The sequence below is a fragment of the Phoenix dactylifera genome, chromosome 4 (genome assembly GCF_009389715.1).
Source record: "Phoenix dactylifera cultivar Barhee BC4 chromosome 4, palm_55x_up_171113_PBpolish2nd_filt_p, whole genome shotgun sequence".
In the NCBI taxonomy this organism is placed as follows: Eukaryota; Viridiplantae; Streptophyta; class Magnoliopsida; order Arecales; family Arecaceae; genus Phoenix; species Phoenix dactylifera.
The window spans coordinates 15,980,817-16,052,159 of record NC_052395.1 but is presented as its reverse complement, the minus strand read 5'-3'; the positions used below and the strand labels follow the sequence as shown (position 1 = coordinate 16,052,159).

Here is a 71,343-nt window from a genome sequence, read left to right as displayed (position 1 = left end):
AGAGAGGCTTGTAAGAAAGAAGGGATAAGGGAGAGAGAAGGAGAGGCTTTTTCTTGGATGATCTTTAGAACCCCAAGGCACCTCCTTATTTATAAGAGATGGAGGGATGCATCATAAAGGGATGCATCCCATCCACACACCTCATCATGATGAGGCATGTGCCAAGAGATGCATCCCATCATGATGGGGTGCTAAGGAGAAGGGTGTATCAACTTCTTTCTCACATCTCCCTCTTAAATCCTGATGATCCAAGGGCCCAAATGCAGTGAACCAAAGCCAATGGTCCAGATCTAGGCGCCATCTAATGGTCCAGATCAGGGCATCATCATCCAGGGTGCCATCCAGTGGTCCAGATTCAGGCGCTGAGCAACGGTCCAGTTCTTTCATCCAGAGAGCCATCCAGTGGTCCAGATTCAGGCGCTGAGCAACGGTCCAGATCTTTCATCCAGAGAGCCATCCAGTGGTCCAGTTTCAGGCGCTAACCAGTGGACCAGATCCTTCATCCAGGAAGCCATCCAATGGTCCAGATGAAGGCGCCAACCAGTGGACCAGATCCTTCATCCAGAAAGCGATCCAATGGTCCAGAAGTGAAGGCCCTATCAAACCCAATCCAATTGGGTTTAACCAACTTAAAGAAAACATTAAACCTAATCAAATCAGGTCTAATTAAAGCCAAATGGGTTTCAACTTTTGGCTAACCCATATTAGGTCATGATCTAATCATATTAGATCAACCTAATCTAAGAATCATATTCGAATTTAATTCGAATCAGGAGCTAGGGTTTGCAACACGTGCTAGCATGTTCATCTTGCAAACATGATCTAATCCAATTAGACCCTTGATCAATTCCCTTGTGTGTGACCCATTGGGTTCCTTATCTTAGCCAGCAGTAGGTGCAGGTGCAAGTTGACCTAACCTGATTAGAATACCTCTAATCCAATTTAGGTTCAATTTAGTGCTAAACCTGACTTAGCAATCAGAACCTTTCTGATGCTTTGATCTAATCAAACTCTTTGATCCGATCAACCCACAAGACATGATTGACGTCTAGCAACGTATCATGTCTACCCGGAAGATGAGGAATGTATTGGACAAATCCAAACATACCCTTCAGTGGAAAGTTACTGTGCAATTCAATCCCTCAGTCATACTACATCCTGAATAAGTGCTCGAGTATGGATCAATATCAAACTCAATCACTTATTCATGTCTCTCTCAATCTTTTATATGATAATTCAAACAATGAAACATTAGAAACTCTTTCTAATATTCATTTTGCTTTGATCAAAGGCTTCTTGAATCATCATAAGATTAGAGTAAGTAGGATGTTACCTTCTCTTACTAGAAGTGACTGATTCCTTGTTGACCTACTCACAACCTTCGTACAAAATCCACCATATCCAGAATACCCCGTACACAACGCAATGTCGTGAATGAGGGTAAACCAAAACATAGCTTCAAGTGCACAAGGTACCATGGTGATCTCAGGTCTAAGGATCACTTGCACAACTCCCACTATGAGAACCATCTTTTGATAATTAAGTAAGAATCCATAACATGTTCTCATGGCTGGTCATTTCAGTGAACTCATTCCTCTAATGAGCACCCACATCTTTGTATTAGTGTCTCACACAAGTGATTGTGAGATCAATCACCCTCTACATTGAGCATACATAAGATGTGCCGGTCTTTCCGGTAATATTGATCCCCGACTCAATATACCAATTTGACTGGGAATATTCTAAATTAGGATTTTAGGATTTTAGGTCTCACTGGTATGATCTCATCATAACCCTAAAACCAATGTCCTAATTTATGGGGTTCATCATCCAATAATAAAATAGATAAGCAGCAAATGATGAAACACAATGCCTTTATTGATATATATCGAGTGTCAAAGTACATGATTTGGAGGATTACAAAGAGAAACCCATCAAATGATTGGCTTATAGGGCATCTACTCTTTCAGCCCCTTGGCTCATTATCCTTGTGATCACGATCCAGGCCCTCCTTCTAGCGCCAAAATTGTTGTGGTTCAAATCTGGCCCAAGGGTGACCACGCCGGTGGAGCCGAGGGAGCCGCCGGTGCTAGAAAGGGGAAGACGGGAGCCACCTCCTACGCAACAGCCGCAGACCTACACAAAGCCTCACTGGTTTTCCTAGTGAGGGCCCTCCGACGATCAAATTAGAGTGGGTAAATTTAGTCCAGCCAAAAAGGTCCCTTAGAAATTACCTGACCGAGCTATTTATAGCCTCGGTGGAGTGGCCCAAGTGACGGAGGCACTGTCTGTCCCCATTATGAGGGGGCATGGCTCTGAGCCGGATGGCGTGCAGCTCAGGTAGGCTGGTGATGTATGGTATGGCCCATTCTTAAGAATGGTAGGGCGTTGTCAATCGCAGCAGGATATGGCTGGAGTAGTCAAGGTGCTGTCTGTCTGCTGTTGGCCGGTTATGGAGACATGACACGGCAGTGTGGTGGAGTACGGCTACGTAGGTGGACGTAGGCCCGCACATGGATGTGGTCATTGATGAGGCCAAATTCGTTTAGTAGTCGCGTTATGCGTTTCACGAGGTCGGCTTGGCGGAGACTGGGAGTGGCTCGGTTTTTCGAATTCCGAGGTGTACTCAAAGGAGCGCTCCGAGCTCGAGGGTCGGAGCGTATGCTATGTATCGCTGGGGTTGGTGATTGTCTGGAGTTGGTGGAGCTTTCGACGGAGTTCCGAGGACGAACTGGCCATGGGCCGAGGTGAAGATTCATCGATCGTCGTTAATGTTTACTGGGCCAAAACTGGACGGCCTTTTAGTTATGGGCTGGACGGTCCATTTTTCCCCCTATCGGGCCTAATGCTTATGTGCCGAATTGAAAAATCTGAAAATTATTCCTCCATCCGAGCAACATTATTGACCAAATACGCAAAACTCTTAATCCATAGCATAGCCCTCTTATTTTTCCTTTTAATTTTTTGGGACCATGGTAGGAGGAAAATCAACTAAGATCAAGTGTAAGTGGGATACAAATCTATATCATTATAGAAAACCCCAATGACTTTACAAATTATATTAGTTCCCACCCTTTTAACTTAAGGCTGAAAATAGGTTAGACCGCATCTATTTTCGTATTTGAATCGGATTGGATTCGGATAAGATTCAGAAAAGTGAGCTCCCACTTAAACATCAGGTACCTAACCACCAGCTAATATATGAGTTCCAGTTTATCTGGATGTTTTACATTATTTATTCAGATATATGTAAGTCATTAAATAATCATTTTATACATATAGTGGTATTTTATATTTTAATTATTTTTTTATAGAAAAATAAATCCTTTTCACTTTGATAAAAATGAAAAAAATATTCTCTATGATATTTTCAAAATTTTATCACTAAATTTTTTTGAAAATATTGATTACTTCTATGTATTTCTACAATCTACATATTTTTTCGTACAAGCTTTATAAACTATCATTATTTTGACTTATACTATAAATAAAAAGTAACGATAGTATTTGATGTAAATTTTTTTATTAATATTTTTATGTTATTTTTTATTTTAAATTATTTAATCTTTTATATTTTAATATACATCTGCCGAACTAGTGATTTAGACCCTTGACATGATTAATTTCTATGTAGGTTTAACAACTATGCTTTAAATCCTTAGTTATTTAGGCTCAATTTGTGTAGTAAATTATGTTTCCATTCTCTATGATTATACAATTAATATTAGTTGTCATATTAATTTAGCTAAATATTCAATTTATATGAGAATAATATCTACCTTATATTCGTATTTGGATAGAAAAAAATATGGATACAACTAATATCCGAATTGTATCTATATCTATTTGGGGCAATTATGGATATGCTTAATGATCTACACCAATTTAGCACAAATATAGACACTAATTTTAGCATATGTTTAATATTCTTATGTATATTCATATTTATTGAAATTTGTGGATGCAAATATGGATATAGGAGGATTAGATCTGCATTCAATCCATTTTTTAAGGCTCAAGTGCACTCATTGACACTCTTATAAAATTCCTATTCCTTCATATTTAGTAAACTAAATAAAATTTATCAACAAAAAAATAAAAAAGCATGACAACCCTTTATAAATCATTCTTATTGATATTGTAACAATCTAGTATCTCACCCAAAATGGCTAGCCAGAAGGTATTATTTGTGTTTCTTAATGCTGTATAAGCACCCAAGATCTATCTAGAAAATAACCGATGTAGGACTAAATACACGCCCACAGGGGTCCTCACATATTCTTCCTGTTTAAGCTCTGACGTTCTCGTCAGGCTAAGGGTTTAAATCCATTCAAATCTAATCACAAGTACCATGATCAGCCCGTGGTCAGCTTCAATGGATAAGTGTCCTCTAGTCCATATAGGTTATGAGTTAGGTCTACTCTAATACCATTGGTAACAACCTAGGACCTTATTTAAAATGGCTAGCCAGAATGTATTATTTGGATTCCTTAATCCTGTATAAGTACCTAAGATCTATCTAGCGAATAACCGATATGGGACTAAATACATGCCTGCACGGATCCTCATAGATATATCTTTTAAGATATATTCTTGTTTTTGGATAATACAATAGGATTAGATTGGATTTCTTGCTGAATTTGTGGATGGGGCGGGGCCATGTCTAAATGGGCAAAAAATTCTACCCAATGTTGGTGGATCACCTATAGACTAAGGGTTTGTTTGGATAATTCTATGTAATCCAGTAGGATGCAGTGTTGCAGAAAAGTGCTAACAGCTAGTTTTAGAGTAAGAAACTTTGAGGAGTGAGAAATCTCCTCCGAGAGGAGAGAAAGCTTTAGTGTGTGCCTAACGGCTAGTTTGTCACCGGTGAAGTGTTCAGCGAGGCGGTTGTCGCCCAAGGCGAAGTGTTGCGGAACGGTTCCTCTTGGTGGGCTCCGTGGCCGGCTAGACTTAAAGCTTTTTGGGTGGCAAGCGAGTGGCTCTGTGCACCTGGTGGAGGCTGAAGGGCATTTCGGCCGGAGCTCCACGGGCTGGTCAACGATTTAGGGAAGTCTTCGACTCAACCGCTAGCCAGTTTTCTTCCTTGCAAGGGGCAACTCCAAGTACTCTCCATGCAAGTGGGGTTGGAAGAGGTGGTTGCCTCCGTTGGCCAGTCCGGCACGGGCGGTGGAATCACCCTTATGGATCGGAAGGGGAAGCAGCTGGCGGGGAAGACGATGGATGGGGTAGCGAGAGGACACAGTAAGGTGAACATTGGGCATGGGGAGAGCTCTGGTGCCCGAGTAAGGTCGGGGCCGTAGGTGACTCACTGGCCCACTGTCGCAAAGGTGGAACGACTAAGCTGCCGTTTTCCGGCAATGCTGACGCTGCCGGAGAAATCGATCATGATGGCACGCCAGGAGTGGTAGGGGCTATCGGTGGTGGTCCGCAACCTTGGCTGCCGAGTCCCGACGGATTGGGTGGCCAAAGACGTGGCCACTCGAGGTAAGTTGGCGAAGGTAGTGGCCGTACCACTCACGGCTAACTACCTCGCTCTGAGGTTTTGGTCGACGGCGGACCGGGACCGGGCCCTCAGTGAGGGCCCGTGGGTGGTGGCGAGGCAGCTCCTCACCATGGAACCATAGGTTTCGGACTTTGAGCCCAGGGAGGATGCCGTGAAAACCGTGGTGGTGTAGCTTCGGCTACCCCAACTTTTTCGCCAGAATATTGGTCGACTTCAACCATCCTCCAAATCGCGGCCCAGGCGGGGCAGTCAATCGCTGTGGATGTGGTCACCGAATAAAGGCGGGCGATGGGGTTCGCCAGAGTGAAGGTGGCGATCGATGCCACCGAACCCCTCTTACTGGGGGTACGAATTTAGGGAAAGATGAAGGTGCGATGGTAGCCCTTCGTCTTCGAAAATTTACGTAAGTTATGCTCAAGGCGTGGGAGGATCGGGCACCCGACGGCGGCCTGCCGGTCCCTGTACCCTATCGGGCGAAAGGGGGCGTGCCCCCTGTTGTGGTGGACCTCGAAGCCGCCTCCGAAGTGTCGCCTCCCAGTGCTAAGGAGGAGGGCCAAGGGCCGGTCTGTGGCCCCTAGATGGTGGCGACGCGGCGCAGGCTCCCGAGGGAGGACCGATCGCAGCGGCTGAGGAAGGCGACCGCGCTTGAACCTGTGGCTGAGTCGTCTTCGACTCGGCTGCTCTCTCCGATGGCATGCCTGACCTCATCGGTGAAAAGGGCGGGTTGGACTCCGGGCACTTCGGCAGCTTCCGAATTGACTCGACCAACGAGTCACTCGGGGGTCAGGCCGACCTGGAGGCCCCCGGACCCAACACCGGAAGCGTGTCGGGAGCTGGCTCGGTCACATTGCGGGCTGGCCCAGGGCCTAGCGGGGTGGGTGCAGCCCAAGCCCAGTCCAATAAGCAGCCTAGAAACCTGGGCGCTCGTGGGCTTGGGCACGGGTTCGGGCTTCGAGGCCCGAGCTGGTAGCGCAGGCCTCGATCCATCGGAGGGCATCGAGCATGGGGCAAGGCACCCCGTGCGACCCCGGCTTAGGGCCAGTGGGTTTGCCAAGGGCGCCACCTTGGGCCGACCTAGCGCACTTGGCCCCAAAGGACGGGGTGCCGTGCACCCGGGCCAGCAGGCCCCAATCGAGCCGGGCCTGTAGGCCTAGGCTGCGCCGGGCCATGGAGAGCAAGCTGCCAGCGAGCCCGCTTGCAGGCCGACCTCGGTCAGGCTTGCGAGGGCACCAGCTGGGCCTTTTGGGTACAACCCACCCAGCGTGGGGCTGGACTCAGGGTCGATGGGGACCTCCCTGCCCCAATCTAGGACCCCTTTAGTTATCCGAGCATGCCGTGTGTGCCAGGTGTGTGGGGCACGCATGAGGGCCTAGGGTAGGGCCTAGACGGGGTATTCTGGTTTGGCTCACCGACCCCAGCACTGGGAGAGCAGCAGGGTTTCACCTTGAGTGCAACAGAGCTACATGGAGAGTCCAGCGAGGCAGGAGGCCTTGAGCGGGTAGGCTGCCCTGTGACCTAGGGGTTGAGTGCGGTCGAGCCGCTGAGGCTAGGAGAGGGTGCAGTAGGGGCTTGGTCGACCCAAGCCCCTTGGGAGATAGGCACGCACGCGGGAGGCAGTGGTGACTGTGCTGCGGCCAAAGGAGCTGTCGATAGGGCAGTTGTGGATCACCCAACTGTAGTGCAATGGGTTAAGGCGGCGGCGATGTGGGTCGTCTCCGGTGCGAGTGAGGAGGACGATCAGTGGAGCAGCTGGGCACGCGAGTTTGAGACAGATCCCGTGGCCCAGAGGATTCTTGCATGGAATTGTAGGGGGATGGCTAAGCCGTCCTTTATATCATCCTTTAAGCAATTGGTGTAGGTTAATTGTCCGGAGATTTGTTTGCTTTGCAAAACCCGATTATCCAACGACGGGCTTAGTCGGCTGCGACGCCAACTGGGGAGCGACTGGGAGTCCTATACAGTGGAATCTTGGGGGCTGTCTGGAGGCATTCTAGTCTTGTGGAGGCGAGGAGTGCCGATAGTGGATGTCTTCCACAATTATCCTCAACAAGTAGTTATGGTAGTTTTAGAACCTAATGCTGATCCATAGGTGTTATGCAGAGTATATGCAAGCACGGATTACAGGGTCAGGAGAGTCCTCTGGTATGAGATTACCAACCTAATTGCCTAGGTATCCCGACGGTGGTAGTAGGTGATTTCAACTGTATCCAGAACGCAAGTGATAAGAGGGGAGGGGTGACCTTCACTGACAGAGTGGATAGAAGGGAGTTCCATGACTTTGTGTCGCGAAACGGCCTAGTGGACCTGGGGTTCTCAGGGCCGCGATTCACTTGGTGTAACAATTAGTTTGGTAGAGCTAGGGTTTGGAAGTGGTTGGATAGGGCCATTGCATCTCCGGATTGGATCCTCCACTTTTTCACCCGTCGAGTCAGTCATTTACCTCGGATCGCTTCAGACCATTACCCTTTGCTGATTTTTACATCATCAGGTCCAAGCCATCATAGCCCCTTCCACTTTGAGAAGGTTTGGCTAGCGTACCCTCAATCCTGGGATATTGTCTGTGCGGCCTGGCGTATGTCGGGTCAAGGGGATGCAATGCAAAAAGTTTTGCGTAAACTGGAGTTGACCAAGAGGCGCCTTCACCGATGGAACTGCGAGGTCATGGGTAACATTTTCAGGAGGCTAGAAGGGGTGGAGATCGCAATCGTTGAGTTGCAAAAGAAAGAAGGTTTAGGGGGTGCACTCCTGGAGGCTGATATGGTTGACCTACAACGGCTCCTTGCCACTCACCACTGACTACTATGGCAGCACAAGACCTTCTAGCAACAGAAGTCTCAAATCTAGTGGGCAAGTGAGGGAGATCGTAACACCAGATTTTTTTCATCGGACGACGGCTATCAGGAGGCAACGGAGCATGATTCACTCCTTGCGAGATGGGTTGAGCTAGAGGGTGGAGGGGGAGCCTACCATCAGATAGGTCTTGCTTGACTTCTTCCGTTCCCGATGGACGGAGGACGAAGACTTTGGTGATGCAGGCCAACCCCCGAGGGTAGATATGGGAATTGGTGCCAATGATAATGCAATCTTGGTTCAGCCAGTATCAGAAAAGAAGGTACAGGAGGCAGTCTAGGCTCTGGCAAAGGACAAGACCTCTGGACCTAACGGGGTTTCCCCCTTTTTCTTCCAAAAATACTAGGGCATCATTCGGGAGGCAGTGGTGGAGGCTGTTCAGTGCTTCTTCGCTTAGGCAGCGATGCCCTAGGACTGGAAGGCCACCTTTATCATGCTGATATCGAAGCAGTAGGATGTGGTGGAGCCTAGTCATTTGAGGCCCATCAGCCTATGTACAATCCTATACAAAGTTGTGGCAAGGATAATAGTAGGTAGGATGAAGCCCTTGTTGCCTGACATTATCAGTTAGGAGCAAGGGGCTTTTGTGGCCGGTAGAAATATCTCCCATAACATAATGCTGGTCCAGAAAATGATGTGAAATCTTCAGTGGGCACTAAAGCGGCGAAGCCTGATGGCAATCAAGTTGGACATAGAAAAAGCTTATGACAAAATCAGGTGGAGTTTTCTGAGGCGAGCGCTGGAGAGCTTTGGATTCTATAGGACATGGATTGAATGGGTTTTGGGGTGCGTCCGGGGGCCTAAGTTTCCTATTTTGGTCAACGGCATACTGTCAGCTTTCTTTGAGTCCATTATGGAGCTTCGTTAGGGATATCCCTTATCTCCACACTTGTTTATTATTTGTCTTGATGCTTTGTCTCGTGCTTTGCAGGTTGCGTGTGTTAGTCGGAAGTTGGAAGCCTATGTTCAAGCTCCAGGGGCCCAACCCATCTCCCATTTACTTTTCGTTGATGACTGTTTTCTTTTGGCCAGGGCACAGGCTTTTGATGCACAGGTCCTTAGTAGGGTATTGGCAGATTACTGCGTGGCATCGGGGCAGAGAATGAACTTTCTGAAGTTGGCTATTTATTTCAGCCCGAGCATGGAGAGAAGAGTCAGACAGGAGATCTGGAGAATATTGTAGATGCCAGAGCAGGAGGAGACCTGGAGCTACTTGGGAGTTCCCATCTCAGGCAAGAGACTTCAGGTGGTAGGTGCTTCGGTTTGGTACAGCGCGTCCAGAGCAGGTTGGAGGGTTGGAGAGTGGCCTCTCTCTTCATGATGGGCAGGTTGACACTGGTCAGATCAGTGCTGGGATCCATGCCAGTCTATCTTATGGCCAACACAGTGGTACCGAAGACGGTTCTGATGAGAATTGAGCGGCTTCTTCGGAGCTTCTTGTGGGGGTCACATAGAGGGGGCCGTGGGGTGCACTTGGTGGCCCGGGAGAGTGTCTGCCTCCCCCCAAAGAGGGCGGTCTGGGGGTGCAGTCGCTCCTAGAGAGGCGTGAGGTGCTCATTGCTTAGCATGCAGTCTGATTTATGTTGGAGCCAGGTGATGGTAGCCATATATGGTCGTGGGGGCTCAGAGGGGGTGACACTCAGTGGTCACAGAGTTTCTTTCATGTGACAAGAGATCGGAAGGTACCTGCTCACCGCTTCGGCAAACACTAGGTGGCTGATAGGTGATGGGCGGAGCATCGACATGGCCGGCGACCCATGGATAGATGCCCTTCCCTTGAAGAGGTGGCCGACCATGGTTGATGCTGTGGCAATAGAGGGAAGGCGGGTGTGCGACTTCCTAGTACCAGGAGGGGCAGAGTGGGATGAGACCAGGCTACGATAGTTGTTTAGGGCGCATCTTGCCGAGAGGGTCCGGTCCCTCTTGGTCCTGGGTTGTGCGGGACCAGATATTAGAGTTTGGGGCACCTCGTGCAGGACTAGCATTAGGTTGGGGGATCTCTCCCGTGTTATCCAGCGAGAGCATGAGCTAGGGCTGGACTGCACTTGGATCTGGAGGTTCGAGCTTTACTCGAGGGCAGCACTCTTTTTATGGAAGGTGATTTGGGAATGCCTTCCAATGAGAGTAGTGTTGAGTATATATGGTTTGAGGATCCCCCAAGTGCGGGAGGTGTGGTGTTGATGAGACGGTGAACCACATGCTATTTTAATGCACATGGGCGAGGTTGACATGACAGTGGGCAGGAACTCCACGGGAGGCCTGGAGTCAGAGGATGCAGTTCTTACAGGTGATTCGCCAGTGGTCGGGTAGTCCACAGACACGCTAGGAGGCTGTTAGTGTGACTTACATAGCGGGCTCATTTGGTTTGCGGGAAGTATTTTTCCTCCTAGGAATATGATTCCTAGGAAGCAGATTCCTAAGAAGAGAATACCTAGGAAAGTACTTTTGGCATGTTTGGTTGATCATGGAAAAGTGACAGATTTCCAAAGTGCTTATGTTTGGTTGACCATCCACTTTCCTAGGAAAGTTATGTATAATTCCTATTATACCCTTAATAAAAATTAGGTCTTTAATGCTTCTTTAATGCTGAAGGGCCTTTTTGGAAAAAAATAAAAATAGAGTTATTTCCGTCTCATGGGAAAGTAACTTTCCCATGTTTCTCATAGAAAGACTTTCCCATGAAATGTGAGAATCATATTCCCATGGGAATGCAACTTTTCCATCTCTCTCCTTTGAAAACTCTAACCAAATAAGAGACATCCCATTACTTTTCCGTTGACCACACTTTTCCCCCTTTTTTACCCGCGAACCAAACGAGCCCAGTGTATCAAATTTGGTTGGCAAGAAATGCTTGTACTTTTGGTGAGCGTAGGTTGTCATTGAGGTTTATGGCGGAGCACGCCCGGGTGCAAGCGGCAGAGATTAGTCACAATTTTCTTTCTGATGGACCTTTGATAGCTCGGGATACCTGGGATTTCCTTTCTGCTCAGGCAGCTTTTCAGATGGTGTTTTTCACCTGGGAGCCCCCACCCTCAAGTTTCCTCAAGGTCAACTTTGACAGGTTTGTTTTGGATGGAGGCACGAGAGGAGGTGCGGGTTTTGTTATACGAGATCTATACTCCAGGGTGGTGGCAGCGGGCGGTTGCCATTATTGTTTTTTTTATAACATGAGATTTTATGTCGAGATAGTAGTATGAAACAGAGGTCATTTCAGATTTGATCAATTATTCGACATTTCGATCTCTCGAGCGGAGTTGAGGGCTGCCTGGGCGTGCCTTCGACATGCGAGGTGAGTACTACAGGCCAGTTCGGTCATCTTGGAGGGTAACTTGGCCACAGTGATCAGTTGGATCCAGTAGGATTGAGGGATGCGAGCTCGGACCACCTTTTGCTCCGGAACATCTGGATGATGACAAGGGATGGTGGGGCCTTTCAGGCCAAGCATGTATTTAGAGAGGCCAACGGGGCTGTCGATTGGGTGGCTGCTTATGTGCTAACCATTCAGAAAGTACCCTGTGGTCAGGAGAGGGGGAGTTGCCTCGGGCACTTCGTGAGATTGTATTTTCTGATTTTATTAGGTATACTCATACATGTATTGTAAGATTAACCCGTTAAAGTAAAAAAAAAATAAAAAATAAAAAAAATAAGAGAATGTAAGCAGAACTATCCAAATAGGCCTTGTAAGTCATTTTTCCCGTGCAGCCAATGGCAGCTTCCGCAGGCCCTTGCTGAGCCATTGGATTATCGGATCGGGTTTTGCAATTTAACGGACCGGACTCGGATCAAGAACCGGCCCTAATTCGATCCGTTGGGCTCCATCGTGGAATCGCAGGTGGTCTCCGCGACTCCGCCCTTCCTCCTCTTTATCTCAGTGTTGCAGCCGGACGGGAGAGAACCCCGAGTGCGAGCGACGATTTTTGGGACCGAGGCAGGAACACTTCAAAAACCCTAACCCCGATCCTAGCCCTGATTCCTTGCCCCTTGCCCAATTCTCTCTTCGATTTCCTCGGAAAAATATTTGTCTCTCTTTATTTTATTTTTCTTGTGATTTTCCTCCTGCCAATTGATACTGGTGAAGAGGGAAGCGGCAATGGCGGTGCATGAAGATGGGAGAGCTTCTGAGAAGAGATCCGGCGAAGATGGCGATGATATGCCCATCTTCAATGCCGAGAATCTACAGAGCAACATGAAATCCATCTACTACAGGTCCAATCTCAACCCCTAACGTCAACTCAGAAATAGATCCATGTTTCACGAGTGAATATTGCCTCTATAAATTCAAGTTTCACATGCTAATTCGTGATACGTACCAGTCGTCCTTGTTCTCGTTAGCAGTGATTGCTGAGTGTAACTTTGTGCACTGCTGTCTCATAAGAGTTTTGTTCTTTTACTCTGCGTGCGCTAAAAAATATGTAGTCTATGCTCTCAAGGGTTGAAACTTTTAAGCTTTCCTCTCTGTGTACTGGTCTATGCTAATTTTGCCTCCTAGGAGCCCCTGTAATTCAGGTAATATAATTACGATCTACTCGTTTGGACCTAGACTGCTTTTTACTAGTTACATGGATCCAACATTATCTCTTTTTAGGGGTTTCATATTTCTGTAAATAATGGACATTTTCAGAGTCTTCTTTTTGGTCATTATAATGATGATGCGCTCCTAGCTCGCGGAACTACACTACATACCGGAAAAAACTCTCTCTATTACTTTGAGAAGAGAATCATTGGTTTGACCGACGAGCTACGTGGAAAATACGAGATCTAGGCAGAGCGTTTGGAGGCTGAGGCTCATCCGGCTGTTCTGGGTTGCACTCGTCCACCCACCTGGGACCTATCGAGAGGAGGGAAGTGGAAGGTTGACGTGAGGTGGACGGCCCTCCTGGTCTTCACCTAATTGTGGAAGAGGGGAGTATCAACTCTTTCTCGTGCCTTTCTTCAGCTTGCTTCTTCCTATGAAGCTTTAGGGGATAGTTAGAGAACAAGTATTAGGACGAGTTAGAAAGTTTCTAGGATCAATTGGTTCTATGAAGTGAAGGTTAGGGGCTTAATAAAACAATAATGATTTAAGAGAACAGATGGTTGAAGAATAAGATTGGAGAGAATTTTAGAAACCAGACTGTAGGAAATAGTAGACGGGTCATATTATGGGAAAAGGTATAGAGGTGAGCATTGTGATAGGAATTAGGTAGATCACACATCATGGAAAAGCTTAGGCTTAAAATTTGTCTTTGAGAATGGTTCCTCTGTGAAAACTCAAAGGAAATATATTCGCAGAAGCTTTAGAGGCCATACAACGAAAGATTTCTTTAAATAGCTCATCACGAATGGTCAATTGACCTGAAAAAATAGAAACCATTGTATAAAATAGAATTTAAAACAAAGGATTTCTTAGTCCTTTGACAAGGAGATAGAACGTAGGTACAAGCTCCTTGAGCAGGAAATGCAAAGAGAAACTTAGTTGGCAAATCTGTATACAAATGGACAACAACCATGGCATCATTTTAGCAAAATGATACAGGTAATCTACCTGCATATGTGGTCTTGCCCCGTAATTTAATGCACAATTTGGGCTCGTTTGGTTCGCGGGAAGCATTTTCCTTCCTAGAAATATGATTCCTGGGAAACAAATTCCTAGGAAGAGGATGCCTAGGAAAGTACTTTTGGCATGTTTGGTTGACAATGGAAAAGTGACAAATTTCCAAGGTGCTTATGTTTGGTTGGCCATCCACTTTCCTAGGAAAGTTATATATAATTCCTATTATGCCCTTAATAAAAATTAGGTTTTTAATGCCTCTTTAATGCTTCTTTAATGCTGAAGGGACTTTTTGGGAAAAAGTAAAAATGGAGTGATTCCCGCCTCATGGGAAAGTAACTTTTCCATGTTTCTCATGGGAAAGACTTTCCCATGAAATGTGGGAATCACATTCCCATGGGAATACCACTTTCCCTTCTCTCTCCTTTGAAAACTCCAACCAAACAAGAGGCATCTCATTACTTTCCCGTTGACCACACTTTCCCCCCTTCTTTTCCCGCGAACCAAACGAGCCCTTTGTTATCACTAGGCTGATCAATGCTTTTGTAAGTGTGACCGGCACTATGATAACCTAAATATTTCCCATTCAGGGTACTTCTACATTTTACAAGTCGGTAAAATCTCAATTTTATGCCCAAATGGAAGCAAGAAAGTTAGAGAGTGATGAAATATATTGAGGTGGCACATATCCCATCTTGAACTTTAATCACGGGCTTCAGTATGTTAAGGATTGGTTGTTAGCATCTCATAAATATTAGAATCCTTTCCGTGAATCCGTGAAGAATGAAACTGATAGTCTTCTATAAATATTCTTTATATATTCTGAAATTCATTGAAACTTTTATTTGCCCCTAAAAACTGATTTAGAAAGCTAATCTTAAAAATTCATCCCATGGAAGGAAAGCATGACCTTACATAAGACTTTAATCAAACTCCTCTTTAGCAATTGCTATAAAATAATGTGTCATGCCCTTTTCTTTGATTTGGAGGATAAGACAAGTAATACAGTTCAATTTTCTTTTGGGTATGTAGCAAACAGGTGGGATCCAGAACTTAAAACAACCCTCCTTAATTGAATAAGCTTATTGTAATCGTATCATATTTTTAGAATTTAAGTATTAAAAACAGAACTATATACTTCATCTGGATCCTGTTCGTTCATTTGATGGCCCAACACCAATCTCAAATCCCCATAATTAAACTTTTTAGGAGTAGTTCTGTCGATGAAGATTAAGCATAATAAAATAGGAGGTAGGTGGTCTATGAAGTTGCATTGCCTAATAAACTAATTTCTTTTCATGCTTAGGGAAGAATGCGAGGTTTGATTAAGGTGTTACAATTATCCCTAGGAATAAATTCTAAGTTAAAAACTTCTTGAATGCTTCCAAGGAGCATCAGGAATTTTCTGTAATTTGTAGATGACGCATCATGTCCAAAAATGTCGCAAACAGATGATATAACTAGTTGTATGTTGAGAGGCTTCTTTTTTGTTTGTCTGAGAAAAGGAAGGACAGGATTGGGGAGAAAGGCCCACCCTACTGAAAATAACCAAGCTCAAGTACCGGAATGAACCTCTCAAGACTTGAACCTGGGACCTCCTCCAATGGAGGAAGGTTGTGGCCACTGCTCACCTGGTTTATTGTTGAGATTCCTTCATTGAAGGTTCATCTTGGTAATGGATGCGGTAGTTTTATGAAGAGAGGAAGGGCAAGATGCACGGAAATAGTAAGCCCTATCAATGTGGTAGCATAATGGAATATTCAATATGTTATCTAAATGATAGATGAGGGATCAGGCTTTTAGATTTTGTTTTATAATTAATATGGGACAATTTATTTGAAGGGCCTTATTTTCATATTTTTGTTACAAGAAGCCTTTAATAGTCATTATGGGGTAGTATGTAATTATGGGTTATACAGAGTAGCTTTTTCAGTGGCATTACAAAATGTACACACATTAATTTTAGGCAAGTAGATGTCCTGAACTTGAATTTGTGACCACATGAGTTATGGTGCTTACGACTCTATTTGGTTATTGAGAAAATAAAACAAAAGAAAGTTAAAGGAAAATCTTCTATTCAATTGTTCGGCAAATAAAAGAAAATTTCAAGAGAGAAAATAAAGAGAAAAATGAAGGTTTAAGGTTTTTCCTAGAAGGTATAATTTTTTTTTCTTCATTTTAGGTTGTTATCTCTTGAGAAAAGCCAAATGAAAGTAGGTTAGGTCAAACTTACCCAAGTACTAACTGTTCAACTTGCTATACCATTTTGTTAGCTCAATCAGGCATCAAAAAAATCTAAAACTTCTTACAGCATCCTTTTGTCCTTGGATTTTCTTTTCTTCCATTCTTTACTTGGCAATTAAATAGACCCTAAAAATTGAAGTTTCAGTGATGGGAATCATATTACAATTTGAATTGCTTGAGGATTGATTTGAGCGCCTTCATCATTTTTTTCAGTTAGTACCCCCAATTTCCTGCAATGCTTAAAGGCCTATGTTTATGTTTTTCCAAAAATTAAAAATGTCCAAGGTCAACTACAAGAGTGAACGGGGTTATTTGGTTGGTCCCTGGTTGCAGGTGAGAGAATTATATAGTTTGTGGGTTGAATTAACAGAACCTGTGTTTTCTTTTCTTTTGTTTTCTTTTAGCATGGTTAATTTCATGTTTATTTAGTCTTTGAATAGTTATGAAATTGAGAATTTGCCCATTGGTTGTTGATTTAACTCCTTATTGTTTTAAAAATAAGTATAACACTCAAGACTACCATTTATTTATATCTAATTATGAATTAGATTTTCTCTTTTTTGAATTTTTTTAATTCATGCTGATTGGCTTCAAAAATGGTAACATAAGGTTGATGTTAGATCAGAGATCTTGTCTAGCCATGTCCAAGGGATAAGAAGCTCCAATAAACTATGTGCATTCCAAACCTTGACATGCACCTATTGCTTATAAACCAAACTCCAAAACCCCATGACCTTTGACCAGCAGACTTTCCTTTTCTTTGGTCCTATGAGTGTTGCCAGAGGGAATCAGGTACTACAATACTAGCCTTTCTAGTTGGTTTGTCACATACACTTTGTAGTCAATTAGGGAGAGGTAACAGTAATAAGACAAGCAAGTGCCCAGCTAGGGCTGTTAACGAGCCGAGCCAAGCCCGAGCCTGGGAGAGCTCGGCTCGGCTCGTTTCACAGAAGCTCGGGCTCGGGCTCGGGCTCGAGCTCGGTAACGAGCTCTATATTGAGCTCGAGCTCGGGCTCGCTTGGCAAAGCAAAGGCTCGGGCTTGAGCTCGTAAAGCTCGTTTCAATTACAAGCTCCAGAACGAGCTCGAGCTCGGGCTCGTAATCGGGCTCGAGCTCGGGCTCGGGCTTGATAATAGGCTATTTTTCTCTATGTGGTCAGATTTTTATGAATTATAGTGCTGAAATAAAATTTTTCAGTGGGAGACTAGAGCTCGTTTGGGCTCGTGAGCTGCTCGGGCTCGAGTTCGGGCTCGGGCTCGGGTGTAAACGAGCCTCATATTGGGCTCGGGCTCGGGCTCGTTTGACTAACGAGCCAAGCCCGAGCCGGGCTTTTACCGAGCCAAGCCCGAGCCGAGCCCGAGCAGCTCGGCTCATTAACAGCCCTATGCCCAGCTATCCTACTAGCACCTGATCATGTCTTTAGTTTCTAGGTCCTAAATCATTCATTCAATATCCATGCTGCTGTTAGTAAAGCAAGTCATTTTTGCTCGGTACTCGGTTGATCAAAATCAATTCCAAAAACCTGAATTTCATAGTAAAGGGAAAAGTCTTTACTAGTAGAGGGCTAGCGCGCCCCTATATCTATATTGTGTAAGCGTTTTCTTCGCAGCTAGCGCGCCCCTACTTTCTAAGAGAGGTTTTATTCGGTGCTATGGGAGTTTAGTAGGGGTGGTAACAACGATTAGTAAGTAAGAAAGTAGGTGACGCGGTGTTCAGAACCAGCCGTCGAAGTGAATGAATTCGAAAGAACGAAGAAGTAAGGAAATGAGACGACTCTTTCTTGAAAAATTGCATAAGTAGATCTTCCCATCCATATGATCAAGTAGGGGATGACTTTGATAATTTTAGATTTGGAGTGGTTTAGCGAGGAGAGAATAGGGGCAAGGTATTCAAGCTATGGTTTGCATCAGAACATTTGGAAGAAACAGGAAAAATAACCACACAACTTTGGAGAGCAGGGAGGAGAAATAATGTAATGGATAGTGGGAAAAATCTCTGGAGCTGATGAAGATTTTTTCCTGGAATGTCATAGATCTAGTAGATGCAAATGATAAAAGTATATTGGAGAGTCTACCAAATAAAAAAGTCATTTTTTATTCAAGAAACAGAAGTGAAGGACTAAAAATTTGCCATAATGATGTTCTTAGAAATTTAAGTGCAAACTTCCATGGGTGAAATGGAAAACATTTTTTTGGGTTTCTGTTGAGCATGGCATCCATTTTGTGCAGTGATGTGAAATGTGTAAGTTTATGTTTAGAATGCTCTGGGCAAGAAACTAATAATGATTACTGTGACAACTTGGACATATTTTTTATTCATTTTTCATTTAAATTATATGAAAATTTTGCGAGTTGTTTCTTGTAAATTTACCTTATTGCTTTATATGAGTAAGAGTAAAGGTTGGTGTACTTCAAAATAAGATTATTGTTAAGTTCAAGCTGATATAGCAGTTAGATCCCTTGTCCATCAAAAACTGGGATTGGGTTCGCTATTTTGCTTCCTAAAAGGCACGAGACACCATCTAACAGAAAATTGAACAATTCACTTCTGTCTCTGCAGTCGTACCTTCTTGTCTATCATTGGCGGAGTGGTTGCTGGAATTTGGGGATTTACTGGCTTGATGGGCTTTGTTCTTTATTTCTTAATTATGGCAACCGCTTCTTTGGGATTTGCAGCGAAGGCAAAATTTTCGACCCACAAATACTTTGATTGTTGGAACAGAATTGTAATTGATGGATTTCTGGGTGGCCTCATGGTATGATTCTAACTCATTTATATTGGCTACTTGTGGAGTTCCTCAGTTTATAATATAGCTAAGAATGCAAGTTTATAATTGCTTTTATAATACATGAACTGTCATATTTTTCCTAGCCAATTGTCTTTTAAGCAAATCTAATAACTACGCCAAAACATGTGCCTGATATCTTCCTGATGGATCATGTTTAAGTCTTATTGCTTGATAAATTATAATTTCTTCCATCTGCCTAATACATGAATGCAATATCATATGCCATTTCCTAGGAGTTTATGATATCATGTCTTTTTGCTTGCGACCTCTTAGCCTAATAGGAACTCCAAACTTTTGTTGGTAGCTTAATACAGTTGATGGTTTGACTCCAGTAAAGCTTTTTATTGGCTTTAGGTCTGCAGCTGGGCAACAATGTATTTAGAATTTGAAATTAGAAATGTAACCCGCAGAACACATCTATGAAAATACCAATAAGTACTTCCCTTGTTCTACAACCTGATAGACAAATCTTTCTGTGGGATTTACTGCTATCTAATATGAATTTCTGAATGATGTTTTAATTAGACTTGGATGTCTTGCGGGACTCTGTTACACTATGCCATGCCATAAAGGCAACACAAGCACCAACAACTTGTACTATCACCTTGTTTCTCCACTTGATTTACTGGTTTCTCCACTTGATATATCAGAATGCACAAGCTCACCCACATATATGAGCTACGGTCTATGGTCCGATAACTTGACAACCGTTCTTGGAAAACTAATTATTTGACCTTTATTATGGACAAATGACTACTTTGCCCTGATAAGTGGATAGCCACGCTTATTTGTAAAACACAATTTTCTTGGCTTTATGTGCCCCCTATTACACAACTAAGGCCTACTAAAAGGATGAATTCTTCAAACCGTTAGAAAAGGTTCATCCCTCTTCATTGCAAGAACAAATTCAGGCAGTAAGCTAAAAATAGAGGTAGAAAATATGGAGATAAAAAATGTATTCTTTGTCATTTGAGGATCTTTTGGTTTAGGGAAAAAAGGGGTTATAGTGTGTGGAACAAATAATCTGTATTAAATGTTAAAATTTAAGAGAATGTATCAGATTTCTATATAATCTTTGTACCTATTTTGATAATGCGGTCTAAAGTTTGTTTGGAGTGTTTTTTATTGCTCGAGTTCTGCAGTTTTGGCCAATTTTAGCTGAAACTCAAATTTTAGTATAGTTTCGACCGATTTTGGTGTGTTGAACAGAAACTGATAAGTCCATCAAAACTAGGTTATGTATGGTTAAAAGTCTTGAGGTTAGGTTGTCTTTTTCTCTTTCCCCTTGTAAGTAGAGGTTGTGATTCCAGACCGCCTAAGGATGGCCTACAATGTAAGACAGGACCCAAAGAGAGTATTAGATTAAGGTTGCAACTGATCTTATTGCTTGCTATCCATAGTTTGGGAAGAGTACAGCTAATAACCAGTATTGCATGGACGCATACACAAGAATCAAATTCAAACATCTCTCCAAGTATTTGGTTCGAGAAGAAAGAAAACTGGAGATAGCAAATAGTGGTCATCTAGATCCAATGGGGTTTCTTTGGATGCCCTTGGCCTTAGTACCAGTTCTCCACATCTAAGTTGTTGAAGCAGCAAACTTTCTGTTCTATCCCATTCATCCCAACTGTCGGTAGTGATTTTCCCCAAGATCCATATGACCACCACCCTTCTGCCACTTCCAGTAAGCCTCTCTCTCTCTCTCTCTCTCTCTCTCACACACACACACACACACACACACACACACACAAATCTCATATTATCTCTGTAGCCCCCATTTTCTCCTTGGAAGCCCTAATTTGTCTTCAGAGAAGGAAATTGTTGATTAATTCTTTAGGGTTAAAGAAGAGGAGGTTGGAGATGGAGAGTGCCCCATGGGGCATCATGCAGCCTGCTGGCCCATGCACTGCATGGGGCCCTTTCAATCATGGCCTTTCTGCAACAGATGGATGGCTGTGATTTAGAGATTGGACCTCTCCAGTCCAATCCCGATCCAGTGAGGATCCAGATTCTTTGCTACTGGGAACTTTGTGGAGGAAGGATTTATGTACATCGAGCCAAGAACAGCGAGAAATCGATGTGTAAGGGCGACCATTGCATAGCTATGATGGTCATGATCCCTGCCACCCATTTTTTTCTTAATTTCTTGAAAAGCTGCTCGCAAAAATTATGTATTTTTGAAAAGCATAAGTAGAGACTCGTCCTTTGTTTGATCAGTTTCTTTAAGAACACTGAATTCATGCTTTACAGCATAAATCTGGGATCGAATTGAAGGATCTTGGGAAATTCAGGTTGAATGTTAGATAATTTTGAATATGATGTTAGAATACTTAGAATTACTGCTAATATGAATTAGCTCGAATGGAACCACTTTGAATTTGGAAATTTAAATGACAGTTCAAAATCTGTATAATGAATACTGATATAGATGGCAGGTATCCCGTTGTCAAGATTAGTATACAAAGGGGTATATTCTGATTTGAATTAAGTATAAAATGACTCTGAAATGGTGAGGTTATAATATGTGAAAGGACTTTTCTAGAGTCCTATCTGAAAAAATGTTGATTAAATGAGTCTTTTAAAAGAATCAACTAGTTTGTGCTTGATCATTTTTATTTCCAGCTAGCTTTTGTTCATATTAATGTTTGCCATGTTTGTATCTCAGCCTTACTTTTTTTTGCTTGATACTACTAAACGTTGTCTCTAATATTATGTTAGTTTTATGCTTGCAGTCGTTCGTGCTGTTCTGGACGTATCCTCTAATCAGGGTAGAAACTTTATGCTCATAATTGCATCTTTTACACATTTTTTACTGGCTTGTTTTGTTGGATTTATATTTCCCACTACCATTTATTCAGTAATTTCCTTCAAAATCAGGTTATCCTCAGTTGTCTCATGTACCCCCTTGATTAATAATTCCTTACAGAACAGTGCTAGGGTACCACTGACAACTGAGAAAAAGGTCAAAACCAATGTGTAGCACTTCTATTGCTCCTTTTCTAGCTGTTACTTGTTGTTTGAGGAGCAATAGGAAGGTTACACATTTCTGTGTATCTTGTGTCTGAGAGTTGTGTTAGCATTTCTCATCTGCTTGACCGACTTGTTCCTTGGAGAAACCCAGCTGTCCTCCCATCCATGCTGTCTCATGTAACTGTATAATGACATGATACGTACAAATTTAATGACATGATAGATACAATACTTCAGCCTTTCAGTTGCAAGATCTTTAACGTACTCAGGTTTGCTTATGACATTGTTCACATATTCTGAGCAAGGGGAGCGTTTGATTATTACCTGAAGGTGATGCAGAACGGATGGTATTCATTAAATGGCTAATCAAAATGCATTCCTGCTGAAAGCTATCGTTATCGCTATTTAGCAGGCACTTGATGAGGAGAAACCCTCTGGCTTGTTTGCTTGATATAAGTAATGTCATCTTTCTTATTTTACTCTAAGACGAGGATTGCAGCAAAGTCCTCATTTTCTATCCTCTGTTGAATTAAACCTGTTAATTTATTTATAAATTAGAGAAGACTGTTGCTAGATGTTATTCTTGTTGAAAGCAGCCCTTGATGATTGAAATTTACGGTGACTTGATTATCGGTTCTAGATGTTATTCTTGTTGAAAGAAGACCTCGATGATTGAAATTTACGGTGACTTGATTATCGGTTCCATAAGTTGGCAATGTAGGAGTTGCTAACTAGCTCAAGTAATTGCCTACTTTTTAGAATAACTATTTAAGAGATATAATTACTCAGTCCAAAACACCTAAAAACTGGAAATAAAAGTTGTTATTGGTATGGTACTGTTGAAAGTATGATTTTGCAAGTTCTCCCTCCCTCCCACCATGAGCAATGGTATCAGGAAAATTAATTTTTCCCATCCAGTGAAATAAGGATGACTTACAAGATATGAGTGATAGCATCATGCATGTATGAGCAATTTAATATTTCCTGTATTAATCATTTCAGCACATCCTACAGTGGCAATGCGAAGATGAACATAAATTTCTCCTTCCAGATTTGTTGCCTGCGTTTCTCCTAAACGGTGTCTCCCTGTAAGAAAGAGGTCTGGAATCTGTCTCGTGCCTGATGCCGTATGATTTGGGGTGTTTCGTGCGGGCAAACTTCACGGGCATGTTGGAAAATTCTTTCTACGCATTCATACCTTATCCATGAATAATTTCCACGCACGCTAATTCTTCTCTGGTGATTGGACTCTTCTATGTAAGGACAGAGCCACTTTATATTGGAATATGGTTGAACTTTTGGTTTTAGAAGGTAAATAAGAAAAGAAAACGTTGCGCTTTTCTCTAAGGACAAAGCCACTTTATACGGGAACATTGCACCAACTTAAGACCAACTTCAGCAATGCGACTCAAACCTGACAATGGACTCAATTACCCAATCCCGAACCTAATCCAATACTAAATTTTTCAACGCGCATACATTTCGTGTTGGATCAAGTTGGGTTCATTAGATTTAAATCGACCGAGCCAGCTTTTAAGCCGGCCTGGTTGGAAACTTTATTAATACAAATAAACTTTAGCTTCGTCGGTTCGAATTGGAAGTCTCAACCTAGGTCCGATCAAATCCCTGTCCGTTGGATCGTTGTCTTCCGAGCTAGTCCAACACAGTTAGATATATATTGGCCATTCTGTTTTCAAACTGTAGCTCGGATCAGGCTAGATTTGAGTGAACTCAACCGAGTTACACTCCTATCCAAAAGGGCGCAGACCCAATCCCTCTGCATTCCCATATTCCAATACCATCAATAGCAACGGCTTGTTCTTTTCCCTCGAGGAGTGCGGTGGAGTTGCTCGCTACTTTCTGTTCGTTCACACCGTTTGGGTCTCTTAGGTATACGGTGCGGTGCCCATCCTTGTCCTCTGCTCAAGACCCCGAGAGAGAGAGAAAGAGAGAGAGAGAGAAGGGCTATGGAGGAGAAGTACTGGGACCTGGTGCTTGTTCCCTTGGGTCTCTTGGTGTTGGCTACCTACCACTCGTGGCTCCTTCTCACCATACTCCGGCATCCAAAGCGCACCGTCATCGGCCTCAACGCCCTCGCCAGGCAACGCTGGGTCAGAGCCATGATGGCCGTGAGTTTCTCCCATCTTCTCTTCTCTATGCATCTATTTGTCTTGGTTCGCTTCACTTCTTTTGGGGGAATTTCCATATCAAGAGGCTAATCCGATAGATAGATTTCTTGGACATTCTCATCGAGTAAGCCTGCTAACAATTGACGAAGCAGTCACAGTTTCCAGGTGTAATTGATCACCCCGGTTCAATTTGAAAAAGATTGTATTAAGAAAGTGCTGTTGATTGCATCCCTCTACTACTTTAGCTCAAAGCATCAAAGGATGCAGTATAGAGAATTCTCAATTGCAAAATTTGGGGTTCCAGGTGTTGGAGGAGGGGTGTTCCTTGGTTCATTTTAGGAGGCTAATGGGTGTTCTGTTACCACCTTGTGGAGGAGAATCTTCCACCATGCGACAGGTCGGTAAAGTGATGGATGCGACCAAAGTGAACCTACGGCAGCTGTAATCTCTCACGGGTCTCCTTGCACTGGCATCGAGAACAGTGCATTTAACGAAGCAACGTGATTGATGAGCGAAAAAAAAGGACAACTGAGTGGCTCCTTGATTGATTTTTCCGAGTTACTGTAGAATTGTTCTTTTTCTACGAGTCACGGAGTTTGGCATGTGCAACGAGCTTTGAGAGGAAGCTGTGATGACTGCAATCATTCACGTGCATGCATACTTTTGTCACTTAAGGTGTAAGAACCAGGTCTGCTGCTTGGCTTGGACCAAAGTTGGCAGGCCTAATGGGCTTTGATTCAAGAGCTTTTAGAAATAAAGGATTATGATCCCCTGCTTTTCGAATGGTTTGAATGGCCGTCGCAGCCGGTGCCAACGGCCAGTGGCCGTTAGAGGCGATTGCAACCACCAAACGGTCGGCCGTTGCCCGAGCTTATCCCCTCCAACCGACGAACGGCCAGCCATTACGGCCGTTGCGTTCGAGCTTATCCCCTTCTTTCGGGGTTATAAAAACCCTCGATTATCTATCCGATCCGCCACCTCCTTTCTTCTTCCTTCTCCCTCCTCCATGTTTCTTCTCCCTCTCTTCCTTTCTCTCTTTCCTTCTTCCTTCCTTTGCTTGGGCTTACCGTGCCCTCGCTTGTGCCACCGAGTCTCAGGATCGCAACGCCTCACCGAAGCAAGGTAAGGTCTCCCGTTCCCTTCCCATCTCCTCCCTTGCCTCTTCCTCCTTCCGATCGACCGGCAATGACCGTGTTAAAATCATATGATTAATTAGGATCTTGATTTGTGATTGATTGTGCCAAACTTAGTTGGCCTTACCAAACTTTTCAGCCTCCTAGTCTATATAAAGGCGGCTCCTATACATTGTAATAGACAGGCAGAAATACAAATCTCTTCACTCTTTTTTCTTTTTCAACATGGTAATAGAGCCGTAACCGTCGTCTTCTCTTCCGTATTTTTTGTAGTCATCATCGCTCCCACATCCTCTGTTTCTCCTGTCTCTTTTGTGGGGTAGCGGGGATTTCAGCCTCGGCGGCTTTCAAAGCGCCTTTCTTCTCATGGAGATCCTGATAAAATTCTAGCTCCCTTTCTTTCTTCTTTTTCCCTTTAATTGCCTTTTGTTATTTTTTTCATTATTTTTCGTTTGATTTTCGATCAGAAGGGGGCGCTGCCAGCCCACTTGGATGTGTTTTTCTTTTTATTATTATTTTCTAAAATCAAACAACTCTTTCTTTCCGTGCCCTCCGTGTGCTCCCTGGTTGCAGTGGCTCCGTCCTCGGCTTCAAGAAGTTCCAGGCCGTCATCAGCCAGAAGATCGGGATCGCTCCTCACCAGATCTCATGCTTGATTCAATGGCAATCTTGTCGGTACCGAATGTGCCAGAAGAACGACGTCTCGTAGACGGTCATGGTCGCTGCCTGTATCGAAGCAGGGCTTCCCAGAAGAGCGCTTTCTCTTCTTTATCAGATGCTCTTCCCTGACACTTTAGTAAGAAATCTTAGCCACGTTAGCTTGCGTTCTCTCCTCGCGGCATGCTCTCAGGCCGGAGATCCGACTGCTAGCCGTTGGATCCATGCCCACTTCACCAAAGCAGGTCTCTTCGGTGAAGGCCATCCGCTCATGGTGGGCACTGCTTTGGTTTTGGTTGAAGCCAATGGACGAGCGAACCAGTTCAATGCTGGGGACAAATCACACCCTCAAGCATGAAAGGTGCATGCCTTGGATGAAGTGGTTCTCCCCAGATGCGGCCTCTCGAATCCCTGCTGTGTGGATAATTACTTGGAAAAATTGTGATGAGCGAGGAGAGAAATAACAGCCTCTGCTCCGGTATGCTGTGGTCGGATTAGCACAAGGCCTGGGAGATCGTTGTCAGATTCTGTTCCTCTGAAGACCAGGGTGTTGAGCTCCGTAAGCACCATGCTCCCGTTGAGGGAGTCAAGCTTCCCGAGCATCCGTTTTTTAGTGCTCCGTAACTCTAGCAGCGGCGCATCAAACTATACCGTTAGAAATTTGACTGGTAAATTTGGCAGACGTGATCTCATTCCAAACTCCAGCAGCGGCGCGTCAAATTATACCGTCAGAAGCTTGGCGGATAAATTTGGCAGGTGCGATCTCGTTCCAAACTCCAGCAGCGGCGCATCAACCATACCGTCAGAAATTTGACAGATAAAATTGGTAGGCGTGATCTCATTCCAAACCTCAGCAATGGTGCGTCAAACCATACCGTCAGAAATTTAGTGGGTAAAATTAGCAGGTGTGATCTCGTTCCAAACTTCCAGCAGCGGCGTGTCAAACCATACCGTCAGCAATTGGACAGGTAAATTTGGCAGGCGTGATCTCGCTCTTGATCATGGAGGCATGCATCTGCATGGCATCGCCCCAGTCTTCAATCTCCGATTTTATTTACTGCACTTGGCTCTCTTTTTTTTTTGACGGGTTCTTCATACAATGTGGATATGAATACGCCTAATAAAATCAAAAAACATAAGCTCACGAAGTGCCCATGGCAGCTTCCCTTCATCTAACCACAGGGTGTATACTGAGTAGTGAGCTGCAGAGGCAGCCACCTAGTCAGCCATCCTGTTGGCCTCTCTAAATATATGCTTGGCCTGGAAGGCTATCCCATCCCTCATCATCATCCCTATATCCTGGATTAGGAGGTGGTCCGTGCTCTTGCCCCTGGGACCCTTCTAAATTCATCTGATCACCGTGGCTGAATCGCCCTCCAAGATAACCGAATTGGCCTGTAACACCTGTCGCACATGTTGAAGACCCGCTCAGGCAACCCGCAACTCTACCTCGAGAATCGACTTGTCAAACAACTGGCAGTCGCCTGCTATCACTACCATGAAATGCGGGTTCCATATAACAAAGCCCACACCTCCCTGCGCACCTCCATCCAGCACCGACTCATCAAAATTGACCTTGAGGAAACTCGGAGGTGGGGACTCTTAGGTGAAGAATACCGTTTGAGGAGTTGCTTGAGTAGAGAGGGAACCCCAGGTATCTCGAGCTATCATAGATCCATCTGAAGAAAGGACGGGCCTGATCTCCGTCGCCTTCACTCGAGCGTACTCCATAAGAAATCTTGGTGACATCCTACACTCTCCGAACGTACGAGCGTTCCTTGCCAGTCAGATCTGATGCACTGTGCAAGTCGCTCTAATGGTCTTCTGATGTGTCAGCGGACTGCCTAACCACTGTCGTATCACCTGTAGAAACTACAGCCTCTGACTCCAGGCCTCTTACGGAATCCCTGCCCACTGCCATGTCAACATCGCCCATGTGCACTAGAATAGCACGTGGTCCACTGTCTCCTCAACATTGCACGTCTCGTACTCAGCGGGGATCCCCAACCCACGCCTACTCAGCACTGCTCTCATCAAAAGGCGGTCCCATATCACCTTCTATAAGAAGAGTGTTGCCCTCGGGTGAAGCCCGGATCTCCAGACCCAAGTGCAGTCTGGCCCTGGCTCGTGTTCCCACTGAATAACTTGGGAGAGGTCTCCCAATCTGATACTAGTTTTGCACGAGGTTAGGCCTGTTAACGAGCCGAGCCGAGCCCAAGCCTTAGGCCGGTTAACGAGCCGAGCCTCAGGCTCGAGCTCGGCTCGTTTCACAGAATCTCGGGCTCGGGCTCGTAAAGCCTGTTTCAATTACGAGCTCGAGCCCAAGCTCAGGGATGGGGATGGGGATGAGGATGGGGCAGGCGGAGGAGAGGGTGGAGGGGTCGACGAGGTGGAGGAGGGAAGACGCAGGGGGCAAGGAGGTGGCGGAGGTTGGGGCAGACAGCGGCGATAGCGGCAAGCTCGGAGGCACGGAAGCCCTCGGCGAGGAGGTTGCGGCGGGCGAGCGAGGCGGCAGCGGCGGGGTGGGCCTAAAGGGTGGAGGAGGTCGAGGTGGGCGAGGGAGACTGTCGGTCCAGAGGGCGGAGGCGGGGCAGCGGAGAGGGTCTTGGGCCTGGGGGATCTGGAGGAGGCCGTCGAGGGAGGCATGGAGGAGGTCGATCTGGGTGAGGCGGGGCGGTGGAGAGGGTCCTAGGCCTGGGGGATTTGGAGGAGGCCGTCGAGGGAGGCATGGAGGAGGTCGATCTGGGTGAGGCGGGGCGGCGGAGAGGGTCCTAGGCCTGGGGGATCTAGAATAGATCATCGAGGGAGGCGTGGAGGAGGTCGATCGGCGAGGCAAGACAGTATCCTGGGCCTGGGGGATCTGAAGGAGGTCGTCGAGGGAGGCATGGAGGAGGTCGTCGAGGGAGGCGTGGAGGAGGTCGATTGGCGAGGCGGGGCGGTAAAGAGGGTCCTGGGCCTGGGGGATCTAGAGGAGGTCGTTGAGGGAGGCGTGGAGGAGGTCGTCGAGGGAGGCGGGCTAAGATCCAGGTCCGGGAGCCGAGGGAGGCGTGGAGGAGGTCGTCGAGGGAGGCAGGCTGAGATCTAGGTCGGGGAGTCGAGGGAGGCGTGGAGGAGGTCGTCGAGGGAGGCAGGCTAAGATCCAGGTCGGGGAGCCGAGGGAGGCATGGAGGAGGTCGTCGACGACATCGAGGGAGGCGTGGGGGAGGTCGTCGAAGGAGGCGAGCTAAGATCCAGGTTAGAGAGTCGGACTCTTGAGAGCAATATTCAGAGGAGAGGGTGGGGGGTGGTTCGGGGGGAGAGTCAAAAATGGTTAAGTCACGAGCCCAAACGGGCTCGAGCTCGGGTTCGAGCTTGAGTTTAAATGGGCTTCATTTTGGGCTCGGGCTTGGGCTCATTTGACTAACAAGCCGAGCTCGAGCCGAGCTTTTACCGGACCGAGCCTCAGCAAGGTGTACCCTGAACAGCTGTCGTACCCTAGTCTCATTCCACTCTGCCCCTCTCAGTGCTAGGAGGTCGCACACTCGCAACCCCTTGGCTACCTCAGTATGAACCGTGGTCGGCCAGCTCCTCAGAAAAAGGGTATCCAACCATGGATCACCAGTCACATTGATGCTCCGCCCATCGTCTATCAGCCACCTAATGTTCGCTTACGCGAACGACAAGTACCTCTCAATCTCCCGCCACAAGAAGGAGATTCTACGACCACTCCGTGCCACCCCGTTGAGCTCCCTTGACCATATCTGGCTGCCATCACCTGACTCCAAAGCCCATGTAGCTCTAACATGAACCGAACTGCATGCTGAGCAATGGAAAGCCTCGCGTCTCTCGAGAAGAGACTGCACCCCCAAACCACCCTCACTGGGGGGAGGCAGATCTGCTCCCAGGCCACCAAATGCACCCTATGGCCTCTGCTGTGTGACCCCCACAAGAAGTTCCGAAGAAGTTGCTCGATCTTCAATTGAGTTATCTCGATACCACAGTGTTGGCCATGAGATATACTGGCACGGACCCCAACACTGATCTGACTAGTGTCAATCTCACCATTGAAAGAGTAGATGCCCTACAAGCCAATCGCAATATGTATTACGAAGGATTTTCTTTTGATTTTCCAAATTATGCACATGACATTTAATTATGAATAAAGGCATTATGTTTTATCATTTGCTGTTGATTATATTTGTGATAAACCTCTTAGATTAGGGCAATGGTTTTGAGGCTATGATGAGATCATACTAGTGAGACCTAAAATTCTAAAATCTTAATCTTAAATATTTTCAATCATTGGTACCTTGAGTTGGGGATCAATGTTTACCGAAAAGACTGGCACATCTTATGATGCTCGATGCAGAGGGTGATTGATCTCACAATCACTTGTGTGGAGACACTAATACAAATATGTGGGTGCTCATTAGAGGAATGAGTTCACTAAATTGACCTACAAAGAGAAATCTTATGAAGTCTTACTTACATGTCAAAAGATGATTCTCTTAGTGGGAGTTGTGCAACTGATCCTTTGACTTGAGATCACCATAGTATCTTGTGCACATAAATCCATATTTTGGTTTACACTCATTTATGACAGTAAGTTGTGTACGAGGTCTTCTGGATATGGTGGATTGTGTACGAAGGTTATGAGTCAACAAGGAATTAATCACTTCTAGTACGAGAAGATCGCATCCTATTTATTCTAATCATATGATAATTCAGGGAGCCTTTGATCAAAGCAGAATGAAAATTAGAAAGAGTTTCTAATATTTCATTATTTGAATTATCATTAAAAGATTGAAAAAGATATGAATATGAAATCGAGTTTGACATATATTCATACTCATATTACATATTCGGGATGCAGTTTGATTAAAGGATTGAATTGCACGGTAACTTGCCACTGAAGGGTATTTTTGGTATTTCCACCAAATTTCATATTTTTCGGGTAGACATGATACGTTGCTAGACGTCAATCTTGTCTTATAGGTTTGATCGAATTAAAGAGTTTAATTCGATCACCAATTAGAAAGGATTCTAATTGTTAAGTTTGGGTTCGCGCAGTTTGGACTTAAATCGATTAGAAGAGTTGTAATCAAGTTGGGTCAACTCGCACTCACACCTATTGCTGGCTAAGTATGGAACCCAATAGGTCACATACAAGGAAACTTATCAAGGGTCTAATTGGATTAGATCATGTTTGCAAGATAGACATCCTAGCGGGTGTTGCAAACCCTTAGCTCCTGATTCGAATTGGATTCGAATTTGATTCTTAATTGATCTAATTTGATTAGATCATGTTCTAATATGGGTTAGCTAAGAGTTGGCACCTAATTGGCTTGTTTTGAGTCTAATTGAATTAGATTTAATAAATCATTCAATTTAGATCGTTAGATCTTGATCTACCGTTGGATAAAGACATAATGGTGAATTGGTTTAAACCCAATTGGATTAGATTAGATGTGGCTTTAAATCATGATCATTGAATCTTCATCAGCTATTAGATGAAGACATAATGGGATGATTGGATGGCGCCATGAAGGAAAACCATTGGATCATCCTAGAACCGTTGGATGATCACTTAATTCCCTTTCATGATGGCGCCTTGATCCTAAGCCCTTGGATCATATGGAGATGCATCAAAAGTTGTGAAGCGTGATGGACTTGTGATGTTGACTTGGTCAACATCTGATGGCGTGAAGAGAAGTGAGGCGTGAGCTTTAAATGGATAAGGATGAAAGACACCCTTTGATCTTATCCATTTAATTCCTCTCTCTTCATCACGTCTAAGGGATATATGGCGCCATCAATTAAGGCCTTTGGATCATCATCAAGGCTTTGATTAATGGACAAGGATTGCCCCTATTTTTTATGCATGAGAAGGGAGGGGACCACATGGCGTTTGGATAAGAATGAAGCGCCTTATTTAGCGCTTCATCTTATCACGCCTCTTCATGAATACGCCTCTTCCTATTTTTGTGGCACCTCCTCTCCTCTTATCACGCCTCATCTGAAGGATATGTGGATGGGATGCATCTTTTGGTGATGCATCCCCACGCCATCTATAAAAGAAAATCGCTCCCGGTGATTTAATTCATCCTCGATTCCAATCCAACTCTCTCTCTCCCTCATCTTTTATTTCTTACAAGAGTGTCTCTTTCTAGCATTGCTTCTAAGGTGTCCTAAGCCAAGACAAGGAGGTCTTTTTTAGGACAAAAAATATTAGAAGTAATTTTAGAAAGTGAAAGAAAAATTAGAGAGGAAAGAAAGCAAGCCAATTGAGTTCTTTAGAAGAATTCTGCATTAAGGATCAAAAGTCTTTGGAGCTAAAGTCTTGATCAAGTTTTCGTGTGGATCACCATTGGAGGGCGGACACTTGGACACCTCGTGGAGATTGTACACTTTGGATTAGCGTTTGAGGTATTCTACTAATTCTACATTTATATTATATCATTTGATTATAATCATTAAGATGATCTAGGCTTAAAAGGGTTTCATGCATAGGGACTTTATTATGAAATTTTTAAAATCCCTAGCTTCCGCTGCGCATTATGACATGCCGGAACCCTTCAACCATCATGGAGAGAGAGGACGTCCTCCATCCCTCCAACCTGCTCTGGATCTGCTGCACCAAATTCGAGCACTCTGCCATCCGTAGTCTCCGGCCTGAGATGGGGACTCCTAGGTAGCTCAGGGTCCCCTCCTACTCTGGTATTTATAGTATCCTCCGAATCTTCTGTCTGACTCTGTTCTCCAAGCTAGGGCTAAAATGAATGGCTGACTTCAGAAAGTTTACTCTCTGCCCGGATGCCGCGCAGTAACCCACCAACACCCTGCGGAGGACCCATGCATCAGAAATCTGCGCCCTAGCCAGGAGAAGGCAGTCGTCAGCAAAAAGTAAATAGAAAATAGGTCCAGCCTCCGATGCTGCAACATAGGCCTCCAGCTCCCGGCTGGCACACACGCCCTGCAAAGCACGAGACAAAACATCAGCACAAATAATGAATAAGTATGAAAATAAGGGACATCCCTAATGCAGCCCCATGGTGGACTCGAAGACAGATGACAGTGTGCCGTTGACCAAGATAGAGAACTTAGGCCCCTGGACACACCTTAGGACCCATCCAATCCATCGTCTGTGGAAACCGTAACCCTCCAGCTTGACTGCCATCAAGCTTTGCCGCTTCCATGCCCGCTGAAGATCCCACATTATCTTCCGAGCTAACATAACATTGTGGGAGATGTTTCTGCCAACTACAAAAATCCCCTGCTCTGGACTGATGATGCCCGGCCACAAGGGCTTCATCCTGCCCACCATTATCCTTGCCACAACCTTATACAGGATTGTGTACAAACTAATGAGCCTGAAGTGATAAGGCTCTGCCGCATCCTGACGCTTCGGTATAAGCGTGATGAAGGTGGCCTTCCAATCATCAGGCATCACTGCTCGGGTGAAGAAGCACTAAGTAGCCTCTACCACTGCTCTCCGAATGATACCCTAGTACTGTCGAAAGAAGAAAGGGGGAAAACCATCAGGTCCAGAAGCCTTGTCCGCTGCCAGAGCCCTGATTGCCTCCAGCACCTCCCGTTCCGACACTGGCTAGACCAGGGTAGCATTATTATCATCATCATCAATACCCACATCCACCTTTAGAAGTTAGCCTTCATCAGCAAAGTCCCCATCGTCCGTCCATCGGGCGCGAGAGAAGTCAAGCAAGACCCGTCTGACGGCAGGCTCCCCTTCCACCCGATGGTCGGACCCATCTCGCAATGAGTGAATCATGTTTCGCTGTCTTCTAATAACCATCGTTCGATGAAAGAATCTAGTATTGCGATCGCCCTCAGTTACCATCTCCCAGCATCTCATTCCCACCCTGTCGTCGAGAGCAGCCAGCCCGAATTTTTATGCGAGTCACTTTTTAAAGAAAGAAAACTACCTATCATTCAGTTCCGCGGCCTAAGCTGCCATATTCTTCCATCTTTCTGAACCTGTATCAACCCATTCCTTAGAAAGACACTTTTTTAGTAGGCCAACCTAAGACTTGCACCGTGGTAACTCCGAGAACCACACTTCACACTTACTCAATCACACCTCCTTTCTCTTTGACTATGCGATTGGTAGTGGACATATTTGGTCTTCATATTTTCCCTTCCATTTTGTAAAGTTAATTGGAGGGGATAGATCCAGGAAATTGTAAATACAAATGTCAATCTTCATATTTATACACTATATACATTAGTAGGGGTTGATCAGACCCACTGGATCCACTTCTGATGCCATAAAATCTCATGCTGCCGTAATAGTGAGTGATGAGTCGCAAGAAGCCCCCAAAGGTTGACCATATCATCCTCCAAGAGCGCGCCCCCAAGGTCCTCTTTCCTTTGCAACTCAGCAATTTCGGTCTCCACCCCTCCAATCTTCGAAAGATGTTGCCCACAACCTCGCGGTTCCAACAACGAAGATGCTTCTTGATCAACTCTAGTTTATGCGAAACTCGTTGCATTACATCCTCTCGCACTAGGACACGCCAAGCATTGCAGACAATATCCCAAGACTGATGGTACGATAGCCAAACTTTCTCAAAGTAGAAGGGGCTATGATGACAAGGTCTCGATAATGTGGAGATCAGCAAAGGGCAATGGTCCGATGCAATCCGAGGTAAATGACTGACTCAGCAGGTAAGAAAGCAGAGGATCTAGTCTAGAGACGCAAATGCCCTATCTAATCGCTCCTAAACCTAGCACTGCTAGCTTGATTATTGCACCAAGTGAACCGTGGCCCTGAGAAACCTAAGTCTATCAGGCCGTTTCGTGACACAAAATTACGAAACTCCCTCCTATCCACTCTATCCATGAAAGCCACCCCTCCCCTCTTATCATTAGCATTCTGGATACAATTAAAGTCACCTACGACCACCGTCGAAATACCTTGGGTGGCCAGGTTGGTGATCTCATGCTAGAGGACTCTCCTAACCCTATAATTCGTGCTCGCATACACACTACACAACACCCACAGATCAACGTCAGGTTCCGAAACAATCATAACTACCTGTTGGGGGCAGTTGTGGAAGACATCAACTGTCGCCATCCCTCGCCTCCATAGGACCAAAATGCCACCCGATAGCCCTTGGGAATCGACTGCATTGGTCTCCTAGTCCCTCCTCAGGCGCCGCCTCAGTTGGCTGAGCCCATCACCAGATAATCGGGTCTCACAAAGGAAACAGATCTTCGGACAATGGACCTGCACTAACTGCTTGAAGGAAGACATGAAAGACGGCTTGGCCGCCCTCCTGCAGTTCCAGGCAAGGATCTTCATGGACCACAATCCGCATAGTTGTCCTCAGACTCATCCTCCCCCTAGGCCACGGGTTCTGCCTCAAGCTTGCAAGGCAAGCCGCCCGCCTGCTCATCCTCATCGCATGCACCAGAGATGACACGCATAACTACCGCCTTGACCTGTTGCACGATAGTTGGGTGGTCCACATTTGCCCTACCGACCATTACTTTGCTCGTTGCGTGGTCGCCACTGCCTCCCGCTTGCGTGGCTCCCTCACGGGGTGCTCGGACCAGCTGTGCCCCTGTCGCACCCTCTTGTGGTATCAGTGGCTCGGCCAGACTCCCCTCCAAGTGGATCACAGGGTGGCCCCCTGCCTCGCTCCTACCTAGGGCAACCCACAACTGCTCACCCAAGGTCGGGGTCGGAGAGCCGAACCGGAAGACCCCATCTGGGCCTCTCCCTAGGCCCTCATGTGTGTCCCACGGCCGTGGCTGACTCAGCATGCCCAGCATGAGGAGGTCCTGGCCCATGGGTAGGGGGGTCGCCCTCCCTCGGCTTCTTCATCATCCAATTCGAGGTCTCTAGCTCTTCTTTTATGGTGCTTTTGTCTACAAGCATCGTTGAGCTTCGATTGCCTTCTCTCTGAGATATATCTTCGTTGCGAACGTCTTCACCAAAGCTCATACTCCTGGCATCTTGCGATCTTTTGTTTCCAAACTCAAGTTGGTGTCTACTTTACTACTTTAAGTTTGAGAGGAGATGTTAAAATCATATGATTGATTAGGATCTTGATTTGTGATTGATTGTGCCAACTTAGTTGGCCTTACCAAATTTCACCTTGATTGATTTGTGATTGATTGTGCCAAACTTAGTCGGCCTTACCAAACTTTGTCAACCTCCTAGTCTATATAAAGATTGCTCCTATATATTGTAATAGACAGGCAGAAATACAAATCTCCTCTCTCTTTCTTCTTTTTCAATAGGCCGGAATCTGGCAAAGGGCCGCAAGAAGAAGAAGCAAAAGAAGCAGTAGAAGAAGAAGAAGACCGCTTACATGGTGGTCGTTCCCATATTCCTCAGTCGCAGTCGTCGACGGGCCGGAGGCCCTTTTCACTCCTTCCCCTCTTGTACGCGATGAAGAGCAATAGAGAGAAAAAAAGAAGAAGAAAGAAGAAGAGAAGAAGAAGAGGGGAAGAACACTTACCGGTCCTTGGCTACAGTTGTCGTCAGGCCAGAGGCCTTCCTTCCCTCTCCTGCTTCTCAGTGGGGGGAGGGTTTAGACCACCCTTCTTTCCACCAAAGAAAATAGGGGAGAGCGGTGAGGGAGAAGAAAAGGAGAAAAAGAAAGGAAGAAGAAGAAAAGAAAAAAAAAGAAAGAAAAAAAAAAGAAAAAGAGAGGAAAAAATGAGAAAAATAAATAAACAAATAAATAAATAAATAAATAAAATCAAGAGAGAGAGGTTCCATCCTTGGTACAACCATTCTTTCTCTATTGGATTTGTAGATACAGATCCGACTTACCCAATTGGGATCTGAAGTCTGCGTAAGTCCATTTTGGGTTGCTTAGAGGTTTTAATTAGATGTTAAATGGTGAATAATAAGTAATTTATTTTAAAATAATTTTGATAGGTACAACGGAGTTGTTCAACTAAATCTAGAAATTCTTAGGCGAACAAAGGTAACTTACTAGTTTGCAAATTTCTATTTATTTCTCTAGTATTATGAAAATATGAAAATAGTGTTAAATATTGATGATATCATTTTTTTTTAAATTAAGGATCAAGCATACAATATTATGAAACTCATGATTTAATGCGAATTAATGAATCCATGATTGTTTTACCGTTAAGCACTATATATAAACTATGAACTCCATATTTATGAAATTATATTTTTGTTGTGAAAGAAATAATTTCATAATTATTTTATTGTTAAATGTTTATGGGCTATGAACTCTATAAAACTATTTAATATTTTATTAGTTTTTTGTATAAATATTCTTCGAAAAATTTAAATTTGCATGAATATTCTCTTAGAATTTATATTTGTTTCTGTACCCTTATAAAACACTATTGTTACATAAATGCCCCAATGTAATGGTTCTTCTAACACCGTTAATAAAAATCATATTTATTTTAATTAAAAATAAAATAAAATTTTAAAATTATTTTTTTGTTCTCTCTCGCGATCGCCATGTTTTTTTTTGCACATCTACCCATTAAGGATATTTTAGTCATTTTAATTTGAAACTGTTAATTTTTTAACGATGTTAGATGATGTGGGTATATATACAAAAATAAGGATAAAAATGGTAGAATAGCAAACTAAATATTTTACGAAGGTTTACATGTAAATATTAATTTTGAAAGGGTATTCATGCAAAATTCGATATTTAGGAGGGTATTCATGCCAAAAAAAAATTCATATTTTATTCATGTATGATTTAAGAAAATATGTTTTAGAAAAAATGACTTAAGAAAGTTGTCTTAACAACTATGACAAAAAGACTCTTAGATAGTTATGTATGGCCCCTAAAAGTTAGATAAATCGATATTCAGTTTTTACGACCCTACTAGCGGGTTATAGTAGTTGGCATATGACCCGGCCAGTAGGTAATAGTAGTTGGCATACGACCCTGCCAGTAGGTAATCGTAGTTGGCATATACCCCTGCCAGTGGGTAATAGTAGTTGGCGTTTGTCGATTACGCTCCTATCATGGGTATGATAGTGATCTTAGCTTTAGTATGAGAGTAGTAATTTGATCAATGATAAATGATTTATAATTTTATACTATATACCAGAAATTATGTTTTATGACTAATTTATGTATGCATGCTTGGCTTTATAACTTATTTTAATATATTGTACTACGAAATGCTCTATTTTGTAATATTTTTTATTTTCTTTAAATGATGCATTGATATAAAAAAACTTATACTTGATCCGGTAAGGTAGTGAAAAGTTTATTTATTGAGCTATGTCGCTCATATAGCTTTGTTTTTATTTTTCTCTCTTCAGGCAAATATGATCAGTAGGGACTGAAGATGGTTCAGGCTTGGAGTTCGCGCTAGCAAGCTTAGCAATTTGTATAAGAGTTTTAGTAGTATATAGCTAATGATGGGTTTGGCGTTGATGTTGAATTTAGATGCTCTGAGCCAATATTGGTTTCATTCAATGAATAACCTATGTTGGCTAGAAGATACTACAGCACGGATCCATAGGGGTGTCCATAAGCTGATCGTAGTATTTGTAATTAGATTTGAATGGATTTGAATCTTTAGCCTCACGAGAATGTCAGGGCTTGAACGGAGAGAGTATGTGAAGTTCCATATGGGCGTGTACTTAATCTCACATCAACTATTTGCTGGGTAGATCTTCGGTACTTATACAGGATCAAGAAGCCCAAATAATACTTTCCGGGTAGCTTTTTTTAGGTGAGGTCCTGAGTTGTTACATTAGGTGTTAGAAAGAATTCATGTCATGTGTTTGACAATTTCATCAATTGGTATTGCAGCATATAATAGAAAGAGGATTGATAATGAACGAAGTCTCAAAACATCCATTCCACACTTGCCAAGAGTTGATTATTAAGTGAATCAGAATGATGGATGTTCGATTCAGTAGATGCTTCAATTTTTATATGGCACTTAGCGATCACATAGATGGCCAATTATGCCATTCAATGACAAATATGCAACTGTGTTAACCCTGGAACCTAAGATTGTGGTAGAGGCCGGGGTTCCATCACTATAATTCACTAGCTTTTATTTTGCTAAGTGTTCATTATCTTCAGCAAGTCGAATGCATGACTTTGATGGACAATATTAAAGAAGGAACATGCCTACCATTAAGGATGCTATACTTCTATGTAGAGAAAGAAAACTACGGTCTGCAAACGGGTTTTTAACGCAACTGTGATCTTGAAGCTAGTCATCTCCGGGGAACCCCTTTTCGTTCAGTGGAGTTGATGGGGAACCAAAGGAATGTGTCCATGCGCCATCACAATTAGAGAATTGTCAGCTAAGTACCGAGGAAAAGGTGACAAGGAAATGTAGAGCGGGAAATTCCGAGATTTTTGAGTTGAGAGTTGGGACAAACTTTTCCTAAAAATCAAAATCAGCTGCTGGTTTTCGACTAAGCACCCCCATTTCCGGATCTACTCAATCACTATGGTCGAATTCCCCTCGAGGAGGATACGATCCGCACCTAGTACCCGCCTCGCATAGGAGACACCCTCTAAAGCCGCCTGAAACTCAGCGGCCACTACTGACGAGTTAAAAATCCTCCGCCCACCTGCCACCACGAGTCTAGCATCGTGATCCCTAATGACAAATCCCATACCTCCGCTGTTTCCGTCCTCTGCTACGCTCCCATCGAAGTTCACCTTGAGATAGCTAGGAGGTGGAGGCACCTAGGATACCAATATCATCCTGAATACTGCAAGAGCAGAATGGAGGCCCCAGATGTCCCTGACCAACCCAGTAGGTAAAGCCTCAATAGTGCCGGTGATCTCCGCCGCATGCCGTAGAGCTCGGTCTGCCACTATCCTTGAGTGGGGGCTATCGCCGTCGAAAATTCGTGTATTACTATCCAGCCAGGAATGATAGGCCAGGTAGGCATCACGAGTCCCCCTCTCCTTCCATCCGGACTCTCGAGCTGAGGCCTCAAAATGTCGTAGGAACTTCTCGGTGGACGCCTACATCTACCTCTGGTTAGCCTGAGCTGAGGCACATCTCCATATTTGACTGGCTCTCGGGCACTCAAAAAGAACACGGTAAATGAACGCCTCGGTCGGCTAGCAAGCTCCACATCCGGCAGGAATTCTCACTCCCCGCCTCACCAAAACTCCACTAGTAAGTAAACACCTCTAAGCCACCTTCCACATAAACAAGACGACTCGGGGGTAAGTTTTCATTATTGAAAAGTATCTATCAAACCTCGACATCCTTTTCCAGTGCACCAAAATCAAACTGATATTTCTTATCAACATATTCTTCATCTTGTCCTATTAATTTAATTTAAAAATATTATGTTGGTTTTACCAGGGCTGCTGTAATATAATATGGACATACATAATCACTACCATATTAATTATTTTTCTATATAAACTTCAAGGATGATCCATCTTTTTTCAGATGAGCACCATTGAATCCTGCAATAATTCATGCAGACAGAAAAATAAAAAATTTGAAGTGCTTTTAAATCTGCTAGATATGATTCAATGATTAATGTCATGAAAAAAAAAATCTACCTCCGAACCTCTGTTCTATATCATGTGCTCAATTTTATTTTATTTATTTTTCACTTTTGGGTCAGACCATGGGCCCAATCGAGCCGTCTCATAGAGTTGAGTGAAAGAGCCGGCTTGTGGGCCAAATTTTAACGTATCTGAAAGGTTTTAAACATCCTGGGCCCAGCCATTTGCCTTGCGAAAAAAAAGAAAAAAAACAAAAACAAATGATAAGGTTTCTCATGCAATGAGCCAATGAACAAGCCTTTTTCTCATTGTTCCTTGTTGTATTACCAGGACCCACTGAAGAACGGTGTTCTCGCGGTGCAAACACTGCGCAACAACATCATGGCATCCACAGTACTGGCCACCACCGCCATCACCCTCGCTTCCCTCATCAGCGTCTTCGTCGGCGCCTCCACCACCAGCTCGGCGGCCGCCTCTTTGTTGGTCTATGGCAACAAGACGGCCCGCATCGCGTCGGTGAAGTTCTTCGCCATCTCCCTCTGCTTCATCCTCGCCTTCCTCTGCATCGTTCAGTCCATCCGCTACTACGCCCATGTCAGCTTCCTTCTTGTCGTGCCGGCCACCACCGGTGCATTGAGGGACGGCGGCGTCTCCGTCGCCTACGTCGCCAGGAGTCTCAACCGGGGGAGCTTCTTCTGGTCCCTCGGCTTGAGGGCGTTCTACGCGTCGTTCACTCTGTTCGTTTGGATTTTTGGGCCGGTTCCCATGCTGGCTAGTTCTGTGGTGATCTGCTGCTTGCTGTATTTCTTGGACACCACAACGGGGTACACGCGAGACCTGCACGATTCTTTTGGTGGGGATGAGGAGGAGGCCAGGGAGGATGCATGATTACTTCCCGCTAATTGGTTCCTTACAGTTGCATGAAGGCTGGTTAAAACTCAATGATCATTGAGTTCTTTATCTCCATACTCAAATTTGCCGCATGAGATGCACGTAGGTGAAGCTATATAAACTTCCGACGGGCGCTTCACATACTGCATGAAGGATTGAAATATTTTGCTCTAAGGTTATTCGAGTTTTGAATCATCATATACGTATTTGTATATCATGTAATCGCCTGTAGAGGGTAGCAGTGAAAAGGTTATGGAACTTAAACCTGGTTCTACGTACGTTTGATTAATGTCGATACGGTTAACGAGATTATATATTTGCTTATGAGAAACCAACAGCGAAAAATACTGGAAGTTTGACACCTAATCCTTCACTTTTACTGGCATTTCTGACTAGTTTTTGCACAGAAAAGAAGAAGAAGAAGAAGAAAATTACTAGGAATATAGTATGCGAATGAGCAATGCTACAATAATTCAAAAAAAAAAAAATCACTAAGAAAAGTCACTCATCGGGTAAATTCCACCAATCACTTTGCTTCATTTCATGGTTCACTTTACGACGCCGATTCAGAAGAGAGCAGTTGCAATCCACCACACCAGCTCTGCGACCTTTGAATGATATTTTTGAGTCAGTCGAGCATTTTTTGTATGCCCATGGGGACACACGGTTTTAATGCGACAGATAAATGATCAGAGGGAGAAGGCTGAGCTGTGGATAAGGCTTATAAAATTACCATGGAGTACAATATGTCATCCATGGAGTACAAGATCAGACATTGTCAAATGCCGTCTTGCAGGGTCTGTGAACCCAGCAATGCCCGTGGCCTACATAAGCCTGATATATGTTTTGGATATATATTCTTCACTAGGCTCTAGTCTATTATCATATAAAAATGTTCGCATGTCCTGTTTAACGTCGAACCTTATCCAGGAGGCTAGCATCTCCAGATATCTAGCTAAAAGTTAGGATAACACAATCATCTTGTCTACAAGAAATTATACCCTATACCCCATGAACCAAGTGGCCCTGCACCATGTCAATCACCTCATCTCCTTCTTGTGAGCCCTATTCATCATGTGCTTGTCTCTGTGATTGCTCCACGAACAGCAAGATACGAGATCATTGGCATGGTGCACGGCCACATTGGCACACGTCATATAGAGGGTATAATTTGCTGGAGTATTCCCCATCTTAATGACTAATGCCCAGTGAGATGTCTGGTGCTCTTGCCATGCTATCCTCGTGCAAGATTCTTGGACTCTTATAACCAGCATGACCAACTTAAAAATCTATGACGTAGGACGTGGAAACACTGAAAAACAACCAAAAAGGATCAAGGCTTCACAAAGTGAAGTATAATGTTAATGATAGACTAGGTCATGGTGCCTGGAGTATCACTAATTTTGGTACGAAAAGTTCTGCTAGTTGTGTTACTGAGTTGCATAAAGTAGCCATACTTGGAACTCAAAAAAGAACATAAGCCAAACTATGTATGCTATGGACCAGTCTTTTGTATAGGTGTGGGATTTCATCTCGGCAATTTCATCCCTTACAATTTGAGCTTAAGTTATTTGGGGGAGGATTCAAGGCTGTCAATTTTTGCATAGAAATCTTCGAAGAAAACATTGAAATCCAAGCTAGTGTTACGTTTGATTGAATTGATGTTAACATGAAGAATTTCTATCCATATTAATTTTATTTTTATAGAGCTAGAGTTGAGTGTGGCTTCAACGAAGAAAAAAGTCATCTCTCTCGAGAAGAACAGTTGAGATCTCCCATTTTTATGGATTTTTACTACCCAGAGAAAGGAGAAAAAACTTTATAGCTATTGTTTACCAAGAGAATGATACAATATTGTTGTTGCAATTCTTGTAACACTTGCAGACTAGATTAATTGGATCCCAACCTTCAATTATGATAACATTAGCTTTGAATTGTCATTTTCTTTTAGGCAAACTTAGAATATCATCTTGAATGCCATCACAAATCTTTCAAAGAAAACTATCTCGACCTATCTTTTCTTGTTACTTTCATGCTAAGGTCTCGAGAACAACTCATTCTAACTCCTGATATGTTCAGAGTGTAACGTAATCCCGTTCTATTTCAAGTTTGCGTCGCACATCATACTGACACTCACTCTCTTCTCTTCTTTTTTTTTTTGCTAAAAAATTCACACATTTAAGCAATATGAAATGGGAGAGATCAATGTTGTTCAGCTCCCGACCAATTCATTCAATAAGATAAATAAATATATATATATATATATTTAAGTATATATATATAAAGAAGAAGAAGAGCTACCTAGCTCAAACCGATGCTTTTTACTTGGCCATGGGAATCTTTGCTGAGACCACCATTCCCGGTGCATGCCTAGGAACTGGACAATTTTTATCTTTGCGGCTGGTGACTTACCCACTGGCAACAGCCACCACTTCGCACTGCCTTTGCCGCATTAATTTCTTCACTATACAGTGCTCAGGCAAAATTCCATTCTAATCGAAAAGACAGATTCCCAACTCTTTTCCTTTCTTTTGCTCGAGATGATCCAAGCATAAGTTTACTCTGTTAGTGTATACGCCATATATGTTCCTGCTACTGAATATTTCATAAGATCAATTAATGGAGGTAGAATGTAGGTTTGCTTTGTTTATGTATAGCTAGATGTTCTTCTAGAAGTACCAAAATGAAACTGGAGAGAAGGGGGTGGGGTGGGGGGAATGGATATTGCTTCGCATCTTTATACGCATTTAAACAATATTAATACAACTAAGCTGCTAACAAGAAAAGTTATAATAGAAGCCAGTCTCACGTTAATCAGATATCATAACTATATCATAACTATCTAAACTAAGCCACCACTTTCAATTAAAAAAAAATTAAACAAAGAGTCCATTAAAACTGGGGTAAACAAGAAAAATCGAAGATGATCTACAAACCAACCAACAACTCGACAATTCATGAAATAAGGAGGAAAGGGAGATCCCTACATGAAGGTCAACGTATAGTCAGTTTCATTTAATTAGATGTTTCAAGTCATGGTAGTATTTGAACCAAGATTACAAGCAAGCATCTGGGAGAGATGTTGTTCTTGGACTCATCATCAGGATGCCTTCAGGTGATAAATGCTAATCTCACTCGCATAAATTGTCATTAATTTTAAGGATCTGAAATATTGAGCAGTTAGTTGAAACTATCAGCTGAAAGATCGCGATCACCCTAATGGAAGTTCAAGTTCAGAAATGAGAACAAAGTTAAATACCTGCCATAACAAAATCATCGAAGCACAAGTTCTCTACTAGGATTTTTTTATGAATTGTACTATGAGGTCCCTTAGGTTTCTTCCTCCCTTTTGGAGTGAGAAATTAGCATCTTAAGGCATTCTCGTGCTCTTTAATATTGATTTAAGTTCTATATTAAAGGGTTATGTCGTGCTGAGTTGCATGTCCAGTGCACATGAAGATGGAGTTGAAGGATAACTTGGGGGTGGAGACGCCATCCCCCAGAATTCCCATTATCGTAGTAGATAGGAAGTTATCGTCCTGGGAGAGGTGTCAGTCCCAGCAACTTGAGATAGCAGCTGCATCAGAATATTTTCACGATAGCAGCAAAACCTTAAACATGATAACTGAAAGATAAATATGTAAGAATTAAAAGTACTTTGCCAAACATCAGCTATGATAATTTAAAAGAACAAGCCCAAAGTCAAAGAAGAAGAGAAAGAACTTGGAAGCAAAGAAGTTAAAGAACAACCAAGCCATAAGCATAAAACTAAATAACAGCCAAACCAGAGGAACTAATGGTAGGTCCCTGAAGCTTTTGCTCCAGCATTCGATCGAAGCCTTTCTCAATATACTCTGGAATGAAATACATACAACATCAGTGCAGTCAAAATCATTCAAGTACTAATTAAAGTGGATTCAGCAAGGGGCCGAAGGTGATGACAGAAGCATAGAGAGCACAAAGGAGTGAGATGCAAAGTGCGCATGCCATCATCTGTGCTCTCTATCTTCTGTCAACAGCATCACCGGATGGCTCCTTTCCCCTCTTGCTGACAACAAGAGCAGCAGGATGATTGCAGAATAGAGAAAACAGATGAACAAATGGAATTGGACTAGAAAGAAAATATGTATACAAAAAAGAGTCTTGAAGCCTACAAGTACCAAAAGGAGTCTTCCACACCCTCCCATTTATAGAAGGGTGTGAGGTAGAACGGTGACTCAAGTGCAAAGGGAGTATATTTCTCCTGGTTTTGCCCCGATTCCATGCACCATGATTAGCTGATGGTGCATGCACCGACTTGCAAAAGTTTTTAGGTGGATCGGACAGCTGAAGGAAGATGTAATATGCATGGTGGGGCCACGTACTGAAAGGAGTGGGCCCACATGGAGTCAATACGTTAAAGAGGATTGCGTTAGGGATATGGGCGATTCATGCAACTAGCCCAGAAACATGGCAAACTCCAAGCTTTCCCACCTGCACCTTATCTTCCTATCCCATCTCTATTTTACACTGCTCCATCCGTCCGTTTCAGAAGCATAATGGGGCGGGGGCCCCAGTTGGTCCATGTGTCGTGACCCCCGGGGCCTCTCTGACTTCGGATCCTCTACAGTACAACTTTTGCACCACAGAATATGGTACCATCATGAATAGCTGCTGCTTCATCCATCTCGAAGATGAATAATTCTTATTCTTTTTGGAATATGAACTAATAATGGTACCGTATTCTGCGGCGCAAAAGTTTTTTTGGAACATGGAACAAGCACACCTTTTGCAGCCTTTGGCTCCCGATGGACCACCTCTCCGTTATCCTTTGTTCCACTTGGCTTGTGGAACCCGCACCAAAGTCAAGTGGCGTCTGAGTTCGATGAACGACGCTCCACTCGAGAGGCGTACATAAAAGTTAACCACTCAGGCGTGATCTTTATGGTTTTGGCCATAATATCTGTGTATCCTCATTCATGCATGTCATGCTGCAAAAGAAAGGAGGGCTTTTTTGAGCTGCTCGTCAACTAGTCACGCGGAAGAGATATTCAAATTCAGGCTTGGCTCATTTTACGCTTGAGCTCAGCATGCATGTTATTCAACTCATGAACTTGTATTTGGAAGCCTTTAAGTGTTCTAAGTGCTTGCTTTATATCTAAACAAGCTCAAATGTCAATGCTGAAGTAATACAAAAATATCAACCAAGAAAATTTTATAGCTAGCTTCTGTAGTTTTCTTCTTGTTCCGAGTGATAATCACATCGATAAGTATAAAACAGAAAAATCATATAAAACTCGATAACATTTCAGTGTGACATCTCATAGAATGACTTCGTATAGCGTATGAGGGCAGCTTATAGTTGCCAGCAGTTCATATTGCATGCAGCACGAGCCCAAAAAAAAATCTCCATGAGTGTCATAATTGCAGGACCTCGTGCATGAGGAAATGGAGTAAGGGGATGGCAGTGTCCGTTTTCGCTTTTTTCATGGAGATGTAAGGTGGCGTCGTGAGGTAATTTGGACTCCAGCGGCTTGATGGAATCTTCCCTTTTAGGGTAGGGACTTGGGAAGGTAGGTTGGCCAAGAATCTTCTCATCAACTGGAGGACAGTAGTGACCACATTCTTTCTATTTTTTTAATCATTGTGATGATGTTTTGTTCTAATCGGGCCTTTATCATGAGCCGACACGCATGGATATTGGTGACGATGCAAAGTAACGTGTCGCCACCCGATTCATAGACGTAGAATAATATAAACATTGGCGTGTTCGTGTCGGATGTGGAGACTTATGGAGCTGTTCAAAAGATGGACTCCATCAGGTGTGCTTCATCGATGCCAATAGAGATGTTTTGATTGGTTAGTTTTGTCTAATCATCGCGTTTTAAGGCATCTTTTATTTTGAAAACTTTGTCGACCATGATTATAAGACCATACTTGGAATCCACGCATGTATCAAAGAGAAGGTCTTAACCTTTGGATCGATACGATTGTGGCGTATATATGAATTTGATTAAATAAAATATGAAAATATCTTTCACTCCTTATCCAAATAGTCAAGCTTATTACTATATGAAATCATTGGTGAATGAATATATTATCTGAAACGTTTAAACAATAGATTAAAGGGGTTATATGGAAGATCGAATATCTTGTAGATAGAGGAAAACAATACAAAATATGTAAGTGCTCTTAAAGTTTCAATCGCTATTTGCTGAATTCATCTCTTAACCACCAAGCTACATTTTATTTATTGTTATTAAATAAGAATTGTTTATTTAACTTATTAATGTACATTCATATCAATAAGTGCTTGATGTACATTTTAATATTCATATTTTAATCATTATTTTTATTAAAAAATAATTTTTACCAAAAATAAAAAATGAATTTAATTTATTTACTATGATATTTCTAAATTTTTATTGTTAAAGATATTTAAAATTTAAATTTTGGGTGTCACTATATTCAATAATTTTTCCACAAACTCTTCAAGAATAGTTAATTCACGATTACTTTTATTTATGTTATAATAAGAAGTAATAATGGTTTTTTATGCAAAAAAATGGTAATATTCTTATATTACATTTTTATTTTAATATTTTTATTTTAATATTTTATGAGATTTATTTAGATACTCTTGAATCTCATCCGTCCCATGTTGGATACTATAGGGTCGGTTGGCTCCTTAAACTTCTCTCCGCCCACTTTTGTCAACCATTAAAAGATGCACGTACAATGTTTTGAGAAATACATTGAGATGCCATTAACATTGAATGCACTAAGGTATTCTATGTGCAAAACCTTCATGCATAGAGTTCATGAGTGGAAAGATAGCCAGAGAGCAAAATGCTTTAAAACGAATCTAGAACGACTATATATAAAGCATGATTTTTAAAGGATTGTTGAGAACAAAGATGATAATTTGGTCTGAAATTAACCCAAAACCTAAAATTCAGTTTACAACCTTTCTGAGGAGGTTTCTAGGAAAACATAGCAGCATGCACATTTAGGTAGAGAATGCCTCTAGAGATTGATAGAAGAAAGTTTTCCAAGCTATTATTCATAAATATCAGAAATAAGTAAAATCATCTTCCGAAATGCTTTGGATCCTCTGCTACATGCACATAGAAAGTTACATTAGCCCATCAAAGCTGGCTTTCAACTAAATCTCACAATTCAGCATGCAAGAGAAATATAAATGAGTAGAGAAGTTATAGATGCTTGTAATTATAAAAATAGATATACTATATCCGATTTGTATCTTATCTAATTTCAGCTCCAGTACTTGATAAATAAAATTTATAGAAACGAGTGGCTGTGATTCGCAATTATATAATTATGTGGTGGGGGTATAATTTCCGGCTTTCTTAAATCATGATGATGTAGCATTTGGATTGCTGTGGCACGACAAGTTCTGCCGTTTGGAAGCGAAGCACAGAATCATGGCTACAGGTTCACGAGGAAGTGGCTGAAGTTGGGACGTCGCCTTGTCGCAACTTGGCCTTGTTTGACAGGGCCCTCAGCCGTGCTATCATAATCAAAATCTAATAAAATCCTCGGGAGAAGCGCCTTACTTCCTCATATTTTATGTCTCTCTTTTTTTTACAAAAAAAAAAGACAGGGCCCTCAACCTTTGACGAAATTATTGCTGCTCTTCCACGACGGTGCATGATGATGAATGAAAACCACTGAAATAGTTGGTTAATAGCTAGTATAATGCTGGACTTCGATGTTCCCTTCTGTCCCCCTCCGGGTAGCCAAGGTCCCCCGGGCATCCGTCGCATCATCCACATGGTTATGCCATCGTTCGGTCCGACGTGAAACGATTGAGCTGAAGCCATACCTTTTATAAGCAAAATTCATTTTCGTGGTGGTCAATTTCGATAACAGTATTGCTAGCGTTGGAAATAGAGATTGAATAAGTTTTATGATAAGAGATCATGAGCCTAGACTCATTGGTGTTGAGCTGCGAGCTACTCGAAGAGGAATATTATTTTTGCAAGATTGGTCCTAGAGACAACCTGTTGGCCGAGATCGATGTGAGCCAAGTCAGCAAGGCTCGTCCGCGGCAGAGGCTGGTGTAGACCAAGTCGCAATCGAACGCCGAAGAAGTGCTTGAGATGGTCGGTTTAAAGACTATGGTTAAGTCTTTACTATCACCTGCGGATTTTAGTGAGATGGCAGCGCCTACGCTTAAGAGCGATGCAACTATGATGATCGATTGAATTTAGAAGAGTGCTGACAGGCACAAACGCAGACAACTTGCTAACCTTTTGATTTTTCTGGATGTGGCCGTATGTGTATGGTGTGAGCTCGCGCTGTATATATAAAAAAAATTAATTAATAAAGTCGCACCAAAAGTTGCCGCGAGATCTTTTAGTGATACAGTTAATAAAGATTCAATAATTCAACGTTTGGTCACGAGACGATAAGGTCCAAGTTGATGGGACCGTACCACGGGCTTTGTGACGGTGCTACCGGCGTTGTTCGAGGAGATATTTTCGCGTGCCTGTGGTGGTGCTTGGCTCCATCCATCTCACTGTGACGAGAGCCACCTGCTCTTGATGGCCCGGCCCCAATCGTTTACTTTCCCTTGAAGGTACTCATAATGGCATTTCACCTGCTTGCTGGGTTCCAGCATCTTAAATCCTCATGCTGCCGTCAGCTTTTTTCCCGAGATTTTTAACCATCTACTATGGACCTTGAATTTATGTATATCCATTTAATTAGCACCATCAGATGACTTTTTTTTTTTTTACTTCTAAGCCATAAAATTGTGGCGCCATTATCTTATTTGAGCAACCCTTACCATTTTCTTTTACTTAAAATCTTGCATGTGCATCACATTTGTTTGATGCCCGTTTTGCTAATCTAACACCAATCTTAGTTCAATACTAATCCTCATGATGAAGTCTTTACCTTGGATGTTAAGAGTTCATTATTTACTACAACCTTCAACCTATATACTAATTGTATTTAATAGGCTCGACAGGATCGAGATCTAGATCTTGGACATTCTTAATTTAATAAGTATACATGACCGGCTCTTGAAATCCCTATGTCTAGACCGAGCATGCGGGTTCAAATATTTGGTAGCTCCAACTAATTTGGGCACATAGGTTTTATCTAATTAAGATCCAATTTATATGCTTTTTTCTTTTTGTTGTTGGTAGTGGATGTATCCGTTTTTGGAGATTCATTGTAGGTTCCATATGAGCCCAATTGGTTGTGACATAAACAATTTTCACTGTTGGCTATGCTATAAATAGAGAGGATTGTGGGGGCATCCTTAAGTACTAATTATTCTTGTGAACCTTGTCCTATAAGATTTGTTGCTCGCTATTTTTCTAAGTTAATTGAAACGAGTATTGATTGTGCCCTTTGTGTGTATAAGCAATTTTGTTGAACTATAAAATACCTGGTGTATCGTGTCATTTTGACTTTTTTTTCCTAGTATTATTTTCTAATGTTCTAGACCCTAGTGAGATTAGTGATGGTAGAGATAGTGTTAGAAACAACTAATCTAGCTTATGATAGAATTGGAGCAAATTGATCAACCATTAGTTGTAAGTAGAGTTTTGGTGGTTTGTATAACAAACTGAAGATCGGACATTTGAAAGGCCTCTCTCTCTCTATCTATCTCTCTTTCTCTCTCTCTTTGTGCGCGCACGCGCGTGTGTGTACGTGTGCACATGTGCGCGTGCATCTGTGCGCCTAATCTCTCCCTCTACCTCCGGGTCTCTCTCCCTCTATTTTTTTTCCCATCTAATTCGGGAATCAGAGCAAGCGTAAAGGATCTAGGTTTTGGCAAATCCAGGCCAAGTTATGTTTGGGCCTACTTAGATGCAAATATTGAACCCAATGCCAGTTTGGGCTAGGCCCAGACCACCGCATATGTTCTTGATACTAGAACGCGATACTACTAGGCCAATGCAACTTGTTGGTGGATTAGGTTCGAGGGTAATGTGAGATTATCCATCTTCACAACTAAAATAATAGAAGAGGTTTGGAGGATATTTGTTTTATGATATATCGCCTTGGACAACTCTCTTGAAACCCAAAGGCAAAGAACATATGATTGTCACCTGAGTTGCTTCTCTTTTTTTTCCTGCCTTCCTTCCACCATCTTTCATGTAAATGTTTTAAGTTCCGACCCTTTGTAAGGCTTGTTGTACTTTTGGAAGGGGATTTATTTACTTGATAAATTTTTAGATGGCCTTTCAGGAAAAAAAAGGCACCCATCATATTCTATAATTCTTGTATCAATAGCTGACAAAATCAAGGAAATTAGAAAAAGAAATCATGGAACATCCATACTGCGAGTCTTGAGATGTTTCATGCAAAAGAAAGAATGAGAGTCCAAAGCAAGAGATATGGTTTAGAATTTTGAACATGTAATTGATCCCACTTGACCAATAACCTTGATGATTGTAAGAAGCAATTATTATATAATGTACGGTCCATAAGCTGAATGACATTGATAGTATCACCAAGATATATTGATATTTGGCGAGCAATTCATGCTTCTTCTTTTTTTTTTTTTTTTTTGAGGCAGTATGATTAGATGGCCCTTGATTAAACACGGTCATGGAATTAGCATGAAAAACATCACAATTGATCCAGGATGGTTTGCTGCATGCAAGGCTACCCAGTCACCTACCATGTTTGCCTCCTTATAGATGTGAACGACCTCAAAATATTTGAGAGTAGGAAAAACCTTCATCATATCCTCGAGATTGGGGTGAGAGAAGACTAGATCGGACGACGCTCCAATGAACTACCAAATCATGATCTTTGTGTTCTCCTCCAATATAATGTTAGGAGCTTTCAAGACCGTAACTACATAAATCAACTACCACATTTGCCTTCCTATAGATGTGAACAATCTCAAAATATCGCAGAGTAGAAATAACGTTCATCATATCCTTGAGATTGGGGTGAGAGAAGCCCAGGTTGGACGACCCTCGAGTCAACCACCCAATCATGGTCTTTGAGTTCCCCTCCAATATAATACTAGGGGATTTCAAGACTGTAACTGCATAAATCAATCCCTCTCATGCAGCTCTCACCTCCACAAGTGGAACGGTAATATCATAAATGTAAACTCCTTCAGCAGCCACCAGGAAAGATACCCGATGACAAATCACATACCCAGCTCCTCCATCCGCGCCTTTGTCCCACATGCTACCATCAAAATTAATCTCGAGACTTTCAGGAGGTGGGACTCCCAGGTGAAATGAATTATCCTAGAAGATGCACAAATTGCAAGATAGAAATCCCAGGTTTCCTTGGCTATCTCAATCCTCTAAATAGTATGGCGCAGGTATACTCAACTACAGCTTTCATAATAGTGATTAGCGGGCCTTGATTCATATTATCAAAACAACCTGCATTTCTAGCTAGCCAAATATTTGAAATGATATAACAAGTAGTGATCACCCTACTTGACTCATTTAGCACCGATTGATATAGTTGATGGGCTGAGCATACAATATTCTGGATTGGAATTGTCCGTAATACTTGTAGGGCTCGTTTGGTTCGCGAAAAAAGAAGGGAAAAAGTGTGGTCAACAGGAAAGTAATGAGATGCCTCTTGTTTGGTTGGAGTTTTCAAAGAAGAGAGATAGAAAAGTTGTATTCTCATGGGAATATGATTCCCACATTTTATGGAAAAATCTTTTTCATGAGAAACATGGAAAAGTTACTTTCCCATGAGGCGGGAATCACTATATTTTTATTTTTTTCCTAAAAAGGCCCTTCAACATTAAAGAGGCATTAAAGACCTAATTTTTATTAAGAGTAATAGGAGTTACACATAACTTTTTCAGGAAAGTGGATGGTCAACGAAATATAAGCACTCTGGAAATCTATCACTTTTCCATGTTTAACCAAACAGCCAAAAATACATTCTCAGACATTCTCTTCTTAAGAATCTTCTTCTCAGGAATCATATTTCTAGAAGGAAAAATACTTCCCGCGAGCCAAACGAGCCCTTAGGAGAGAACCCGAGAGTTCCGAAACATATCGGACAATGTAATGGGGAGGGATCATATAAATTCATCGCATAAGGGGCTCAAATATGCTTTAAGATTCTGGCTTCGGACAAGCATACGGAGCCCTTACATATTATACATCAGTATAAAGGGCGGCGCTCCGTATAATTTTTATACGCGATATAGCGGCTGGGACGTGGCGGATCGAGCCGGCCTCTAAATGAACCGGTGGGGCCAATCTCTAGCGTGTAACCTTATTAGGACCCGGTTCGGACCCTTATATTCCCTCTCGCACGAGCCGACGGATTGAGCCCTAGCCGGCGCAAACGCAGAGAGGGAAAGCGTGGGCGACGAACGGGAGTGAAGAAGCCTCTTGCGCTCCGCCACCGTGAGCAGGTAAATTCGTTTTTTTTAAATCTTTTTATTCTGCTTTTTCTTTGTGATTCTCCTGAAGCTCCTTTCATCTGTTTTTGATTTCTGGAATTATATGGGATAATGTTAGCGACTTCGCAAGAAATGATGAAACAACCAATTAATTTTGCGCTGTTATTCAAGCTCGATGTGAATAAGATTGGTTAATTTTGTTACTTAAATGTGCAATTGATCATTAATTCACTAATCGTACCTCCAATTTCGCATTTCTTTGTTACTTATGGATTTTTCCCTCATTATTTCCTTTTCTTTGCATCGAGTTCCTGTGGAATATTGTCTATTGCATACTTAATAAGGTAAAATTTTAAATATATATTAACGGTCAGTGATGGGATGAAGTCGCCGTCCATGGTGTTTGTGCGCCATGAACCAAACCCCTTGTCCGCTACGCGCCTACCGAGCTTTTTGAAACATAGACAGCCAAAGATGTGTACAGTATGATAAAAAATGTAGTCGTAGCCTTGTGGTCTTGATGTTATTTAGAGGTAATGGATTGTGAAATCTTGAAGCAGGGAGAATCGGTTTTTTTTAAGGTAAAATAGTAAAGAAGTGGAGAGAGGCTTAAAACTATCACTAGGCGTTATATGGGAATTGGTTGATGAATGGATTGACATAGTAGAAAGAGAGGCAAAAGATGCATGGGGAAGCAGAGGTCCAGGAGCCAAACGGAGGATCAAATTCTGCTCTTCTATAGTATTTTACTATTTTGATAGATTAAAAATGTTTGAAGAAAGGATAACAGAGCATGAGCAACAGTTCTGCTTCTGCTTCGAGTTTGTGTTCCAACTTTTCTATAACCCATATGTATTGCCTAAAAGATAACTGTTCCACTTAAGTACTACTAAAATAAAATCCCAGAGGTTGGTGCACTCTAATGATATAATAATGAATGTGCAGAGTTTTAATTCTTTGTATTTGGATATACTGATTATAGATTCGGTACATGGTGATTTAATTGAATAATTTGTAGTTCTGCTTTGGAGTGCAACCATTTTTTTATTTGAATAAATGGCCACGTTTTTTAAATATTTAATTTCCCTGACTATTGCTCCTGTAATGTCTATGTTTTTTATTATTTTTGTTTACCCTCTTACTTTTTCTTTAACCTTCATTTTAAGAGTTTTCTTCAATTTCGTTTTGCTAGATCACAAGCTTCTGATTTCCCTGATTTAGTTTTTTATTTTCACTTTTTCACTTATTGACAATGGCAAGTTATCTAGCTACTGTTTAAACCATGTTATGTGGGATGGTGAAAGTGAAGGTATTATTGTGAAATGATATGGACCGATAATAAATATCCTTCTTATGTATATCTAACCTGCATCCTATGGGTTTTTTGCTTTGTGTACAGTGGTGCGAAGAACAATTGAAACCATTCTGCCAGACAATCAGATATCTTGCAATTTATTGAATTCCTATGATGTCGTCTGGTCCTGGACTTCAGTCACTAGTAGATCGTATGTGCCCAATAATCGATATTTTATTGATTAAAATCTTAATTACCACATGTATTAAGTCTCAATATTTTGAGCAACATTAATGTGTTAATTGCTACGTCTAGATGGTGCAGTACTGAATGTTTTTTGAAACTCCATTGATCTCTTATTTTCTTTTAACCTTGCAGAGACCATATCAGTCATTACAAATGACGGACGACATATTGTGGTAAGTATGATATTTTATTTTTGGATAAACATTTTAAAATTTTGGGAATTTTTGGATTTATTATTAACTTTTCATCTAAAGTTTACATAAGTTTTGATTATCTTCTCTCTCTCTCTCTCTCTCTCTCTGTGTGTGTGTGTGTGTGTGTTACTTGTAATTCTGTTATTTTTTTTCTTCCTTTTTTTAGATGCTTTACATGTTTGACAACTGAACTTTTCACAAATGTTGATTCTCTCTATCTCTGTCTATCTCTCTCTCTCTCTCTGTTACTTGTAATTGCCTTATTTTTGTTCTTCCTTTTTTTAGATGCTTTACCATCTGCAACTTTCCTGATTCCTGCATGTTTGGCCATAGATTATTGGTTCTGTAGAGTTGGTTCTAAATGTAAGAATATAACATTAATCAGGACCTATATCTCCACCTTTCATCATGATAATGATAATCCTTTTATTCCTTTCTTTTTTTTAGGGAATTTTAAAAGGGTTTGACCAAGCTACCAATATCATTCTTGATGAGTCACATGAACGGGTTTACTCTACAAAGGTTTGCCCTCTTGCTTTTTTCATTTGTACATATTATGAGTTTTGTTTCAAATGCATGAATTTCCATTAGAGTGTTGCATTTTCAGATTTTTTGCATGATTGTGGATCAGGAAATCTTTTGATTGTCTTGGGACATTTGCTGTTTTCGAATCGACTATTTAAGTATTTTGAATTGCAGTTGATTCTAATAGTGGGATTTAAATAAGGGCAGCAATATTATTGCTGGCTTCTGTTTCTGTATTGTCAATAGATGATGGTATATTCAACTAGTTTTGGGTAGATTTCTTGTGAAGAATGCTAAAGAAAAGGTTTTTGCATAGGTCATATGTTTGTAATGTTCCTCATATTCTTCCCTAAATATCAGTTGGAAACCCATGATCAAGGGGCCAGATGAGCAGCCTGAAGACATCTTTAAATCACTAGGTTAATTACTGACAAAAAAAGATTTGAGGATGTTATAAAGGACGCAAGCAAGAGTATTCCTTGAAAGTTGTCTAGTCTTCATGGACTCACTAGCACGATCTTCAGTGATGATTAAGATACCATCGAGTAGAAATCTAGTTGTATAGCACTTGTTTAAAACCAAATACATGGCTTATGCATCTCAAACCTTGACACTCACAACCAACAAATGTACTAAGCCAGAATTCTACATACCAATTAGCCTTTCATGAGAACTTCTGTAAGGTTATTGTGATATTTTAGTCAATAGTCTGAAGGAGTTTCTCCCTAAGTTCATTTGATGCATGTAGAAGGTCAAGTCATTAAATTCATCATCAGGCATCAGAGGTGGGAGATCAGATTGTTAGAAGTCAATATATGGACCATTTATCATTGATTTTGATGCTTTCTTTTTTTGCCTTGGTTAATTTATTTTTTTGTACCTCATTGATGGAGAATGGCCGGGTTTATTATGTCACCTTGGTCTCCAGTGGAGGGAACTTGATGAAGTGGACAGGCAATGCTTCAGAAGGGGGTGGGGGTGGGGTGAGGGTTCTTGTGTCTATCCTTACCCACATTCCTCTTATTTAAGTTAGCCACATAAGGGTAGTTTAGGGACAAAATTATGAGTTACAGTTTCTTTTTTATGACCTTGCTCTGTGTTTTGAGATATTGATTGGACATTATATGCATGCATGTAAAGGCTTCTTTTCTTCAAGCTAGTTTGGTGCCCTCAGCATATCTTTTTCCCTTTTATTCTTTAACTTATCTTTTCTTCCTCTTTTCTAGCTTCTTCTTGTTTTACATTATTTTTGCATGTTTTTTGCTGGAATATTTTATTTCGGCTGTTCTGATTCCACTGCTAATGTAGATTTGTCAAGCATTTGATTTCAAAAATGCCTGCTTGATTTTATGCATGGTGGAACCACATCTATAGATATACTATTTTCAGCTTAAGAATATGAACTTTATGCTTGCCAGATTTCAGTTTGTATCCAAAGTTCTCCATAAGAATTCCCAACTCCTTTGAATCTTCTTAAAGCAATACAAAAAAGAGAAACCCTCTCTTGTTGTGTTTTGCTGCCAAATTGATTTCAGTTTTGGATCTGAAACTATAATAACCTGAAGCCCTTGATCCAGTTCTAATCTACAAATGTTTACATCAAATTTGAAGCCCTAAATTTTGTATTTGATGCATTGAATGTAACAAGGATCATGTTGATGCACTGCATGAGTGTCTACATGGTCTTTCTGGCACTCGAAGCCAACTGGTGGTATATCCAGGAGATAACAGAACGAAGGACAAAAATCTAGCTGGGTCCTCGCATGCATCAGTTAAGATGGATAATGCTAGGCATGATAACATATTGGTTTATGAGACCACCATTTTAAGGTGCATTTTATGCATATGCGATGGAAAACAGGTTAGTGGAGGTTCCAAATTCCTGCAAAGATAAATTCTGAGGTGTCATTGAATGAACAGCAAGCTGCAATAGCTATGTTGAATGGCACTATTTGGCAGATGTACATTTCAGTTTAACTTAAATGACTACCTTAGCTGACACTCCCAGATTGCCTATTTTGTCTCAAGTGCCAAATTTAGTCATAATATTATTGGGAATAATCTCATGTGACCAAAAATTGCATGACGTCAACAGCTATTGGCTGTTGGCATAACAGTTGAGCCAAATAATACTATAATATGCTATCCTAAAGAATTCTTCATGATTTAAATCTATTGAGGGTAAATTCCCTGTCAAAAACAAACTTATGTTGGTCTTTCTTGAAGATCCTAATCAAATATCATCAAGTTTACCATTGTGGTTCCCTTTTCAACCTTTTTTCTCAATTTTTTGTAAGGTTGAGGCGGTGATGGTAGCAACAAAAGTAGGGGAGGGGGGATGAAGCATGCAAGGGCAACGAAGTATCTAGGTGGTCCTCATGCACTTGATTGTTTTTTTCCTTTTTATTTATGGTCTAGAAAGTTGTTAGTGGTTAAATTGGTAACATCTCAGTAGTCAATAGAGGGCTTAGGTTATCTGGTGATGTGGCATAATATGTTCTCTAAAGTCAAATGGCCCACTAATGGGCCATTGTCTCACACACACACACACACACACACGAACAGAGAGAGGAGAGAGAGGGTCTGTCAACCTTTAGCTCTTTTTGGATGATTGAGTGAAAGAAATGAAAGAAAGGTTGTTTCTTTTTTTAGGACTCCTGTTTGTTTCTTCTTTTAAGATTTCTGTACTTTGTATCACCCTTCTTTTTTGTTCTTGCTCCTCTCATCATTAACTTCTTATTTAATCCTTTTCTTGATTGATATATTTACTGGAAATCAATTTTTTTTCTTCAACTTTTTTCTAAAATGGATGCATGGTTTATTTTCAATTAACAAAATTCATTATTCTTGTTTACTGATTTTTTTGATCAGGAAACAAAGTGTTTATAGTTTTATTTAATTTTCCTCCTCTACAGCTGGCCTGCATCAGAGTGACCTGATTCCTGAATTTAACTAGATTTGATCTTCTTTTCTCTCTCTCTCTCTCTCTCTTCTCTCGTGTGTGTATGCGCGCGCGCGCGCAAGGTGAAAGTTCAGCAAACATTCGTGAACTCCACAAGAGGTTGAAGATGTGCTTGCACACATAATGCAGTAAATGCAGTGCTTTTGGGGGAACAAGCATTTCGTTGGCTTGCAAACTTACAGCATTATCTGATGTAGCAGCATGCAACAACAAGAAAATCAAGACTTCTGATGTACTTCTTAGGGAGAACTAGTCAGTTGGTATCTAGATAAAATGGCTTTCTTAATTTCATGACTTAGGAAAAGATTTCTCTTTTGTTATTTCACTAAAATAGAGACTTTGGTATGCAAAGCCAAAAACAAAAATGCTTTTCTGCTTACTTGCGAAGCCTCTCCTTCTAGCAACTAGCTGAATCTTTTCTACGTTGTGAAACTGCTGATTGGAGCATATTCTAAATTCAACTATTTATTACACATTCAGAATCATATTGCTCTGACCAACTATTTCTGTGCGTTCTTGGCAGGAAGGTGTTCAACAACTTGTTTTAGGACTGTATATTATAAGGGGTGATAACATGTACGTTTTGTTTTTTTTCTTGTTTTTAAATACTGACAGCTTAAAAATTTGTTTTCCTAGCTTGTTTCTTTCATTTTGTCAACCAAGTGGGTCTTCTTAACATGTTTCCCAATCGTTTGCAGAAGTGTTGTGGGAGAAGTAGATGAAGAGCTGGATGCAAATCTGGATCTGTCAAAACTTAGGGCACATCCTCTCAAGCCTATGCTCCATTGATCAACTTAATGTCCAAGCCTCTTGATATTTTCCTCTCTACAAGAGAGATGTCCTACAGTGGGATTTGAGGTATTTAGTTGTTCAAAACAAGAATAGACCTCCTGGTGTTTGTCTAATAGAATACAATTTGTTTCTATACTGCTATATTTTTTGATGCCAACTAAGCAACATTATTTCCAGTAGACACATTAAAAAAAGGCAATGCATCAGAACTGAAAGGATATATGGATCTAAACATTTTGGAATCCTTTTACCTCCTTTTTTCCTAAAAAAATATCATAAGAAATAGTGGAACAATTGCAATCACCTGGCAATACAACATTTTGTTATTCTTATATTTTCATGTGACTTAGGGCTTGTTTGGATGATTGGGCTGAAAATCCTTTGGGATTTGTGGGTTAGGCCAGTATAACCAGCAAAATTATGGGATTATAGGCTGGGCTAGGTCTACATTTATAAGTACCTAGGAGTAGCTTGGAGTAGGCCGGCCCAAATCTCATTGGGAGGGAGAAAGATGCTTATGAAATTTGTGGGTTGGGCTAGTACAACCAGCAAAATTATGAGATTATAGGCTGGGCTAGGCTTATATTTATAAATATCCAGGAGTAGCTTTGGAGTGGGCCGGCCCAAATCTCATTGGGAGGAAAAAAGATCCCGACCCATGAATCCCATAGGATTTTCAGCCCAATCATCCTGATAGGCTCTTAATATTTAAGATTGCCATTAGATTCAAACCATGCAAGAAATAGTAAACTCTCTAAATTTTGCATTTCTACCTTCAACCATTCTTGGTAAGAAGGTAAAATCCATAAAAAAAAATTGATATCTGGTCTATCCAGAAAAGGTACCTGCAGGTTAATGCTGGAAGATCTACAAATGACTTCAGTAATAGATATCATATTTGGACCATGGAAGGTTAGTTCGGACCAAGGTTGAGCCTTTAAATCTGACATGGTTGTAAAAAGGTCACATAATATCTAGTGGGTGACCTATCTTTCAACTGAAATTATAGATCATATCATTGAGCTTGGAAATTCCTTCTTCTCTTTATATTTTTGGGTAATCTAAAGTTCAAGATCATATTAAATCTGGATCGTTGTGTCAGTATGGTGTGCCCCTCCTATGCAAATATATGAATTGCCTTATCTCAATACTTGTTATATGAATTCTTTTTAAGTTCTAACAACGCAATCTCTTGGTGTCCTTAAACTAATGTTAAGGTCCATTTATATCTTTTGACTAGACCTCCAGGTTGTTCTAATAGAATATTTTTTCTTCTTCTTCTTTTTTTTTTTTTGGGCAATGCTCTTTTATAGTCTTGTCTTCCATCTCACATTTTATTTTAGATTTCTGGATTGCAAAATGATCTATACAATGACACCATGTTCCTTGCTATGGAGTGAGCACGGTACACTTTGTGGAGTGCATTATCTGTTCAATCTTGTTTCACATTTACTGCTAAGATGATGATAGGTTTCTCGACCCATTCAAAGGCAAGGACCGTTAGCAAAATCTTAATCTGTAGAAATAAGTAAATGAGATCATTAACAAGACAATACCTTGTGAGTTGTTTCTCCCTTACGGATGGTATGGTCTGATGTGGGAAAGGTGATATATTATGCAAACACGGAAGGATGTTTAACAGATTCAAAACACATCAGATTGGAGGCAATCGAAATTGCCTGCATAGTGGTGTAAAGGTGAAAGTCCAGTACATAAATAATGAGAAAAAAGAGCCTGAAAAACACAATTTTATTGCTAGCAAAAAGATATTGCCCAACTTTAAAGCAATATCTCATTTCTGATCGTCCAAGCTTTAAGGAATAAATAAGAAACATACACCATCAACTAGTTAAAATAAAAAGTGTTTTCGCAACCAGTTCATTTTGTTTTGTATCATATTGTCATTGATGTTGGAGCTTCAGATGTGGCGTGGATTCATAGATCCATTGTTGTGTCTTCCAGTGAGAACTTTAGATTTTATTAAATAGGTCCACAGATTTTCTCAAGTAGTATGAAACTTTGTATGAAGCCAAAGAATGAAATGCAATCCCAAGCAATATGTTCGATGGCATCCCTGTTGCAAAGTGCATGCGGATGAGCATGTAGGAAGGAGAAGTGTGGTATTTATTTTGGTAACTAAAGTGGGATACTTGATGAAGGAAAATACATACTGCAGAAGAAGAGGATTTGTTCATGCATGATCTCCAGAGACAAGTCTGTCTGAAATAAAGTGAATTAAGACATCAATTCTTGAGCATCAATTCGTCCAACTACCATGTATAAAGCTTGGTAATTTTTAGATCTTTTGAAATTCCTTCTGTTTACACATGCAAGATATTAAATAAATGACCCTTAAAACATATCAGCCAAACAATAAGTAGTTCAGAAACAACTAGGTAATCAAAGAAGTGAAAACCCGCAATTTTTTTTTCTAGAATATTTTGGGGATTGATTTTAGTTTGCATCAGGATTCAGATGCAATGGGAATCTGTTGGTCCTGTGAATCGCTGTTGCAATCTACTGGGATTCACGGGTTTGATATAGTTGCGCCGCTGTCTACCATGGAAGCACACGAACTGTTCCAAAAAGAAAAGTGGCGACTTCCAAGTCTGTAAGGAAGCTAGTTCCCATCGGCCCATCTGCTTCAGCTTCATTATTATATGTACTAATTTTCGAACAACCCCTGGTTTCAGTGATGATAATTGAGGAGACCGATTATTTTTATACAGTCAATCGGTTGGTTAGTGTGGGTAGGAAATTGGAAGCACCCACTCAAGGAAGGTCTCTATCCGACGACCCAAATGGTCTGTTTCCATTGCACCTACGTAAAGGATTTGGACTGAAGAAAATGAATGACCCGTTTACACATAGATTCGTGTTAGATTTGGAGATCTAGAACTTTGGAGGGCTTCGAGGAAACCACATGCTGTCCTCTATTTGAGGGCACCGGGGGCTTACCATCGACCGAACTCTGAAGGTGCCCAAAAGTCTCATGGAGCAGTCCGCCCCTAAGGTGGCCTTTTCCCTCTCTTTGATTGCTCTCCTCTTCTCAGCTCTCATAATCTCTCCATCTCTATCAAGGGAAATTCCAAGCTGCGATCACCCAAGCACAGGTATGGATCTGCTCGTTCTCTTACTGTCTTCAAGGGAAATTTAGCCTTTTTGATGGGATCAATTATGGCATGAGACTTTGCGTTGGGTGATTGATGTATATAGGCGGAGATGTTGCTGCGAGCTCGCGAGGGCATGTGAGGATGGCGAGGGAAGCGGCGTTTGCGCCACCTGCGCCTGCTGCCAATGAGAGGGTCCCTGGTGGCCCTCATGGTTGAGGCGTGGAACTTCTACCTACCTCAGAGTTCGGCCTGTTTCCGCTGCAGTAGATCTAGCTTCTTCATCCTTTCTGAGTATGAAAGTTTCAACTTGGTGTCTTTGTCTGCTATGGGGATTGGCTTTGGGCGTGGTTACTGTTATGAATTTTGGAGCCTCTTTATTGATTGCAGGGAAATAGATATATCGCAACAATAGTAGTGATTTTCCTTGTTTTCTTTCCTCTAATGCAGTTTTCCCTATTGTCCTACATAGATGTCATGTTTTTTCTTTTTCCTCTTTTTTCTTTTAGGGGGGTTTATGACTTGGTGCATAATTCCTACATAGTTCTCCTTTCTTTTTCTTTTTTTCCCCTCCTACTAGACCGCTACCTGTTGAGTTTATGGGTCACCGAGTCTCACCCAATTATACCCTGCTTTTTTTTTTAGGAATAATTATACCCCTGCCTATAACCCCAAGGACGATCATGATAGAAAATCTCCCAAGGCTGTATTCTTTGGCTATTAATGAAGGGTTCTTTACTCTGCCAATTTCAACTTTCTAGGCTTTGTTCAAATAACTTTTATGCAGTGCAGAATAGCTAACCATCTCCTAAATAGGTTCAACCATGCATATCCATCCCCTAACCAGCTACCCAGCAAATAAAGTTATTTACTTTTTGGTTAGTATTCCCATAGTTAGTGGGGTAAAGTTGTCCCAGAGTGAAAAGTAAAGAGAGGGAAAGCTTTGTGTTGTCAACTTTATTTCACCCTCTCCCCAGAAATAAGTTACCCAAGTTAAACACCTTTTTGGGCCGTTGATTGGGCAAAGTTATTCATCACATTTTGGATGGCGTTTGGCTGGTTAAAGAAATAATCCTTCTTACCCACAATTTAACTGGCATTCAGACACCATCTTAGGATTTCTTTTCCGAACCTTTGCAAGATTTATCATAGTTTTACACTGTGTTGTTCACTAATGAGGGTCCTTTGTCTAAATTTTGAGGAATAATTATACCCCTGCCTACTACCCCAAGGACCATCATCATAGAAAATCTCCAATGGCTGTATTCTTTGGCTATCAATGAAGGGTTCTTTACTCTGCCAATTGCAACTTTCTAGGCTTTGTGCAGTCTAAGCGAAGAATAGCTGACCATCTCCTAAATAGATTGAACCATGCATGTGCATCCCCTAACCAGCTACACAGCAAATAAAGTTATTTACTTTTTGGTTAATATTCCCATAGCTGGTGGGGTAAAGTTGTCCCAGAGTGAAAAGTAAAGAGAGGGAAAGCTTTGTGTTGTCAACTTTATTTCACCCTTTCCCCAGAAATAAGTTACCCAAGTTTAATACCTTTTTTAGCCGTTGATTGATTTAAGTTATTCATCACATTTTGGATGGCGTTTGGCTGGTTAAACAAATAATCCTTCTTACCCACAATTTAACTGGCATTCAGACACCATCTTAGGATTTCTTTTCCCAACCTTTGCCAGATTTATCATAGTTTTACACTCTCTTGTTCCCTAATGAGGGTCCTTTATATATATATATATATATATATATATATATATATATATATATATATATAGAGAGAGAGAGAGAGAGAGAGAGAGAGAGAGAGAGAGCCACCAAAAATCTAAGGGATTCTTTTTTTTTTTTTTGGGCCTCTCATTGCTGTTGTTTCCAATTATATGTATGCATGCTTCTTTAGTCTGTATCAATGCCAATAAATGATGACCATTGCATCTGTCCTTATGTATTATGCAAATAACTCCAATCTAGGACAATTTGAACATAAATGGCCGTTCTAACTGTAATAGCGGTCAACAAGGATTTCAAAAAGAGCTGCTTTGGTGTAGGGTAGCCTAATTAGCCGTTCTCTAGCTTGACTTGATTATGTCAATTCTTGGCTGGATGAGATTGCGATCCTACGTAACTCTAAGCCTGCATTTGATATAAGGGATAACTTTTGGAGGGTTATCCCTTCTACTATAGAAGGGATAGTCTATTCCATGAAATAAGTTCCTTTTTATTGTTTGTAAGAGGGATAAGTGGAGAAATAAGTGAGTACATGAGTTTTGTGATTATTTGGATTTTTTCGCAAGGATGAAATTGCCGGTCCACTTTTTGGTATGTTTAACAAGAGGATGATGGTAAAATCATTTTTAGAAAGGATAAATTTCCTCTATCCATGCAGTAATTTTATAAAAATAGTTTGGCAGAATAGAATTATGTAAATAAATCACTTTATCCAAATCAAAGTTTGCTATTTTGATATTGAACCCTGGATCAGTACTATTTTATTACCGTATCTGTACGTTAGGCATACCGACATTCGGTATATTCCCCATATTATGTAACGGTTTGGTGCTGGTATGGTATGGTACGATCAGTGTACACCGATATGGATTAGTAGGGCAACTCTTCATCCAAATAATTCTATTTTCAGCCATTTTTAAGCATTTGGCGAGATAGCTGTCACCTTGCTACCAAACGCAGCCGAGGATCCAATGAAAAAGCAAGCCGTTCGAAATATCTAATAGGCTAACCTGTCGTGATAGCAAGATTTCCCAGACGTTATCTGAAATCAAGCTTCCTCTCGGTCAAGAGAGTAATGATCAGACTGCAATTTGATCAAGTGTAATTGCATTCACATCATTTCTAAGGGATTGTTCTCTTTCTTCTTTTTCTCCTTCACTAGAATAGTACTTGCATGCGAAGATATTGTCAACATGGTTTAAACGAAGATACTTTTCCCTTCAGCTGATCTTGTCAACATGGTTCGAACCAAAATTGGACCACTTTCTCGAGGGAATTGGATCGGCTGGGGTGCAGTCAAAGATTTAGCAGTAGCCATATTGGCGAATCTAAGATTTTGTTGACGCTATCTTAGCTCTCTAGCTACATTCTACGCTAATTACTGGTCGTTGCAACTTGATTGGATCGAATGGCTATTGGAGCAGTCAAGCTTAGATGATCGAAGCGGACCCAATTGGTAATCCATATACTCGAACAGATGTCCAAAATGCAGCATCAGGAAACTTCAATTAAACCACAGCCTGCTGATTGGTTTCTCTTTGAACTTAATGCGCAACAAGACAAGACATCAACTGATCAGCAAGCGATGCTCATAAAACATTTAGAACAGAGCCTCTTAAAGGGCCAACGCATGAATGCATCCCTTCTTCTTGATCATATTTATTTGGAGAAGTGATCAAGTTCTACAAGATGGAAGTAAACAAGGGAGACAAGTGACTTAGCAATCACTTTGGCATCCTTTGCTCTCATGGATTCATAACGGGAGGAGGGTCAGGATGCCCGTTAGCCTTCGGTGCTGGCGGTGTAAAAGGTGACAACCTTGCAATGCCTTCAGCACCTTGGGAAGCCCTCTCAGCTACTACATTCTTACCTGAAGTTATTTGGACAATCTTAATGAGAACATGTTACAACTGCAAACATATATGTTTCAATGGAGAGAGGAAGAAATTAACCAACCTTTTACTCGGAAATGGGAGGTTGGCACAGACCAGGCCGAAGAGGTGACTAGAATTGAGAAGAGGAGAGAGAAAACGATGAAGACCTCTAGAGATGACGACTTCATTTTGAAAATCCCCTGTTTTTCAGAACATATAGCATCCCTTGTGAGCTATTTGTAGATTTAGAAATTGGGGAACGGTGAAAGATATCTTGCTTGCAACAGCTGTACATCAGCAATTCCAGCCAACTGTTCTTTTATTGGCCTGGATGGCTAATGCGTATCCTTGTAGTCAAACCAAGGTTAGGGATCGATTTCCCTTAGATTCTTCGAATATATACTAGATTTCCTTAACATCCCCATTTAATTTTAGTCCCCCCATTTTGGGTACCATGATCCAAATTGGTTTACTAGGGGATTCATTATATACAATGATCGAGATTCAGTGCACTTCTAAGGATGGATGTACTATTCTAGGGTGAAGGTTAGATACTGTTGGTGCATTTTAATATTAAAGTTTAATATTTATATCATTTATGGGCTTCACGTATTTAATGGTTCATGTATTTGGGGAGATAAAAGGTTCATGTATTTGGAGAGATGAAAGGTTCATGCATTGGGGAGATGAAGGGTTCATATATTTGGAGAGATGAAAGGTTCATGTATTTGGAGAGATGAATGGAAATTACTCTTATAAATTCACAGTTCCAAACTCTCTATATAAACCCTTCTCCCCCTTCATTCCAAATATATACGATATCACTTCATTTTACTCACAAAAATACTTTGAGAGAGTTCTCGGCAAAGAATAGTGTTTCTTTAGTGGAGCTTTGGGCTTGACTACTTGTGCGATCGTCTAATTGTTGTATTCTGGAAAAGACAAGTCGTAGTGTTTTCTGCTGCATTGGGTTTTAGGCTTTGCCAATCGCAGAGGGCTTAAATCTTCTTAAAGAGAGCGAGATTTCCATGCCTCAGTCCGATTGGCTTTGTCCTTTTATTGTATTTCCCTCAATAGATACTATTCACATAACACCATGGTGCTACCTACCTTGCATCCCACTCATTTTTAATTGATGAGTGACACATATCCTCGAAAAGTAATGCATGTACATTTCTAATATTAAGGCCAAATCTAGGGTCATAAAGTCATTCCATTCATGATGCTTTCTTTTTTTTTCTTAGAGAAGGTAGGAGAAGAACACCACCATAAATGAGAATTTGTGGTGCTCAATTTCATTCTTTTAATAACTCTTTCTATTTAGGCAATTAAAAATATCGCAACATTAAATCAGTCTACTCTCATTGAGAAAAATAGCAAAAGTGAACCTATCAAAATTTAGGCTGTATTTATCTTACAATGCCAAATGTAAAAATTAATTCTTTGATGAAAATCTACATCACATCCATTCTTACCATGTTGCATGTTGCCACATGCCAGACTTTGAAATCTCATGTTGTCTATATTATAAATGCTTGCTAGTTGGCAATGGAACCTTCTATGTTTTGATATTTTTTTCTTGACTACATGTAATGTCATTGCAACTTTTCAAATCATTTTCGAAAACTTTCATCCTTGTTATATAAGGTTTTCGATTCATTCTTAAGGTTTTCGAATATATTTCTATACCTCTATTTGTAGGAACCTTCTAAATTCTTTATTGCACTTGTCCATATTATTTTAATTAATTTCCTATCGCTTCATTTTGAATTAGTTTAGTCTCTAATTCCATCTTGTCTAATATGCTCCTTTGTCCCTTTACCTCTCACTGTTTTTTTGTCACATGTTTCACTCAATACCATCAAGATTCTATTTTTTTTTCCTGTTTTCTCTTATTGCATCATCTCCATTACTATCCAACATTCCAATCTTTAAAAGATTGGAACCTTAACATGCTAGCCTGTTTCCTTAAATTCATTGACCTAGCATTTGTATCTTTCTTAAATTTATAACTGTTTCATTTTTATGAATTGTATGAATAAAACCTTGACACCTTTCTAATTTGACAAAGAATTCATTAATAAAATCCTCATTCAATAAATTTTACAAAGAACATCTTTATCTTTATTTCATAGAATCTTAATTGCACACAAACATAATTATATATTTCACAAAACCTTTTTTTCACAGAATCTTTATGAATTGTATTTCACTAGATGTGCACTCTTTACATTTGACATATATAATAAGCATTATACCAACTTAAAATTTACTAGCTACCGCTTGTAAAATGCTTTAAAATGGATTTTTTTCTCTTTTAGGATCCATCAATAATATTTTAATGTACTCTACCAAGCCATGCTTTTGATTCGAGTGATCACAAATTTTTAAAGCCCTATGGTTACTTAAGTAGGGGCATATGTTGTTTAGGTTTCGTTCCTTTCTTTTAAAATCCTTTAATTTTAGGCGTTTGGTATGGGTTGATCATTTCAAGATCAAGGGTGATGTAGGTGGTGATAAGGAGATCACCGTATTTGATTGCACCATGGTGATCCCATGTGCCAGTGATCCAAATTATCCCCACTCCTCAAATCGCTGCCCAACCTAATAACGGAACATCCGTTCTTGAGGTTGGGTATATAAACCATCCCAGGATGGTTATCTTAAACTAAAATTTGGAGACAAAAATACCCTTCAGTCCAACTAGAAAAATTAATATATCATTATGCTGTCAATATATTATATCAATATTATATCTATAATAGTATATTATATTAATATTACATATAATATATTTACGATATATTGTATTATAATACATTATTAATCATATTATTGTCCTATTATTATTCAATGATAATTCAAAATTATAGTAGAAATATATTATCATACTTTATATTTGTATAATAAATTTATTTAGAATCGACTCGGAAAATAGAACTGGTCCAATTTTAGTAAATTCAGATCCAATTCGAAAAATAGAATTGGTCCAATTTTAGAATCCAACCTAGTATCATAGGTCTTTTAAACCGGATTGGATCGGGTTTAAGAAGATCAGGCCGAGTTACATCACAGGTCAATCTGACCCATTTGTGGTCTTATCTGACGGGAATTTTAAGTAAAAGTTTGGCTGAGCTGACCACTCCTATCGCTTACCTGACGTCTTTGGAGGTTGAACCTTGGGACAGGACCCGACCGAACACACTAGTAAAGATTTTGCATATCTCTCAAGTCCAAATCAAGTCGCGTTTTCTAATACGTGTTTATCGGACCCACTTGAACCCCTCCACCTAAACAAGGACATCGAGAAGCAGTGGAAGGGGACCATAAAACAAAGTCTATGGGGCAGGCAGGCAAGCAACTGGGAAAGCTCAACATTCGTAGAAGCACGTTGGGATCCACCAATCACAACAGACATATTGTGGTGGGGGCGCAAGTAAAGAGATGTGCGTGTGATCGCATCACCACAGGCAGGGGGCCTGCTTGAGTTCACCAAATGGAGATGTTATTGCCTTAGGTTCATAATGAACCTTGTCCACCGAATAATTTTTTCTTCAAATTCATGATAAAAGACTGATGTACTTACCAACCTTCACCTACCCATCTAATCTGTAGAACAGCATGCTATGCCGAGTAGATCGTGCCGGCCCAAGATCTAAAATAAATGCTCAAACAAAAACAATAAAGAGATACCAGAAGAAAAATAATTAAGAGCAAGAAAAAATTGTTATGAAATTGTCTTTCTCTTACTTCTCACCAAGAAAGATAAGTCTCACTCTCTCTGTCTCTCTTTTTTCTCCACTACTAAAAAACAAGGATACGCAATTATTCTCAACATCCATATCTTTATATATTATTATGAAAAGAAGAAATTATCAAATTTTAATTTCTAGGCATGAAACATAGTGAAGGAAGCATAGGAAGATACAAAGTTCTACTGGTGAGAAGCAAAGATAGCTATGGATCCTCATGTTATTATTATTATTATTTTTAAAGTTGATAAATATGTGTCTACTTTTAGCTAGTGTTGGAGATGTAAAAAAGAGGTGAAAAATATCTAGATTATGTTCTTTTGGTTTTATTTGAGTCTAATCTAGCCCAAAACGGAGGATTCATCACAACAGTGGGGTTTATGTTTTAGACATCTAACATCAGGCATTTAAATCTATTTGATTATGCTAAGTGTGATCCAATGCAATATGACAATCAACAAATCCCAAGTAGAATTAGGTTATTTAGTCAATTTTTAGGAAATTATTGCTAAAAGTAGTCCGACAAAAATCTTGTTTCATTATTAATGGATAATGAGCTAAAACTATTTAACATAATAATCTTACTTTTGGATTACGAAACTACAGACGGCAGGAGATCTCTTGCAGTTCTCCAATTTATTCTAGATTTTATTGTCTTTCAATTGATATACAAAAGGGGGGGTCGCATTGGATGTGTTAATGCAGCAAGTACAAATGAAAATTTTTAATTATTATCATTTTCATTTTAAAAAGTAAAACTATTTATGACAAAAAATATGCACATGGATGGAAAATCAACTCATACAATGTTTGATAATATTTTCTGGAACAAAAAAAGTAAAAAAAAAAAAAACTTATTAAATATACAATGGTTGCTTGCTCTTTCTTCGGCTCAAGCTTGACTATTCATTTTTATTCATCTATATAGCATTCAAGCTATGGCTACACCAAGGATATGTTTGATTAGAAGGAGTGAGGGTTTAGAATGGAAATGAAAATAAGTGACTCTCATTTTAGCCATTGGATTAAAGAGAGTCACATTCCTATTTTGATTTCAGAAAAAATGTGAATGTCTCGCTCTCTCAAAATTCAATCCCAACTCTCTCCTAATATTTAAGTCTCGTTCCAATTCCAGTCACGAACTAGAAGCGTCAGAAAATATAGCAATTCCGTTTTCATTTCCAATCTATTTCAATTCCAATTCTAATTTTGGTTATGAACCAAATGCATCCCAATTATATTAGCAAACAACCACACAATGACTCTAAAAATAAAAACGTTATATTATAGGAAAGGTCTAATTTGCTTGTTATCCAGATACTATTAGCGCTTAAAACAGGTCTTT

General features: G+C 41.4%; 3 protein-coding genes and 3 long non-coding RNA genes across 8 annotated transcripts; 4 read left to right on the top strand and 2 right to left on the bottom strand.

Annotated features, from left to right (window-relative positions):
• The first annotated feature begins 12,199 nt into the window (after positions 1-12,199).
• LOC103723914 (ER membrane protein complex subunit 6-like) lies at positions 12,200-22,529 on the top strand. 3 transcript variants are annotated; one of them, XM_039125659.1, is made up of 4 exons: positions 12,200-12,562; positions 18,690-18,885; positions 21,637-21,670; positions 22,158-22,529. In XM_039125659.1, exons 1-4 carry the CDS (start codon positions 12,447-12,449, stop codon positions 22,214-22,216), a joined length of 405 nt encoding a protein of 134 aa, XP_038981587.1. In that variant the 5' UTR covers positions 12,200-12,446; the 3' UTR covers positions 22,217-22,529. The 3 variants fall into 3 exon arrangements, with proteins under 3 accessions (XP_038981587.1, XP_038981591.1, XP_038981588.1); XM_039125663.1 differs by lacking the exon at positions 22,158-22,529 and adding an exon at positions 21,845-22,132 and having other exon boundaries at positions 12,201-12,562; positions 21,651-21,670; XM_039125660.1 differs by having other exon boundaries at positions 12,202-12,562; positions 21,651-21,670; positions 22,158-22,468.
• A 1,195-nt stretch (positions 22,530-23,724) lies between these two features.
• LOC103705643 lies at positions 23,725-44,211 on the top strand. The gene is made up of 2 exons (XM_039125658.1): positions 23,725-24,017; positions 40,597-44,211. The coding sequence occupies exons 1-2, from the start codon at positions 23,856-23,858 to the stop codon at positions 41,152-41,154; spliced, it is 720 nt and encodes a 239-aa protein (XP_038981586.1). The 5' UTR covers positions 23,725-23,855; the 3' UTR covers positions 41,155-44,211.
• LOC120110517 lies at positions 24,024-26,951 on the top strand. The gene is made up of 2 exons (XR_005511558.1): positions 24,024-25,139; positions 25,724-26,951. It is a non-coding gene; the product is annotated as an uncharacterized LOC120110517 (long non-coding RNA).
• Positions 44,212-44,779: 568 nt separating the features above from the next.
• On the bottom strand, positions 44,780-45,507 carry LOC120110516. Its single transcript, XR_005511557.1, has 2 exons — positions 45,312-45,507; positions 44,780-45,011 (listed from the first exon to the last, which is right to left on the bottom strand). It is a non-coding gene; the product is annotated as an uncharacterized LOC120110516 (long non-coding RNA).
• A 7,907-nt stretch (positions 45,508-53,414) lies between these two features.
• LOC103705644 (sm-like protein LSM8) lies at positions 53,415-59,770 on the top strand. Its single transcript, XM_008789458.3, has 6 exons — positions 53,415-53,527; positions 54,915-55,020; positions 55,188-55,228; positions 55,697-55,771; positions 59,260-59,312; positions 59,435-59,770. Exons 2-6 carry the CDS (start codon positions 54,981-54,983, stop codon positions 59,523-59,525), a joined length of 300 nt encoding a protein of 99 aa, XP_008787680.1. The 5' UTR covers positions 53,415-53,527; positions 54,915-54,980; the 3' UTR covers positions 59,526-59,770.
• A 6,171-nt stretch (positions 59,771-65,941) lies between these two features.
• On the bottom strand, positions 65,942-66,924 carry LOC103705646. Its single transcript, XR_603818.4, has 2 exons — positions 66,329-66,924; positions 65,942-66,242 (listed from the first exon to the last, which is right to left on the bottom strand). It is a non-coding gene; the product is annotated as an uncharacterized LOC103705646 (long non-coding RNA).
• Between the last annotated feature and the right edge of the window lie 4,419 nt (positions 66,925-71,343).

Bases quoted from the DNA above. Each gene is read 5' to 3' on its own strand.
- LOC103723914 (XM_039125659.1), top strand. From the start codon at position 12,447: ATGGCGGTGCATGAAGATGGGAGAGCTTCTGAGAAGAGATCCGGCGAA. The intron at 18,886-21,636 runs GTATGATTCTAA...ATATTATGTTAG, and splicing joins GATTTCTGGGTGGCCTCATG to TTTTATGCTTGCAGTCGTTC. The intron at 21,671-22,157 runs GTATCCTCTAAT...TAACGTACTCAG, and splicing joins TCGTTCGTGCTGTTCTGGAC to GTTTGCTTATGACATTGTTC.
- LOC103705643 (XM_039125658.1), top strand. From the start codon at position 23,856: ATGGAGGAGAAGTACTGGGACCTGGTGCTTGTTCCCTTGGGTCTCTTG. The intron at 24,018-40,596 runs GTGAGTTTCTCC...TTGTATTACCAG, and splicing joins GGGTCAGAGCCATGATGGCC to GACCCACTGAAGAACGGTGT.
- LOC103705644 (XM_008789458.3), top strand. From the start codon at position 54,981: ATGATGTCGTCTGGTCCTGGACTTCAGTCACTAGTAGATC. The intron at 55,021-55,187 runs GTATGTGCCCAA...TTAACCTTGCAG, and splicing joins ACTTCAGTCACTAGTAGATC to AGACCATATCAGTCATTACA. The intron at 55,229-55,696 runs GTAAGTATGATA...TCTTTTTTTTAG, and splicing joins ATGACGGACGACATATTGTG to GGAATTTTAAAAGGGTTTGA.